Raw genomic sequence first — 72089 nt, forward strand, 5'->3', positions numbered from 1 at the left:
GTCAATTAAATGGTTTAATTTACCTAAAAATTTAGAGTAAAGACTTATATCAAGAGTTATAATAGGCATAGACTTAAATAGATTCATTAGCTGAACTTTAACTAAGTATAATAAAAGCCCTAAATTAATAGAACACTCTAGCAGGAGAAAATGGTATACGAGATATATCAATTTTTAGCTCTCATGTCCCTAAGAGTTCACACCGTATGATCTATACTTGGCTTCATGTCGCCTTGGGCGCGACCTCCCTTCAAAAAGTGTTTGCATGGGTCAATACCAATGTGAATAGGAAAAATGTTCATAGTAAATGGGAGAAAGACGTGTGTCAACATATCCTACGTCTCCTCCATTAGGTTGCACCGTGAGATTCCTATGTTCAACTACATGTCGTCCTAGAGCGACCATCTATTCGAAAGGTTTGATCATAGGATTCGGAACAACTTAAACTCCAGTGATGGATAGGATTTCTTAGGTTAATCTTTAACGGCTTTTTTCCTTACGGTAGCCTGTTGAAGCGTACCTTTGGGATCCGAAAATGGTAGGGTCACACTTACAAGATGAAATAAGCTTGTCAATGAATTCTTGGCCAAAAAAAATTGTCGCTAAGAACTATAGGAATAAGAGTTATTCTGGTAATAGTAATTAGTTGAGATTGTCTCAATTCAAGGGAAGGGTAGCTGATCACCTTTCGGTGATGGTTGCTCTAAACCTCTGAAGTATTGTTGCAAAAACTAAATCAATAGTTTAATTAGGGTTATGTGGTTACTTTTTTTTTTTTCCTGAATTGATTGGATATTTCTTTTTAATGGGTTTAGGCAAATATAACTAATATGGTCAATTGTTTGTTATTTTTTTTAGCATGTCTTTCATAATAATTTCCTTGCTTAAGAACGAAAAACTAACCGATGAAAATTATCAGATGTGGAAGTCTAACTTGAGTACAATTTTAGTTATAGATGATCTACAGTTCGTCTTAACTGAGAAGTGTCCTCCAATCCCCGCATGTAATTCATCTCAGGCATTAAGGGATGCTTATGACTGATGGACAAAGGCCAATGACAAGATTCAAGTCTATATCTTGGCAAGTCCGCCTGATATTTTTACCAAAAGACACGAGACCACAATCACTGTACATCAGATCATGGAGTTCCTCCATGAAATGTTTAGACAACTGTCCTCTTAGATCTAACACGAGGCCCTCTAGTACGTTTATAATGCGCGCATGAAGAAAGGCTAGTTAGTGAGAGAACATGTTCTCGACCTGGTGGTCCACTTTAATGTCGTCGAGATGAACGGCGTGGTCATCGACAAACAAAGTGAAACGTCCTTTATTTTTTATCTCTTTCGAAAAGTTTCCTCCATTTTGCAACAATGCAGTTATAAATAAAATAGAGTACACCATGACTACCTGGTGACATAAATTTATATCCTATCTTACAGCATGAATTTATAAACTTGACACGATGAATTTATATCTTTATCTTACAGCATGTGGACAAATATAAATGTGAATGAATGAATCATACAAGCTCATGTTGCCATAAAATTGTTGACATAAAAATAAAATGACATGTTGTGTTATCGCTTATGCACACTACTTCTAAATATGCGTTGTTAATGATATACTTGCAGTATGCAATATAGTAATGCGTGTCACAAGTTTCTTTGCATTGAAACCAAGTATAATTCTAACGCGAGTTTCTGAGAATAATATGAGGCCGAACACAGGGATTGTTTTCGTTAATGTGTTACTTTTGTGATACATGTGACCAATTTTACAATTAATAAAAATTTGGATTGTACATGAATTTAAATTGTAATAAACGTAAATTGCGTTGATAAAATAAAAGTGCATTAAAAGGTAAATCCTAAACTAACATGGTACGAGATACAAGATACATGATACTGAGTTCGAGACTGACTGTAAAGTTTATACAAAGGATTATGGTATGCGATGACAAGGCTTTATGGATGAATCAGAAATAGGAAGAATAAATAGTAAAAACATCGCAAGTTTGTTAATTGCGTTAAAGATATAACTACGGTTTCGCTTTCCCTTGGCGTACATCTCTCAGTGATCGGCCGTGTTCCCATATCTCTATGGTGAAACAGGGATGAACGTGATGAACGCAAAGTTGCTTCCATCTCTGGAAGTACTTCTCGCTTTAGTTAACGCTTTCTTCCAACCCTCTCTCGATAGGCGGAATAACATCTTCACTTTTGCTCTCACAGGTGAAGATGTCGTCTAGCATGCTTTAGCTAAACAAAATTATTTCCTTAACACAGATTAATTTACTTGCTTAATTCTTACTAATTACCCAGGGAATTAAGAAAACATCATGGAGAAAGTGAATCATGGATGAACGGAAATAGACAGAGAGATGATAATGGAAATGATCATAACAATTAATACTATGATTAAGCGTGGGATACATGGTGTGAATGATAGGGTAAAGAAGATGAGTACAAGTGATGAAAAAGAGATAGAAACAAATACATAAGAGTGTCAACATCTTGACACAAATTTGGAGAGAGGTTTTGTTTACCGGCGTGTGGAATGGATGAAGAGGAGAGCTTCCCTCTCAGGCTTGCTCTTCTGGTAGAAGTGACCTTCGTACAGAGGGCGGGGATTGGAAGGATTCCTTGCCCAGAGACTCACTTCTCGGCCTTGTCTCTTGATTCTTCCCCGATCTTCTCTGAAAATCGCTTCAGACCACTCTCTCTCTCAGATCAGTATACACTTTTCTCTGTATTTCTGAATGTACAAGTATCAAGTTTTTGTGTATCGAGTATTCTTGTATATCTTTCAATGGCATTGCACAAGTTATTTATAGGTGAAGCTTTGACTCTTTGCATTGTGATCTCCACTTTATTGTTAAGGCAGTTCCTGAAATGATGGAGTGAATATTCCTTCTGTTACACAATGAATCCCATCAGAAATGCACACTGACAGTTATATACGCGTCTGAATCCTCCGCAATTGTGTTGCTCTTTACATCTTCGATCATTTGCCCACATGCGGTATTGTTTTTAATTACCGCATGTGGTTGAAATTGCGTTGATCGCAAAGCTCTTGATCGATTGTCGCATGCGCTGTCATTGCGTTGATCGTCTCTTCGTTCTTGATTGACGGGCGCAATGCGAAGTAGATGCGTTGTTTCTTTTATCTTTGAACCATGAACACATGCGGTGACTTGATGATTTCTTTCAAACAGACTTGAAACATTCTATTCTACCATTGCAATGGTGTCAGTGGGTGTATTGACGACAATTTATAATTCTCGTATTTCTTAGCCAAATTCTATACTTTCGACGCAACTTTTATTTCTTTTAGCCGCATTATCTAAATAAACAGTATAAATAACTTGTATTTCTACAAGTTATCACTACCCTCCTGAATGAGTTATAGATTTATCAATCTCTTATGAAATGTAAGGGACCGATAGAATGAGAGGCAAATGTTGCCCACTCCGACCTCGGCCTAGCAATCGAAGACCTGCAACCCTTATTGTACAAAGGTTCAAATGGTGACATGCCAATGGTAGCCTGATAATTGTTATTATAGACAAACTCTGCTAAATGCAAATGGGAGTTCCAACTCCCTGAAAACTCTAATGTACAAGTGCGTAACATATCCTCCATCATCTTCTTCAAGAATTCCGTTTGTCCATCAGACTGAGGGTGGAAGGCTATATTAAAATTTAACCGTGTTCCTAATGCTGTCTGGAGGCTTTTCCATAACTAAAGGTAAAACGAGGGTCCCTTTCGGACACAATTGACACCGGCACACCATGCAATCTTACTATCACTTTCATGTACAACTGAGCCCACTTACTCACCGGGTATGTGTGCTTCCCTGGAATGAAATGTGTCACCTTAATGAGCCTTTCTACTATAACTCATATTACTGAGAAGCCTCTTCCATCATGGGGAAGCCCACAATAAAATCCATGGATACACTCTCCTACTTCCATACCGACATATTCAATGGTTGTAGTAAGCCCGCTGGCTTCTACCTCGGGGCCTTCACATGTTGACAGACTAAACATTTACTAACATAGTCAGCTGTCTCCCTTTTCATATCGGACTACCAGTAATACCGCTTCAAATCTTGGTACATTTTGGTACTGCCTGGATGTATCAATAATGGGGAGTTGTGAGCTTCAGCCAATAATTCGCCCTTTAGGCCATTACCTGCAGGTACACATAATCATCCCTAATACAGAAGACTCTGGTCCACAGATACTGAAAATTCACTTACTTGGCCTAACTCTACCCGATGAAATTTCAGAACAAGTTATGAATCACCCTGTTGCGCATCAATGATCCTTTACCTCAAAGTCGGTCATACCGTCAACTGGGCTAGCTGCGAGGTGACTTCCCCTACTACCACTGCAATCTTCCCCCGCTTCAGATCATTACACAACTGAACCTACTTAGTGATCAAGGCAGCCGAATGAGCAGTCTTCCTACTAAGAGCACCATCCTCCATATTTGCCTCGCTCGGGTGGTAGAGAATCTAATAGTCGTAATCCTTTACTAACTTGAGCCACTTGCGTTGTCTCATGTTTGATTCCTTCTAGGTGAAGAAGTATTTCACACTTTTATGGTCAGTGAAATTCTGGATCTTTTCCCCATACAAATAGTGCCTCCAGATCTTCAGGGCAAAAATCACTGCTGCCAGTTCCAAGTCATGAGTAGGATAGTTCGGCTCGTGGTACTTCAATTGACGGGAGGCATAGACAACCACTCTATCGCGCTGCATAAGCACTCAACCCAAACCCTTCTTAGAAGCATCGCTATAGATCACAAAACTCTCGGAGCCATCAGGTATTGTAAGAACAAGTGCTGAAACCAACTTCTGTTTGAGGTTCTGAAAACTGTCATCACAAGCTTTGCTCCAACCAAACGAAACTCCCTTCCTGGTTAGTTGGGTCAATGGTGTCGCCATGCTAGTGAAATTCTCTACAAACCTACGATAATATCCAGCCAACGCCAAGAAAACTGCACACCTCGTTGACTGTTGTGGGGCGAGGCCAATTCTTAACAGTCTCAATCTTTGTTGGATCCACCAAAACTCCATCCTTCGACACCACGTGCCATAGAAAAGACACCTTACGTAGCCAGAATTTGTTGGGAAATGTCCTAAAACTCGTTGTTCGTAAATTTCGTGTTAAACATTATATTTATCAATAAAATATTATTGAGTATTTTATTTAATAAAATTTTTGATATTATATTCTATCATGAAAATCCAATAAACAAATTCATGGCTATAGTATGAATGCTTTAACTTTATGTGGTGACATATATAAGATCAAGTTATAGTATATAACCTAAATGGTCTATAAGTATATGGATGAAATTGGGTATCTCATCCTGGTAACACTATTGGATGTGACCCATTTTGTATGCTGATACAGATAATGTGATCTACAGATCATTCGTGTAGATACATGTGAGTGGGGGCTTCCGATGCAATGAGTTTGCATAAGACTGGACCTCAAAATAGTCACTTTTCTTTATAATGGCCGTTTATTGTTAAAATTGACTATTTCGTACTGAAATAACCTAAGATAATTTGATCTTAATCCTGAGCTAACTATGAACTTCTGTTTATTCGAGATTATCCTTTGATCTGCATAGGTAAGATTAGTTCAACAACATTGCTCAATAAGCCTTCCATTTTGGGGATAAGACCGGATAGATAGTTGGAGACATAGCCTTGCAAGATGGAATTCACTCCTGCCCGTCGTAGGGTTAGCATATAGGTTGTTCTCTTAAATGCTGATTCCTAGTTTTGAATAACGGGGCCCCGCCCTTTATTGGCAGAGAGGGACACGATTCATAAGTGGTATTGTGAATCAATTGTTCAATAGAGGGTCAATGAGAGCTTAAGGAACAAAATGCATTTATCGGGGTAAAACGATAATTTTGACCCAGCTATAAATACTAACGATGCGTGAAGGATCGACTTACCGATTATGGTTAAAATGGACAGAAATATATCTACAGTGAGGAGAGTGCAACTATTGAGCTATAGTGTTATGTCTTGATAATTAACGAATAGTGATTAATTCGATTTTAAAGAGTTTAACTAATTAATTATAAATTGTTGGAGCTCATGATCTGTAGGTCCATTAGGTCCCTCTACTAGCTCATAAATTGGATTAATAAATTGAGTATTAATTTATGAATTAGGATTATGAATTTGAAACATTTTGAATGTAATTTAGAATTTCAATTAATTGTATACGATACGATTGAAATATTTAATTTTATTGAAAATTAAATGAAATTGGAGAATCAATTAATATTTAAATTATGGCTTAAATATTAATTATATGAAATTGATTCATAAAAGTGGAATTGATATTTTATTAATTTAATATAGATATTAAATTAATAAAATATCAATTCCACTAAAGAAGTCACTAATTAATATCAAGACATACCACACTGTACTGTTCGTTAACTATAAAGACATATCACTATAACTCGATAGTTGCACTCTTCTCATTGTAGATATATTTTTGTCCATTTTAACCATAATTGATAAGTCGTCCTTCACAGGTTGTTTGTATTTACAGGTGGGTCAAAATTACTGTTTTACCCCTATAAATGCATCTTGTTTCTTAAGCTCCCACTTACCCTCTATTGAACAACTGATCCACAATACCACTTATGAATCATGTCCCTCTTTGCCAAAAAGGGCGGAGCCCTATCATTCAAGACCAGGAATCAATACTTAAGAGAACAACCTATCTGTTAACCTTACGATGGGTAGGAGTGAATTCCATCTTGCAAGGCCATGTCCCCAGCTATCTATCCGGTATTATCCCCAAAATGGAAGGCCTATAAACAGTGTTGTTGGACTATTCTCATCTATGCATATCAAATGATAATCTCGAATAAACAGGAGTTCATAGTTAGCTCAAGATTAAGATCGAGTTATCCTAGGTTATTTCAGTATAAAATAGTCCGTTTTAACAGTAAATGATCGTTATAAAGAAAAGTGACTATTTCGAGGTCCAGTCTTATGCATACTCATTGCATAGGATGCCCCCACTCACATGTCACTATATGAATGATCTGCGGATCACATCATCTGTATCAGCATACAAAATGGGCTGCATCCAATAGTGTTACCAGGATGAGATACCCAATTTCATCCATATACTTATAGACCATCTAAGCTATATACTATAACTTGATCCTATTTATGTCACCACATAAAGTTAATGCATTCATACTATAGCAGTGGATTTTTTTATTGGATTTTCATGATAGAATGCAATATCAATAATTTTGTTGAATAAAATACTAAATAATATTTTATTGATAAATAGAATGTTTAACATGAAGTTTACGAACTGCGAGTTTTAGGATATTTTCCAACAATCTCCTGTTGGACTAAAACTCCAGTGAGAATAAACTTACAAATATGTACAATGTTGAGAACCATAGAGGGAAAATACAATGGGCATTTAAAATACCATACACATTCTCCCACTTTCCTTAGATCATGTTACTCGTAGTTCTAGTCCAATCAAGTGGCCCTAAAAAACTTTAGCCAAGAGGGCCTTCGTAAATTAATTAGCAAAGTTTTCTTCTGAGGCTATCTTCGTGATGATCACGTCTTTTCGGTGTACTATCTCCTTGATGAGATGGTACTTTCTTTTAATATGTTTTCCACGTTTGTGACTCCTTAGTTCTTTGGAGTTGGCAACTGCTCCACTCTTGTTGCAATACAAAGTGATGGGTGCATATCTGGAACTACTTCCAAATCTGCCAAGAATTTGCGTAGCCATGCTGCTTTTTTAGTGGTTTCATACATAGCTACGTATTCTGCTTCCATTATGGAGTCAGTGATACAACTCTGTTTAATGCTTCTCCAAACTATAGCTCCTCCATTGAGAGTGAAAACCAATCTTGACATAGATTTCCTAGAATTTACGTCAGTCTGAAAATCAGAATCAGTGTATCCAGTAAGGATCAAATCCTTAGGTCCATACACAAGTACATAGTTCCTTGTTCTCTTTAGATGCTTAAGGATGTTTTTTACAACAGTTCAATGACTGTGTCCTGGATTGGATTGGAACCTGCTGACGATTCCAATTGCAAAGTATATGTCAGGACGTGTACATAACCTTTTTATACATTAAACTCCCAACTGCAGATGCATATGCAATTCTTTTCATTGAGGCGTCTTAAAACACTATTCCTTTGACAAATGAATTTCATGTCTAAAAGGCAACATATATATATATATATATATTTGGAATTTTGCATATTATATCTTGACAACATCTTGTCAATATAAGATACTTAAGATAGTGCTAGAGTTTTATTCTTTCGATTTCGAAAAATTTGAATCCCTAGAACATATTGAGCATCACCCAAATCTTTCATTTGGAACTATGATGCTAGCCATCTCTTTACGTCAATAAGGAAGCTTGTCTCATTCCCAATGAGCAAGATATCATCAATATAAAGCACCAAGAATGCTACAGTTTTGTTGACTATTTTCTTGTTGTATTCACAAGGTTCGTCAACATTCTATTCAAAGCCATAAGATTTGATCGTTGTATCAAATCTTATATTCCAGGTTCTAGAAGCTTGTTTCAATCCATAAATTGATCGTTTAAGCTTACAGACTTTCTGTTCCTGTCCCTGTTTAATGAACCATTTTGGTTGAGACATAAAAATATTTTCATCAAAATGACCATTTAGAAAAGTTGTCTTGACATTCATTTGCCATATTTCATATTCATAATATGTGGCAATAGATAGAAGTATTCTTATAGATTTTATCATGGCAACAGGAGAAAAAGTTTCTTCATAATCAACCCCCTCTCTTTAGGTAAAACCTTTTGCCATGAGTCTGGCTTTGCAAGTTTGCACCTTGCTAGTTCAGTTTTGTTTTCTTTTGTAGATTCGTTTACAATCTATAGGTTTAACCCCACGTGGTTGATCTATAAGTTTCTAGACATAATTGAAGTGCATTGACTCCATTTCTACATCCATGACTTTTATTCACTGTTCCCTATCAACATCTTCCATTGCCTGTTTAAAGGTCAATGGATCCTCTGATCCATTGTCATGTATGATGTTTTGAGTTTATGTTAAACCCATATAGCGTTCAGGTTATTGAACAACCCTCCCACTACGTCGAGGCATACTCAACTCTTGAAAAGGATGTGACGGGGTAATAACAGTTGTTGATAGACCAGCTTGATAAACTGTTGGGCTTGGTGTCCTAATTCTTCCGGAATCTCATAGTTTGTAAAATTTTTACACATTATTATGAATAAAATAAGAGTTATTTTATTTTCATTCACTCATATCCAATAAACAAAGATCCGTGGTTATTGTACGTAAACTTAAGCATGTATATGAGATATATAAGTGGATCATGCCTTAAGTAATAACCTAAAAGGTCTGTAGTATAAGAATATAGGAGGGATACCTTATCTTGGTGACACTACAGATATGGCCCACTTTGTAGAGGTTCACAAATGTTGTGAACTGCTACAGATGGTCTGATCCTGACCATTCATGCAGAGATATGTAAGCGAGGGTGTCCTATACAAAGAGTTTGTATAAGACCAGACCACGAGATGATTCGTCTCTTTATATAACGTTGTTGATACTTGAGACTTACATCTCATTTAAACGACCATAGTTGACATGACCTTAATCATGAGTGTTTTGGGAACTCTTGCCTTTGAGGGTGGTCCTTTGATTAGTATGGGTGAGAGTGGCCACGTTGCCAACTCAACAAGCCTACCTTTTTAGGGATTTATTTGATTGGGGAGCTACAAACATAGTTACACAAGGCGGAATTCACTCCTTCCTCGAAGCAGGTGTGAGTATATAGATTGCTCCCTTAAGGGCTGATTCCAAGTCTTAAACATAGTGGCCACATCCTTTCTTTGGAAGAAAGGATCCAGTCATAGTAAGACTATGACTTGTTGTTCATTAGAGGAATCAGTGGTACTTAAGATGTTAAATGTAACTATAAGGGCAAAATTGTAAATTGGCTCACGTGTACTTACGAGCGATATGTGAAGGGTTATCACACTGTTGATTGGTTGATATGGACACGAAAATATATATGTAGTGATGAGAGTGCAGCTGTCGGTCTTTAGTAGAGTGCTCGGCAGTTAACGGATGGTGGATCCCGCGACTAAAGAGTTTAATCGGTTATTCACGTACCATTGGAGCTTCAAGCTATAGGTCCATAAGGTCCCCTTGGTAGCTCAATGGATTCAAGCTGAGAATAAGTTTTTGGGGTTAGTTTGTAGTGTTCGAACTAACAAGAGGAAATTCAATCATATATGATATAATTTGTGTAATGTGTGAGATACATCAAGTGGAGGATTAATGTAAATATGATTTTGTATTAAATACCATAAAAGAGAAAAAGAACTATGGTTTATATGTTTCATGAGATGAAATATTAAAACTACAGGTTATAAATACAATATGATAAGTTGTTTATCATATTTATTTATAATAGATTAATTATGTGATAATTAATTTATCTTTCTCTAATAACCGATTGAGTGGAAGGTTATTGGTGGTTTTATGGTAATCCTGAGATAAAAGGAAAAATGTTTTCCTAAATTTAGTGAATTGCCACTTTCGGAAAGAACTCACGAAAGTGAAAGTGTTTCACTAAGTGAAGATGATAAAGAGACTAAACGATCGTGGAGTTTTAACTATACAATTGTCATTCAGCTGGTCGTAGCTAAACAATCTTGTGGCTAAGTCTATACAATAGGCTGCCATTAGCAAAACGTTCGAGCACATTGTCTATACAATAGACAGCTTCCTATCTTCCACTTGCTTGATCGTCTACATGATCATTGTCCTTTAGACTCTTCCTCAAGCCAATATCATACAGAGCCCACAACTCCTGGATTCTCACAGTGAGAATACCAAGGTAACCATTGTGGTGGTGTTCTCACTCATTTCGTGAATCGAGTGTGACTCGATTGGTTTTGTGGAGGCTGTTCGTTGTGTTTGTGTATTTGCTCATGTTGTAACGGTCGTTGCGTCCGTATTGCTATGGATGCGTGTAGACTGATCGAGGGATTCTTGAAGAATGTTTCTTCAAAGGTATGCATACTCTATCCCTTGATACTCTTGTTAGCATGTTGTAATTCCTATTGTGCATGACCTGTTAGTTTCTGTTCTTGTACTGTAATTGTTTATATCAAATCGAATGGAATTTTGAACGATTCTTTCGCTGCTCATGGAAATCCTCATGTCTGATTTCCTTCATCAACAACTCTTGTTGATTTTTCTGTAGTATATTTGGTCATTTCTTGTAATATTAGTTTACTACGAGGTTGATGATTTTTAATATGATCTTCCTCCAAGAATGTAGTATTTATTGATACAAACACTTTATCTTCTTGAGGATCACAAACTAATCCCCCTTTTGTTTCTTTTGGGTATCCTATAAAGAGACATAATTTTGAATGTGTTTCCAGCTTCTTAGGATTTTGTACCAACACATGCGCTAGACATCCCCAGATCTGGAAATGACGTAAACTACTTTTGCGTCCTTTCTAAATTCATGCGGTGTTTCTAACACACTTTTTGAGGGAACGACATTCAAAATATATACTGCAGTCTGTACTGCATACCTCCAAAAGGATTGAGGTAACTAAGCGTAACTCATCTTTGATCGAACCATGTCCAACAAGGTTCAATTTCTCCTTTCTGTAACACCGTTTTATTGTGGTGTTCCAGGTGCTGTGAGTTGGGTTTGGATTCCATGATCTACTAAATAGTTCTGGAATTGTGAGTCCATATACTCACCACCTCAATTAGATCAAAGTGTTTTAATTCTTTACTTAACAAGTTTTTTGTTTTGGTCTTAAATTTTTTGATTTTTTCAAAAGTTCCAGACTTGTGAAACATTAGGTCAATATAGTCATATCTAAAGTAATCATTAATGAAATTGATAAAATACTGATATCCACCTCGTGCTTTTATATTCATCGGACCATAGAGGTCTGAATGTATAAGTTCGAGAGGTTCTTTGGCACGAAGACCTTTTTTAGAAAAAGATCTTTTAGTCATTTTTCATTAAGACATGATTCATATGGAGGTAAAGAACTGTCTTCTAACTGACTTAGATAACCATTTTGTTGGGGTTGATGCCCTAAGCTCTCGTTAGGTCATATAATTTGTAAACATTGTATTGAATAAATGCTTGTGATGTAATAATATATGATATTTTCTTCATTGTTGTCTATGGAACATTGTATGTTTTAATTGCTTTACCACAAACCAATAAACTAAGATCCATGGTTGTCGTTGTAACTTAAGCATGTATGTGGAGTCATACAGGTAGATCATGCCTTAAGTGATAACCAAAATGGTCTGTAGTATATGGATATAGGAGGGATACCTTATCCTGGTAACGCTATGGATGCGACCCGCTTAGTAGAATAGTGAAAAATGTTGTGACTTGCTACAGATGGTCTAATCCTGATCATTCATGTAGAAACGTGTGATCGGGGGCGTCCTATACAAAGGAGTTTGTATAAGACCAGACCACGAAGTGTTATAGTCTCGTTATATAATGTCGTTCATGACAAAGACTTCACTTCACCAGGATGACCATAGGTAACATGACCTTAATCCTGAGTGAGTTGGGAACTCCTACATTTGAGGGCGGTCCTTTGATTTGCATGAATGCGAGTGGTCAGATCACCGACTCAAACCTACCACTTTGGGAATTCGTCTGATTTAAGAGCTGAAAATTTAGCTACCAAGATGGAATTCACTCCTTCCCCGAAGAAGGGTTAGATTACTCCCTTAAGGGCTAATTTATGGGCTTGAACGATGTGGCGCCACACACCTTCTCATGGTCTGAAAGGTGTCTACATATAGTAGGACTATGTTGTATTGTTCATTAGAGGGATCAGTGGTACTTAAGAAGATAGATGTAACTACAGGGGAAAAATGGTAAATTGCCCGGCTGTACTTACGAGCATCGATGAAGGACTATCGTACTGTTGATTGGTTATATCCGATGGACACAAATATATATGTGGTGAGAATAGTGCAGCTGTCAGTCTTTAATGGAATGCCTGACAGTTAACGAATGGTGGATCTCGTGGCTAAAAAGTTTAGTCAGCTATTCACGTACTGTTGAAGCTTTGAGTCATAGGTCCATAAGGTTCCCTTGGTAGCTAAATGGATTTAAGTTGAGAATCAGTTTTTTGGTCAGTTTGAAATGTTCAATTTGACAAGAGGGAGTTTGATTATATATGATATGATTGAACTGGTCAATTATATATGATATAGTTGACATGATGTATGAGATACATTAATTGGAGGAAAAGAATATAAATATGATTTATATCTAGTGGAGGAGAAAAGAAATATGGTTCATATGTTGCATACAATGTGATATTAAATCATAGGTTATAAATATAATATGGTTATATTTATTTTTTAATTTAACAATTATAAGATAATTGTTGGCGGTTTTTTCTCCGTAATCGAATGAGATAATGGGATGTTGCAATCAGTTTACATAACTGAAGGATAAAATGAAAATGGTTTTCATTTTGCATATAGATTAGTTAATCGCTCCCCGATTAGTACACCGCCCATCACCTAGCAAACGAGAGCATACATGACAGCTCAAAGTTTACTAAACGATCGTATACATGCGTGTTTTTCCTAAACGATTGCATAGTTTTACCTAAACGATCATCTAACTTTTTCTAAGCGATCGCGTGCCCGTGTTTTCTTCAACGATTAAACCCCTTTTACTACACAATCGTGTACCTTTACCTAAACGATCAAGCATCCATCTATACGATAGACTTCCGATGTCTCCCACTTACTTAGTCGTGGTAAACGATCGTTCCTTCCTCCATCCCTCTACCAAATCCAACAGAGCCCACACCTCCTGGATTCTCACTCTGAGAATACCGAGGTTTCCAGGTGGTTGTGTCCTCCATTGTTGCCTTGTTCGTGAGGAGTGTGTTCAGTGGTAGACAACACCGAGATTTGGTGAACGATAGGCTTGATGATCTCAGCGACAGCGAGATTGGCTGGATTGACGTGAGTGAGATTTAAAGCGAAGAAGAGTTCTTCAACTGGTATGTATCTCGTTCCTTTATTGTTTAAAATTAAAAGCATGCCATAATTTTTTGTTAAATGCATAACTAGTATGTTTGATTGTGAATGTGGTATTTATGTCACAATGAGTTTGGAACGATCTTGCTTCCACTCAGAGGTGCTTTTTGATAAGAGATCCTTCACGTTTTTAACCAATCTCTTAATCTTGTTGAGATTAATGTGACCAAGTTTAAGGTGCTAAAGATGGGTGTTAAAAGAAATTTTTCATCTTTTATTTTGAGTCTCAGCCGTTTTAAACATCTTTATATTTAGAATGACCTTTGTTTCAGTTGGTTTTAATGTGTACAAGTTATTTTTGAGTCTTACAGAGAAAATATGAACACCTATTGAAAAAACAAATACTTCATTAAATTCAAAATATACTCTGTACATATTTTCCAGCAGGCAGCAAATGGAGATTATGTTTCTTTTCATCTTCGGTACATAATATACATTCTTAAGTAAGATGAAAGATTCTCCAAAAAATAGTTTGACATCTCCCATTGCCTCATTAAATTCACACTTTGAAATTTTGCATATAGCTTATTCTCCCTCAACGTTCCTAGGACTTTCTAAAGATGTTCCTTGTGTTTCGCCTCTGTCTTGGAATAGACATGTCATCAATGAAAACAATTACAAAGGTGTTAAGGAAATCCCTGAAGACTCTGTTCATCAAATCCATAAATATCATTGGAGCGTTGGTCAAACCAAACGACATTATGATGAACTCGTAATATCCGTATCTAGATCGAAATGTTGCCTTCGAGATATCACTCTCCCTTATTCTCAGTTGGTGGTAACCTATAGTAGCTCCCTATAACTAATCAAACAGATCATCGATTATGGGAAACGGATACTTATTCTTGATGATTACTTTATTCAACTCCCTGTAGTTTATGCATAGGTGTAACGATCCATCCTTTTTCTTTACAAACAACACTGGTGCACCCTAGGGGGATACACTAGGTCGTATGAACCCTTTATCAAGTAGTTCTTGCAACTGGACCTTAAGTTCTTTCAATTCGGCCGGAGCCATTCTATATGGAGCTTTGGATATAGGAATAGTGTCTGGCTCTAACTCAATTGCAAAATCAATATCCTTGGGTGGAGGCAACCCTGGAAGTTCCTTTAAAAACACATCCAGGTATTCTCTCACAATTGGTGCTAAGGTTAAGGCAACTTCAGTTTCTCTGATGTCAACTACGCTAGCCAAGATACTTCAGGTACCTTGGTTAAGCAACCTCTTGGCGTTCACAGCTGAAATCATCTTGGGCAAGACTACAGTCCCAACCCATTTGAACTTAAAACTAGCTTCCCATATGAAGGTTAAAAATCACCTCCTTATGAGAACAATCTATACTGGCATGATTGGCAGCCAACCAATCCATGCCCAGAATTACTTCAAAGTCCTGCATATCCAACACTATCAGAGTCACATCAAGGGTGTGGTTCGCTGTTTCTAGTTGACATACTTTTATCTTTTCACTTGCTATCATGATTTCTTCTCGCGGAGTAGACGCTGAAAAAACATAACCCAAGGGCTCTAAAGCTAGCATAGCATGCTTTACAAACAATGACAAAATTAAATAATAAGATGATCCAAAGTCAAATAACACCAAAGCATAGTGTCCCAAGATTGGGAGCGTACTTATTACTACTGTTCTCGAGTGCTCAGCTTCTTGATGGTTGGTGGCATAGACCCAACCGTGCTGCTACTGTCGGTTTGAACTACCTTAATGTGAACTCGGGGGCTGACTGATGCTTAATTTTATGAAGTGGAAATGTGGATGATATGTGTTGATGAAATTACGTTGTGCATTCAAGTTTCCTCAGCGGAATTCAAGTGTAAATTCCTCTGAGTTTCCTGATAAGACCAAGGTCGAACATAGGGACTTGTGAAAACAAATTGCGTTGGTGATTTTTATGAAGGCCTTGCGGTAACCAAATAAATAAATTGTTGGTTTGTTGTTGATTGCGTGAATGAAGAAAAATAACCATTGCGGCGGAGTTTGAAAAGAGTTGGTAAACGAAAGATGCGATGAATATGCGGTGAACGGGTTGAGAAGGGTTTCGGCTAACACTTCCTAGGATGCGTTCGTGCTTTGCGACCATGCAACATGCATACAATAATAAACCATCTCTCGATGCGAATGCTACGGCTTCTAATGCTAGAACACATGCGATATATGTGATATGTCTATAGAACCTACACATAATGTAGAAATAGAACTTCCATTGTATAAATATGAAAATGAAGTACAAAATAATAATGCAAGTATAGAATAAAGAGTCTGGTAGCAATCTCTTGCTGCCCAAGCGTTTACTGTTTTTCTACTCATGCTCAAAAGATAATCTCCCTCTCGCGAGAGTCGGCCCGCTCTTTGCTTCTTCGCCCCAAGGTTCTCTCTTGAGTTGCCTTGAGCGATCTCCGGCGTCACCACTCTTTTCTTGTCCACCTTAAAATGAAAGAAAATTATGAACAAGGGCGTGCGAACTTGTGGAACAAAGAATAGCTGGACTCGTGAAATCGTCAACCCGTTTTTTGAAGGATGCCTCTGGTATTTATAGAACATCCAAGGTGAACGTCGGCTTCTCTCTCACGATCGTACAGATGGGATGGCTTTAATTCCTTACTGATGTGCCAAATATTTGTCACCGAAAAGCTAAATGTACTTGTGATCATTACGGCTGTCAACTTAATTCGGATTCGACTATCATCAACTTTCTGTCTCATCGCGATTAATTAGGCTTTCATCCAGATGTGCCCACCATGTTGCGATGACCAAGTTGCGGCAATCCTTCTCGGGCGAATGTTTGCGAGCACAATCATCGCAAAGCCTTGCGGTGAAGTTGTGCCGACCGATGATTTCCTATGATCTTAATTCTTTCCTTGCATTAACACATATTATGCATAAAAATACAAAAATCAACTGTTTCTATGCGTTGAACGCATGCGACTGCAATATTATGAAATTGATGCTTGATGGACGTAATTTTAACATGTTTTATCAACGCAATCCAACATTGTTTAAAAACTTAGCACTATGATAACATGCATTTTTTCCCGTTATCACACCCCCAAATTTAAATAATGCTTGTCCTCAAGCATAAGCTAAAGATTCCTTTAGCAAGTAAACCGCAAAGTTATTTTCCTAGATTTCTCAAGGATACTTCGTATAAATCCTATATGCCAAAATTTCCTTAAGTCTTATTCAAGTCTCTTCTTAAAATGTTTCTAAGACCTAGGGACTGCAAGCTTAACTTTCAAAAGGACTCTACTAATTTCTAGAACATCGCATGATTTATTTCAAAAAGAAAATTTTCCACCGGAGTGTCAAATGATTTTATCCTTGCATATTTCGTGACATTATTTTTTTTTTCTGACCTTGTACTAATCCAAGTGCTTTGCCTTCGTTTTGGCTTGCCCCCACGGGTGTCATGTAGACATCCAACTATGAGCAATGCGCTATTTTCATACTAAACTTTTACCTACTTGGCAACGGAGTTGCGGTCATTTATTTATGCGTTGATCCTAGTGACTTACTTTCGTTTTAGCTTACCCTCACGTGTGTCATGTGGACATCCAATTATGGGAAGTGCCTTTCACAACTTAACTCTTATCAACATAGGTTTCCCATTGCGTTGACAGTGAAGTTGTTATTCTCAAATTTTTTTTTCTTCAAAATAACAAGGTTGAAAATAAATACCTCACCCCCAAATTTAAAATGCGGCAATGTCCTCATTGCCAAAAGATTGAAATGAGTCATGCGATGTTCTTAGAAAGCTTCGTAAAGAGAGTTTGAAAGAAAGATAGCAAACCCCTAACTTCTAAAAATATTTTATGAGGTGACTATCTTAAAACTAAGTTCACTCTTGTATATATGAAAGAAATAGAAGCATATTTTTCATCATTGAAATCATACTTGGCAAAGAAACAACATGTGGTAATTTACTAAATTTATCTATGTCACATGATTGCGGTAATCAAAGAGGATGTGGTGATAAGACTTTTAAAACTAAAATGCGATGTGATAGCACAAAATTTGAAATAAAGATAAAGAAGAATACACCCCTAAATTTGCGTTGTCGTCCGCATTTGTGTATTGGCGCATCCATCTTTGCGGCGATCTCTCTTTTTTAGATTGAGGTGATGGAGTGAGATAAGTTGCTTCTTCGCGTAATATCTCCGCAATCCAGCGCCTCGATCATTGCAAGAAAAACAGAGAGAGGGTCAAATTATTTTAAACAAAACGAAATTTGTTATCGCAATCTCCTTTTTTTTTTAAAGAAATAAAATAAGAATAGAATAAGACTGAAAGATATAGTGAGTGTTCCGAATAGTAGAAAAGTACTGAAGAATTGATGTTTCCCAAAACTTGTGTCCCTAATGAATTACGATCGTTTGATAATGCAGGGACCACCTACTTCCTTCTTTATTCAAAGTTCTTTAATTCCACAGAGTCGACTTGGTGATGTCATCCTTCTCCATGATACGCCTTTACTCGCTGCCCATTAAATTTGAATATGTTGATTCCGTCATCATTTGATAATTCCACCGCGCCATGCGGGAATAGCTGTAGACGTGAGTTGAAGAGTAAGACATTTTGCCTGACTTGGAAGTTCTTACCGCATATGCGTTTGTCATGCTAGCGCTTGGTGTGCTCTTCAAAAATCTTCACATTTTCATATGCGTTAATCCTCCATTCTTCTAGCTCGACCAATTGCATTTTTCGCACTTCTTCTGCCTTCTTCAAATCAAAGTTCAACTTCTTTACCGCCCACAGTACCTTATATTCCAGCTCCAAAGGCAAATGACACACCTTACCAAATACCAACGCATATGGAGACATACCTATTGGTGTTTTAAATGCAGTCTGGTATGCCCACAACGCATTGTCAAGTTTCGTTGCCCAATATTTCCATGAAGGCCTTACTACCTTCTCAAATATTAGCTTAATTTCTCGATTAGACACTTTGACCTGACCATTCATCTGCGTATGGTATGCGGTGGCCATCTTGTGGAGAATGTTGTATTTGCGCAGTAGCTCATTGATATTATGGTTGACAAAGTGGGACCCTTCATCACTTATGATGGCACAGGAAGTGCCAAAACGAGTGAAAATCTTTTTCTTCATAAACTGGGAGACTACTGCCGCATCACTTGCGATGCATGTTATTGCCTCTACCCACTTGGAGACATAATCGATGGCTAATAAAATGTAATGTTTACCATTCAAAGGAAGGAATGGTTCCATGAAATCAATCCCCTATACGTCGAACAATTCAAGCTCCAAGATAGTGTTCATTGGCATTGCATGTTTCCATGAAATGTTACCTGTCGTTGGCACGGATCGCACTTCATTACGTAGTCAGCTGCTATCACACCCCCTCTCAGATTACCCTTTTATTCTAGAAGAGGATATAACCGTAGTAGTTACTAGCTCTATTGCCAATACCCATGCACCACCTAAGCCTTCTAATCTAAATACCAACCTGTTTAAAACATTAGTAATATACGCATATAGCAAACCTCCCTTAAGGTTCTACAAAGATTACATAAATACATGCATACAACCATGACATAACATTTATAGAAAAATATTCACAGATGGCCCAAACATTCCTAAAGAAGCCCTAGTCCCTCTCAAAACATGTGTACATAAACAGATCATCAACCTAAGTCTTCTTAATAAGTCGAGTCTTTCAATGGCGAGCAACAACAAAATCAACCCTAAGGAAATTGACCCCTACCTGAAAAGGGAAAACACAGAAATTCTGTGAGCTAAAAGCCCAGTGAGCGGTTATAGACTCGTATAACATCAAGCATTACATCACTATAAACATGTAAATATACTAACGAGTAACTCAAGCAAATGTCTCGAAATGTAGCTTTAAACCATTCTTAGACATCATTAAACATCATTATTCCCTAGTTGAGAACGAGCCTAATTGTCTAGCTTCTAACGTTTATTACCGATCAAAAGACCCATACTTCAGCCTCTCATTCATAACTGCCTACATGTACGTGGCCATGCTAAGTACCATCATATCTTAGGTATTTATGCTCAGATACCTTCTTAAACTTGTCCTTCAGTATTGAGCTACTAAGATACCTTCTCAAATGTCCTTCGGTATCAAGTTGGTCAGGTACCTTCTCAAATGTCCTTCGGTACCAAGTTGGTCAAATACCTTCTCAAATGTCCTTCGATATCAAGTTGGTCAGATGCCTTCTCAAATGTCCTTCAATATCAAGTTGGTCAGATGCCTTCTCAAATATCCTTCGGTATCAAGTTGGTCAGATACCTTCTCAAATGTCCTTCGGTATCAAGTTGGTCAGGTACCTTCTCAAATGTCCTTCGGTATCGGGGTATTTTGTAACATCAAATTAAGTTTCATTGCCTATCATTTTCACAAGATCTCATTCTCTCATAGCCTTCCTCTAGGAAGCATATTACAAAATTAGAAACTTAACTTTTGTAATGATTACATGACATACCTTGGCCTGTGTTACACATATACAAGCCGGGAAACATGCGTTAAGTTATTCTTCAACCATTTGTTGTTTGGGGGAGTATAAATTCATCATTAATGTCACTGTAACTTACTTGATCTTATATACATAAGTATTGGAGACATTAATTCACTTAGTCACTCACCGCTCTTCAGGACTCTTAATAGTTTATACGCCTCTCCTAGCTCTTCTTGGCCTGAAAGGACATAATTCCCGGTTAAACTACTTAGAATTCTTAGTAAAATACCTCATATAATTCATTTACTAAAGGAAATTTCATCAACAAAGACAGCTCTACTGGCGAGATCCTCATGGGCGAGATCAGCGAGATCCTCATGAGCGAGATCAGTGAGGTCCTTACTAGCGAGATCAGCGAGATCCTCATGAGCGAGATCAAGCTTTTCCTGGCAAATTTTTATCCTAGCGATACTCACCTTACCAGCGATACTTAGCCCTATTCTTAGCGAGATTTCCTTCTAGAGCGAGATCCTCATTCCCATATCTCGCTATAACTCCCCACGGTGAACTGTTTGTTTGTTCTTCCCAAGCAGCTGTTTGCTTATGCCCGACTCCCTATTATAACTTTAAAAATTCATAACTCAAAATCCAGAGCTATTTTCAAGAAACTTCCTCCTACAAACTTGTTTAGAATTGAATTAAATTTCTTACCTTACAATTTCAGCCGAGAATTCTTTATAGTTTGGCCTGGAACTTCCAATCTTCACCTCAGGCTCTGATTAACTCAAGATTCTGCCTCCTCTGAACTTTCTTCACTTCTTATTCTTCTCCTCCTGCAATCTTTCTTTAGTAAGACAACCTCACAAACTAGATTCTCTCAATTTTCAAATGACACTAATTTTACTAAATTTGCTTATGTCAATTGTCGAAACCATGCTTTTGAAGTTCTTCTTCCAAAAATTTCCCACCGCCTCCCGAGTTCAAGGGTTAACTGCCACGTCTCCCCTCATTTAATATGTTTTTCCTTCCCTTCCATCATAATTCCTATATATAAAACATGAATTGCTACTTTAATAAATGTGTAATATAACATTCCTTTGGCTAAATATGCTTATCTAGAAAACCTAGAGTTCGAGGTTTACAACTGCATCCTTGAATAATGTGAGTCAAAAGAATCCACTCCGTAAAACTTTGGCTGCGGTGCGCTGTCCTCCAAAGTGCCCACCATATGGCGAGTCATGACATTGTGATAATATGCGTTGTTGAGCAGCATTTGGTACGCATAATCGAAAAATCTAGTCTGCCCCTCTTTTATACAGATTCGGCTTATCCCAATAATAATGTATGCATTCATGTTTGAGTTTCTTCTGTTGGTGGTAAGTGTAATCTTCAGGAAATTGGTCACAAACCAAATAATTGACTATGTTTTCATATCAGGGCAATTCTTCTATATGGAACAGCTACTCATCCGAGAATACGACACTCACTTCAGACTCATTGTGGTCAACCTCAGGATTTTCCAGTCTAGACAAGTGATCTACAACTTGATTCTTTGTCCCCTTCCGGTCAATTATTTCTATATCAAATTCTTGAAGGAGGAGAACCCACCTGATCAACCTCGGCTTTGCGTCCTTCTTTGTCATTAAGTACTTTATTGCCGAATGATCAGTATGGATGAGTACCTTTGTTCCCAATAGATATGCTCAAAATTTCTTCGACGCAAAAATTACCGCCAAGAGTTCTTTCTCTGTGGTGGCATAATTTGTCTAAGCAGGGTTTAATGTTTTACTCGCATATGCGATGGGATGCAAGGTTGTTTTTTTCTTTTGCACTAAAGCTACTCCCATCGCATACCCGCTTGCGTCGCACATGATTTCAAAAGGAAGTGTCCAATCCGGCGCAATTAATACGGGTGTAGTAATCAATGCATCTTTTAAAACTCAGAATGAATTAAGGAATTATTGTCAAACTCAAAATTTCTCTCAGCCTCTAATAACGTATTTAGTGGTCATGCTATTTTAGATAAGTCTTTGACAAATCGTCTTTAGAATCCAGCGTGCCTCAAGAAGCTTCGTACAACCTTCTCGCTTGTTGGAGGTGGAAGTTTTTCAATTGCTTCGATTTTTGCTTTGTCCACCTTCAACTCATTCCGGAAAACCTTGCGTCCCAACACTATCCCTCATTCACCATGAAATGACATTTTTTTCCCAGTTAAGCACCAAATTCATCTCTTCGCATCTCTTCAGTATCTTCTCCAAGTTGGCTAGACAGACTTCGTAGGTGTTCCTATAAACAGAGAAGTCATCCATAAAGATTTCAATAGAGTCCTCGAGATAATCTTAAAAGATAGCCATCTGCACCTTTGGAACGTGCTTGGCGCATTGCAGAGGCCAAACAGCATGCAGCGAAAAACGAAGGTCCCATATGGGCAGGTGAATGTGATATTGTCTTGATCTTCTGGAGCTATCATAATTTGGTTGTATCCGGCATACCCATTCAGGAAGTAGTAGAAGTCATTTCTTGCTAATCGGTCTAGCATTTGATCAATGAATGGCAAAGGAAAATGATCTTTCTTTGTGGCCGCATTTAGCTTGCAGTAGTCCATGCAAATGCATCATCCAGTGATGGTCCTTTACGGTATTAATTCATTGTGTTCATTCAGGACTACCGTCATGTGATCCTTTTTCGACACACACTGCATGGGGCTGACCCACGTGCTATCTGCTATAGGATAAATAATGCCCGCATCTAGCCATTTAATGATCTCCTTCTTGATGACCTCTTTCATCGCAGGGTTGAGTCTGCGTTGATGTTCAATCGTTCCTTTGTGGTCCTCTTCAAGACGAATGTGATGCATGCAGTACGCTAGGCTAATTCCTCTAATGTCAGCGAGCGTCCAGCCAATTGCTCGTACATGTTTCCTAAGAATGTTCATCAATGCATTCTCCTGGTTTTCGTTGAGTGCAGAGGAAATGATGCGTACTTTCATTCCTCTAATGGCAACTTCTCATTCTGCCCCAAAAATGCGTACTTCAAATGGGTCGATAGGGTCTTAAATTAAAGTGTTAGTGGCTCCACTAGGAAAGGCTGCATTGTTTTTCTTTCTTCTTTTTCTGTTGGCTCTTTTTCTTGCTCTGCGATCATTTCTTCTTCCTTGCTTGTTTTTATTGTGATCGCATTACGGCAACAACGGATGCGCTGACATCCTCTTCTTCATTTTTTCATCAAACTTTTCTTCTTCAATCACATTCTGGTCATCATCTAAGTCATGCAGGTCTTCTTCATCCGGAAACTTCATGGCACGAATTATGTTAAACTTGAGCTTCTGTTCGTTGATGCTCAAAGTGATTTCCCCTTTATGCACATCAATTTGAGCATAACCCGTTGATAGAAAAGGTCGCCCCAGAATGATGGGAACATCTTTGTCGGCCTCATAGTTCAATATGATGAAGTCAGCTAGTAGGATAAACTTATCAATGGTTATCAGCACATTCTTCACCTTTTCCTCTGGATGATCAGAGATCTATCGACCAGTTGGAGAGTCACTGTTGTAGGTACAAGTTGCCCCACGTTCAGCTATCTAAAGATTGACAGAGGCATCAAATTTATGTTGGGTCTCAGGTCACAAAGGGCTTGCCCGATGTACAGTTATCCTATGGAGCAAGGAATAGTAAAGCTCCCAGGATTGCTCATCTTTGGTGGAATAATTGATTTCGAACTTTGAGTTAACGCCACCGTGGAAAATTTACCAGCACCCCTTTTCTTAGTTACCATATCCTTCAGAAACTTTGCATAGGCAGGCATTTCCTCAATTGGTTTACTGAAAGGAATATTAACATGTAATTGCTTTAACATAAATAGGAAGTGTTGGTATTGTACCTCTTCGTTCTTTTTCTTCCTTAGTCTCTGTGGGAAAGGGGTAACTGTACTTTCACGATTCCCGTCTCAGTTGGCTTTAAGGTCAACGCAACCTCTGGTTTTACTGCTTCTTTTTCTCTTTCTTCTTCTTGCGTCACCGTAATATCGGGTTCAACCGCAATGGAAGTCGTTCGACTAAGCTCCTTCTTTTCTCCCTCCACAATCTTCCCACTTCGTAATGTCACAACCTAACGTTGCTCTTTACCTGATCCCCCCGGGTTGCATGGAAGTTCAGTTGAACTTGGCAGAGCCCCTTGTGGTCTACTCTTCAGCTCACTCGCAATCTAGCCCATTTGTAATTCTAAATTCGAATGGATGTAACCTGACTTTGAAGCACCGTTTCGTTTTTATCTATGTATTGCTTCAATAGGCTTTCTAAGGAAGAGGATTGCGGTGGTTGTGAGATACTTGCTTGATTGCTCGTTTGACTATTGTTGCGTAGGAATAATCCTGGTGGCCTTTCTTTTTGTGCCACGGGTTGGAAATTCTATTGTTGATTCTTCCAAAGAAAATTGAGGTGGGTTCTCCACCCGGGGTTGTAGGTGTTCGAAAAGGGGTTATTCTTTACAAAGTAAACTGATTGTGGATTTTTCGGGCAATCTTCCATCACATGCCCATCACCGCAAGTCACACCCCTTGCGGTGTTTTGACTGATTGTGTTGATTTGCCCATTTTGCAGTGTCGGGCTGCTGATCGCAATTCTTTGTATTAAGTTCATCATTGCGGTCATCTGGTTTTGTAGTGAAACAATAGCACCATTATTTGTGTCATTGTCTTTGAGTCTCAATCTCTGGTCACTTTCTCTCCAATCTTCATGGTTCTTAGAGATGCGATTCAAGATATTCTTCGCCTCGTCATACGTTTTATCAAGTAGACCACCAGCGGCTGCCGCATTGGCAGTGGTCTGCAAAGCAGGATTCAAACCACGATAAAAAAATTTTCATCTGAAGGCAGTCTGGCAACCCATTGTGTGGACAGTCCCTGATCAACCTCTTAAACCTCGCCTAGGCATCACTGAGCGATTCGTCCATGTCTTGTTCAAAATTTGTAATCAGTTTCCTTCGTCTGGCATTCTCAGTAGGTGGAAAGTATTTCTTCATGAACTTCTCCACGACCTGTTCCTAAGAAGTGATCTCTCCCAGCTCGAGAGAATACGCCTATTTCTTGGCCTAATCACAGAGAGAAAATGGGAACAAAGTTAGTCGAACTTCTTCGGCATAGATATTCAGGAACACAAAACTATTGCAGATTTCAATAAAGCTTCAGAGGTGGGTGTGCGGGTCCTCGCTACGCCTTCCTTAGAATTGTCCTGCAGTCTGGATCATCTGTAACATCACCGGCTTCATTTTGAATCGTCTTCCATTGAGGGTAGGCCTCATGATTTCTGAAGAGAAATCATAAAGGTTTGACGATGCATAGTCCCTAATGGGTCTATTGCGATTGTTTGCCAATAGGATTGGATTCGCCATGACATTGTTATCATTTGGTTCTCCGTTTCCAGGCTGCTACGCGATCTCTTCTTTATTTGATTGTGGTTGCTATTAGTGGTCTCACAATCTCCTTCTAAACATTCTCTCAATCTCCTTGTCGTAATTCGCCAGAGATTGAGAGTCTGCAAAGAAATGAGAAAAATTATCGTTAGCACTCTATTTTGCCGAAGTCACCGGCAACAGTGCCAAAAACTTGATACTTAATTTTATGAAGTGAAAATGTGGATGATATGCGTTGGTGAAATTGCGTTGCACACTCAAGTTTCCTTAGCGGAATCCAAGTGTAAATTCCTCTGAGTTTCTTGGTAAGTCCAGGGTCGAACACAGGAACTTGTGAAAACAGGTTGCGTTGGTGATTTTTATGAAAGCCTTATGGTAACCAAATAAATAAATTGTTGGTTTGTTGTTGATTGCATTAATGAAGAAAAATAACAATTGCGCCGGAGTTTGAAAATAGTTGGTAAACGGGAGATGCAATGAATATGTGGTGAACGGGTTGAGAAGGATTTTGGCTAACACTTCCTAGGATGCGTTCGTGCTTTGTGACCATGCAACATGCATACAATAGTAAACCATCTCTCGATGCGAATGCTACGACTTCTAATGCTAAAACGCATGCGATATATGCGATAAGCCTATAGGACCTATACATAAGCCTTTATTCTTATTTATGCGATGACAGGATAACACACATACAAATAAGGCGACCACATAATATCATTCCTATCTCTAGGATGCATGTGATGTAGGTTGATTAATAGAGCTTATCTCTAAGTCCCTATCTCTTGTTTATGCAATTCTAATCTTGCTCTTTTGAGTCTATATTCTAACTTGACTCTCTCGAGTCTTAGGTTCTTTCTTCAGACTCTCTCTCGAGAGCTCTAAAGGGGTGTTTTGCACAGCATAAAACAAGACAATCGTAAACAATGAACTTCCTAGGTCATGTTAGCTTAGTTCTTCTCAACCTATTCGACTAGTTTAGTTACTCGTGCATATTAAGAGAGTGAACAGATGTAGAAATAGGACTTCCATTGTATAAATATGAAGATAAAGTACAAAATAACAATACAAGTATAAAATAAAGAGCCTGGTAGCAATCTCTTGCTGCCCAGGCGTTTACACTGTTTTTCTACTCGTGCTCAAAAGATAATCTCGCTCTTGTGAGAGTTGGCCCGCTCTCTGCTTCTACACCCCAAAGTTCTCTCTCGAGTTGCCCTGAGCGATCTCCGGTGTCACCACTCTTCTCTTGCTCTGCCTTAAAATGAAAGAAGACTATGAACAAAGGCGTGCAAACATGTGGAACAAAGAATAACCGAACTCGTGAACTCGTCAACCTCTTTTCTGAAGGATGCTTCTAGTATTTATAAAATATCCAAGGTGAACATCGACTTATCTCTCATGATCGTCCAGATGGAATGACTTTAATTCCTGACTGATGTGCCGAATATTTGTTACCGAAAAGCTGAATGTACTTGTGATCGTTATCGGCTGTCAACTTAATTCGGATTTGACTGTCATCAGCTTTCTGTCCCATCGGAATTAATTAGCTTTTCACCCAGATGTGCCCACCATGTTGCGCTGACCTAATTGCAGCAATCCTTCTCGGGCGAATGTTTGCGAGCACAATCATTGCAAAGCCTTACGGTGAAGTTACGCTCGACCGATGATTTTCTATGATCACATTTCTTGCCTTGTGTTAACGCATATTCTACATAAAAATACAAAAATCAACTGTTCCTATGCGTTGAACGCATGCGACTGCAATATTATGAAATTGATGCTTGATGGACGCAATTTAACATGTTTTATCAACGCAATCCAACATTGTTTAAGAACTTAGCACTATGATAACTTGCATTTTTGCCCGTTATCACTGACCCCCCATACTCCCAGAACCACTACTAGGGCATTGGTCAACCGTGTGCCTAACCTGCTTATATCTGAAGCAAGTCCCTGTGCCAATCAGACAACGTCCCTAATGAGCTTCCCATATGATTTGCACGCCGACCTATCTCTCCAAACTCCTCTTGAAATAGTAGCTTGTTGTTTGATGTCTCTTAGCGACCTGTCCTCTGAACCTTCTACGGAGGCCCCGATGCTTTCTGTTTAGCTTTCCTCTTCTGACTTGAGGCAAGTTCTTCCGTCAAAGACTTCAGGAACTCTATCCTTGAAGGATAGCCTACTCGTGCTACCACTCGAAATACTGTCACGTAGATGGGAGACTCAAGAGCTTGCACAATATCTCGCACCCCATCCTGAAATCCCTGCACAAATCTTTCAGCTCTTTTTGCTTCAATAGACACCATATCAGGGGCGAAGCAAGATAGTTTGTCAAACTCATCCTCGTACTCCTCTACTATCATGGTCTCCTGCTTTAGGTTCATAAACTCGGCCTGCTTACTGTACCTCATGTGAGCAGAGAAGTACTTCTCGTAAAACTGCTCTTTGAATTGGTCCCACGTTGTTTAGCCCCATTAGCTTCTATCATTCTTTCAGTTGAACCCCACTAATGCTTGACATTATTGACGAGAACAGAGGCAACACACTGTAACTTCTGCTCTTTTAGGCACTTCATGTACTGAAAAATCCCTTCCATAGTGGACAACCACAACTCTGCTTTAGTGGGGTTTTTCAGGAACCCATTAAACGTCGGAGGGTCATACTTCTTGAAATCTTCTAGATATTCGGCCTCCACGGAAGGGCCTGCCACAATTTGATTCGATACTCTGACTTGATTATGAACTTGTGGTGTTGGGGCCGGTGGGGGTGGCACCTGCAGCGACTCTGCATGCTGAGATATCTGCTCGGCCACAAAATCCCTTAGTTGCCTTACCACAGCTCGCATGACGACATTCCCAATAGTTGCAGCCATGGCAGTGTACTCTGCTAGAATCTCTAAGGGTGATGGTCTGACGGGGTCATGGTCGAATTTCGAGGCCCGCTCCTTGGTATAACCCTTTGCGATCAAAAGGCGACGGGTCCCACATTTCTTGGCTTTGCACCTCAGGGTCTTGTACGTTAGGGTTCTGCTCCCTAATAACATTCTTACCTCAACTACCCCTTCCTCCAGTTCGGTGCCATACCTAATAACCACACTGAAACTTTAACAAAACACTTGCCGAGAAACCCGTCAAATATGATTATACAATAGGTAAAGTTTCATGCAAAATTCCCTAGATAACTTAAGGGACATACTTGACGACGACAAAAGATCCGTTTGTGGCCATAGGAACATTTTGGACTCACGATGTAAGTTAGTCTACAGAACCTAAAACTTTGGCTCTGATACCAACTGCAACGACCCAGATTTCTATTATGTTTCTAGAAAGCTACTAGGTGCATGCATAGGTTTGACGATGAAATCCTCGAAGTAAAATTAAATAAAAGAATTAAAAATTTTATTTCATTAGATAAACTTAAATAATAGATAAATCCTGAAAACACCGTTCGGGGTATCCCTGACCCAAAATTTAAAATAAATATCAATTAAACAAATTAACAAATGAGATAAAGGAATATCCATAAATTTTAAAATACTAAATTCTTAGATCAGACCCTATCAGATGAAACCTAAGTGCGGAAGTGACACATGTCCAAATGGCCAAAGTCACGGATCCCTCTTATCATTCATCGGTCTATCTCTACCTTTACCTGAAAAATATGAAAGGAAAAGAATGAGTATATAGGTATACTTAGTGAGCAACCTACTATAGACCCACTTAGTGATCTATTAGCCTTCCTATCGGACTCGAGCGCACAATGGCATCGTAGGCATGGGCATAAGCATAAGGGGCGAACACGAAGGCATGCTTTCATAAATAGTGGCCCCGGAGGGCACACTCATAAATATAAGTGGTGAACCCAAAGGAACATCGTATGTAGGCATAAGGTGTGGCCCGAAGGCTCACAATATGCGAAGTGCATAGCCCGATGGAAGTGCTAACAGTCACTAAAGTCTCATATAGGCATGGACATACAATCAAGTCTTAAATCATGCTTAAGTTTCATAACAGTTTCACAATTTATTCATCAATCAAATACTGCAACAACACATACTATCGAAGTTCCATGACATAAGTGTAAACTTCCAAAAATTTCAACTGACCAACAAGCATGACAAAAAAAAAATTATTCCAAGCCAATGTAGAAACCAATACTTAATGCATACTTGGGTTTAGGGGCGAACAGGTAGTAAATCATTTACTTTGGATTTAGGCCTAAGAAAAAGCAAACGAGCAGTTGAACCTTCCTCCTAACTTAACAAAGGCTTGAATCAAAGCCTCTAGCACCAACCATAAACACACAGTTCAACTTGTAGGCAAATCCCTAAAATCTATATAAATTAATTCAACAATCCCCACACAATTTACACCCAAAATTTGCCAAAAAGGACCAATGAAGACTTTGACGGTTGCTACAACGCCTTAGAACCTCCACTTCAGTCCCCTAAATTCAACATTGGACCAATCGTCAAGCCAAAATTACACCAAATAACCAAGATCTTTCAAGAAACTAAGAAACTGACCAAAAAAATAACCAAGGATCTTACCCCATAGTGCGCGAACAGAGGCCACACGAGAAGACCTTGAAGCTGCCTAGACGAAGACTGTCGCAGGCACCGATCGCAATGACGACGACGATGAAGCTACGTGGTGAACGACGAATGGCGGAGCTTCGATCGTGGATGGCTCGTTGACGGCACGCACGACGTGCGTCTAAGGGTTCCCGATTGGATCGCGGCTGAAGCTCCTAGGCGACGACGTCTGAAACTTTTGAGCACGTCTGTGTCTGGTCGCGGCTAGATTGATCGACCCCTTGCAAGTCTTGCATGGCTGGGAGATGAAGAGACAGGGGAAGGGGTCTCTCGGCGTGAAGGAGGATAAAAAAAGTTTTATTTTTTTCTCTTCCTTTTTGACTTGCACGTATATCGAGGAGGTAAAGGCATATTTAAATATTTCCCTCCTCCCCTAACCCTAATTCCCAAAATCACAAAACAAACCTATGTTATTTATTGTTTCCTTTTTTTTTTGTTGGGGCGTCATAGGATCAGTGGTACTTAAGGAGTTAGATATAACTACAGGGACAAAACGATAAATTTGGCCCAGTTGTACTTACGAGCATTTTGTGAAGGGTCATTGTACTATTGATTAGTTATATCCAATTAAAACATAAATGTATGTGTAGTGCGAAGAGTGCAGTTATCGGTCTTTAGTAGAGTGCTCGATAGTTAATGGATGGTGAATATTAAAATTAAAAAAGTTTAATTAATTATTCACGTACCGTTGGAGCTTCAAGCTACAGGTCCATAGGTCCCCTTTGTAGCTCAATTGGAATTAACGATGATCAATTTTTAGATTAATTTGGATTTTTCAAATTAATTGAGGGAATTAATTATATGTGATACGATTAATTTAATTTAATTCTATATGATATAATTACTATAATGTATTTGATACATTATAATATAAAATTTATTTGAGAGAAAATTAAATATTTGAATATGATTCAAATATTAATTATGTGAATTGAATTCATATAATTAAATTTAATATAAATAAGATTTATATTAAATATCGTGGTTGAGAGAATTAAACTATAAGTAATATTATATTGAATACAATATTAAACTATAGGTTATATGTTATATTTGATATAACATATAGTTTAATATATATTATATGATAAAGTAGTTATTATATAAATATATATTAATGTATTTATTAAAATTATTTTATTTGTTATTTTTATATTAAAAAAAAAACTCCCTCCCCATTTTCTCCCAACTACGTTAGTGGGAGGCCAGTTGTGTGGAATAGTGGTTGTTCATCTTTTTCGTCATGGAATTGAATTACAGAAAGGTTTTGTAAGTTCCAACTGCTACACAATCCTCTCCTCCCCTTTTCTCTTTGAAATTCTCTCTCATCCAAAATAGCCAGAGTCTACACCTTTTGGATTTTCATCTAGAGAATATAGTGGTAACATCGTGGTAGTGTCCCTTTTTTTTTAGAGATTCTTCATAAAGAACGGTTATTCAGAGGTAAGGCTTTCTAAACCCATTTTTTTCTCTTCTGTAATTTTCTTAAGCATGCTATAATTATAAATTAGATGCATAAGTGTTTGTTGTAAAATTATAATTCTATAGATTTTGAGTTTGGGTCTGATCCTGTTTTCCACTCAAGGACCTTCAATGGTTCCTTCAGTCATTCAATGGACTTAACGATTGCACATTATTTGAACTCGCGTCATATTCAGGTATAAAATCAAGGTGTAAGTGGACTAAAGGTACATTTTGAGCCATTGGGATTGGAGATGATGGTGTCGTACTTCTACTCCTGTGAACTACCATTGGTACCTTAGACACCAATAAAGTCATTTTAGACATATCTTCACCCGTTAAAAGAATGAAGGTCTTCCTTATTACTGATCATGAAAGTGTTGAGTTTTATGCCCTAAAACTCGTAGATAGTGAATGTAATTAAATGACTGTCATTAATATAGTTATAAATGTTTTTATCAATGAATGTTATTGATGTTTTATTTAATTTTGTCTTATTAACCCTAAAATCCAATAAAGTAATGTCCTAGGTTGTCTTACAAATCTTGAACTGTATGTAGAGACATATAGGGATCAATATTCAAAATACAACCTAGAGGGTCATAGTATAGGGTTAAGTTTGTGTATCTTATCCCAGTAACACTATGGACACGACCCACTTTGTATTTGACACAAATGCAGTGATACAACGCATTTATGCAGAAGACACATGAGTGGGGGTATCCCGTGCAATGAGTTTGCACAAAACCAGACCGCGAAATAGTAACCATTAGATGTTACTCCATTGACTAGTTAGGTTTCTATTTCAATAGAATGACCTAGGCAACTTAGTCTTACTCTAGAGCATATATTATGAACTCCTGTTCATGAGGAATTGTCTTTTGATTTGTACGGGTGAGAGTGGTTAGTTCGTCGAGTCAATATTCCTACCATTTTGAGGATAAGACCGAGTGGGTAGCTAGGAATGTAATCATACGAGATGGATTTCACTCTTTCCCGTAGGGGTGGATACGGTTCGATTTGGTGGTCAAACCAAATCGATTTATTGGTTTAAACCGAATCGAACCGAACTGCATATATGCGGTTTGATTTGGTTTCAAATTCAGCTTTGGCATTTTAAAAAAATCTATGTTATATTCTTTTTTAATTAAAAAACGGTTCGGTTCGGTTCAGTTTTAAATCTGGTTTTATCTTTAAATTAAAAACGGTTCGGTTTTAGATACGGTTTTACTCCTTTTTTAAATATATAAATAAATAAATAAATATTAGTTAAAAACAGTTTGGTTTGGTTTCAAATTCGGTTTTCGAAAGTGAAACTGAACTTAACCGAATTAATTCGATTTCAACATTTTCTCAAACCGGATCGAACCGCATTTTTTGGTTTCACTGAGTTTTCGGTTCCGTTCGGTTTGGTTTCTACAATTTGAATGACCACCCTCACTTTCCCGACTTCAGGGTAAGTAGATGAGTGTTCCCTTAAGTGGTGTCTCCGAGACTTGAACAAAGGGTCCTACCCTTTCATTGCCTCGATAAGGGTTTATGTTTAATGGTTGGACCATAAACAACATGTTGTTTATTAGATGAGCACTGATACTTAAGGATGTAGAGGTAACCCAAAGGTAAAATGGTAATTTGACCTAGTTGATGTTACAAACACTTGTGAATGACTAACTTGTCGTTATTGGTCTATATCCGTGGATACAAAAACATATATGTAGTGAGGAGAGTACAAATGTGGGTCTTTAGTAGAGTGTACCCACCATTAACAAATATTTATTAATTTGGTTAATGAGTTTAGCTAATTAATCTCACATCGTTGAAGCTTTTGATTGCAGGTCCATTAGGTCCTCTTCCTAGCTTGTAAAAGGTATCGAAGTAATTTGTCATTAAATTGAATTCGAAATGTTCAAATTCATAATTGGGATTTTTTTAATGTTGTTGATACATTTTAATATAAAGTATAATTTTAGACTTTATTGTTAATTTTAAATATGATGCAAAATTAATAAATGAGATAATGAAATATCTGAAAGGAGTTCAAATATCAATTTAATATGAGTAAGATTCATATTAAAAAACTATAGGTTAAAATTAATGTGCATTAAAACTATGGGTTAAATGAGAGAAATGTTTTTTTAATATGATTCAAATGGGAAATTAAATTAAATATGTGATATTTAATTAAATAAATAATTAATTATTCAATTAATTAATCATCCAATTAAAGAAGATACATTTAATGATTTTTTTTCCTATTTTCATAGGTTTCATTTTTTTTCTTTTCAGATTCATGGTTATTTAAAATAAACATTAGAACATTTTATTAGGAATTTGAAAATATTATAACTAATATATAAAATATACTACAATATATAAATTCAATGTTTGACATAAATCACCATATAATGCATTTATTATGGGGAGAGAAAATGCATTTATTATGTTTTTTTTTTCCCTTTTCAATTTTAGAGATAAAATGCATTCGATATATTTTTTTCATTTTCATTTGGAAAGAGAAAACGACATTTAATATGATTTTATTTTCTATTTCGTTTTTCATGTTGATTTTTGTTATTATGTGTATTTCATTGATTGTTCACTTGTACATGTAATATATTATGTTGTTTATTTGTACATATCAATTTATTAGTTTTTTTAAATATACCTTAGAACATTTTGACGGATTCACAATTATTTTAAATATCCATTAGAACATTTTGTTAGACATTTGAAAATATTCTAACCAATATATGAAATATATTACGGTTTACAAATTAGAGATTGACTCAATGCTCGACATAAATCACATATAAACCAATATACGAAATATACTACAATATATAAATCTTCATAAATTTCATTTACATCATAGTATATATATCATAATAGTCCAAATAAAAAAACACTCATTTATATCAAAAAAATGAATCAATACATATATCACACTATATATCAAATTTCCTACAAAAGCTAAAAAAAATATCACATATATATATAAAATAGGAAAAAATAAAGTCCATCTTCATATGGGGGTTTATAATATATAACCCTCCATCTTCATCTCTTCTTCTTTGGCCATGGCCGCCACAGATCTCTCTCCACATTGTCGTTGATCAGATTTGTTTGCCTCGTCGTACCGTCAATCGAATCTACTCAACCTGTCATCGCAATACATCCCTCATGGTCCGCGCTATCGATTTGTCCCAAGTCGTTCATGTCACCTCTTATTAGCCATCAATTCGCCCACGCCTTCGTCTACCATTGAGGGAAGAGAAAGAAATAAGTCTGAATTATGGGGAGAGAATATATGAAATATATTATTGGGGGAGAGAAGTATGCATGGACAGGTGAAAACTAATTTGTAAATAGCCACTTATATGAAAATAGGGAGACCAATAGTCTTTTTTTTTAATTATTTTTTTAGTGAAATGTTAAAAACATTAACTATATTATTTTGTTTGGCTTGTGGATATTTGTTAGAGTGAAATTGTGAAGTTGTTGGGCTTAATGTTGAACTTGAAAATCAAAGTAACCAGGGGTTTGCCAAAAAAAAAAAAAAAAAAAGAAGAAGAAATCAATTTCCTTTTTCTTCCTCACGCGTGAGACGCTCCCCCTCCCCAACCGTAGTTTTTCTTTCTTTCTTTGTTTTTTTTTTTTTTCGTTCTCAGGTCGCATGTTGTACCAGCTGCCGCTCGCCGTTGTCATGAACGGCCTCTCCTCTCTCCGATGCGCAACTGACCGTTGTTTGTCGCCGGTCTGAGTTCCGTTCGTTCGCAGGTCAGCCCCCTCCCTCCACGCCAGCGGCCACCATGCACACGCCCGCCCGTGCAGATCTGGTCGCGCCGTGTAAACCTGGTCGTCGTGGGTCTCTCACCTGACCCGTGACCCAGCCGCTCGTAGTAGCTCGTCGTAACACTCTATTTCAGACGTTGCATTGGATAGTTTCGCCGTCGTCTGCAACTGCACTGAGCTTCTGTCCAGCACAACAATCGACTGATTGTCGCTCACTACCACTAGACTGCTAGTCGTTCGAGCGTCGCTGCCTCACCGCCAGTCACCGCTGCTTCCATGGGTTTCGTCGAATTTTCGATTGGGTAAGTTTTAATGGAAATTCGAGAAGGGTTTCTTGATCGGTTCGGTTTACATATGAAACTTGGTGTGATTTTGACTTAAACCCCTTATATTTGGAGTATAGGTTGAGGTATTGAAGCGTTCAATGTACCATCTAGCAGGATCATTGAGGTTTTGACAAGTTTTGGGTAAGTTATTAGGGTTATTAGACCTTTTGGACTGTATTTGAGGCCGTAATTTGAGTTATAAACCCTAAGTGTTTTGTGTTTGGATTAGGGTCGCATTGTTTTGAGGGATTTGAAGCAGTTTCGGATCAAACGACATTTTGGGTAAAATTAATTAGAGCCATTTGAATAGATTGGTGAATGTAACTAGGTCCTAAAGGTTTACGTTTAAATTTGATTTATGTTGTTTTTGATTTAGGATATGTTGGAGATTGTTTTGCTTTAATACTTTTGGGCTTAAATTTTGAGGTAGTTTATTCTTCTAAACTTGCCTAACCTCTACAGATAAGACCAATGCCCATGGCCTCCATGCATTTTTCCAACACTTAAGCCATTATTTTACTTCTTTTGCCTACCACCAAGCTACCCGAGTGCAAGTCTTCCAACATTTAGAATTTTCTTCCTTTCCACTCATTCTCAAGCTTCTTCCTTACATACATAATATTAACTTACTCTTAATCTTACTTTACTTACTAATTATTACACTTAAGTAGGGAAACTAGGGTTTGGGGTTTAAAGATAATTTTTGTTCTTGGAAATTGCAAAAGAGTTGGAAAAGTTAAACTTTTAAGTGGAATTTGGTAAGCAATAGTTGTCGAGACTACTGAAAGGAAAGGTTGAGGTTTTATTAGCGAAAAGGTAAAGTATTGAAGCCGTTAGCAAAGATTAAGAGATCGTGACTTTGAACACAAGCTATAACTAGAAACTAGCGGACCTCAGTTTGATTGGAAAATGAAAGTTATCTAGGGCGAAGTAAATAAGATGTGTTGTTAGTATTTAAATAATTTAGATCTTCCAATATCATAATTGGCACAAGAGATAGATTTGATAATAGAGCTAAGTTGATAGCAAGAAGTTGCTATAGATCAGATGAAGTAGCTCAAGTTACAAAAATATGAACTATTCAGCAAAATTCTTCGTATGCCCTATATTTCGTCTTGGAGCACACTAATTTTATTTATCAAGGAAGAAAATGGATCCACGCAACAATGAATCAACTATTAAGAGACGAAGATGTAGCATAGCCACGTCGTAGGGGATGCAGGGGAATGTCGAGACATTCGAGTGCTAAATTTGAATTCTAAATTATGGATCCTAGACTTAGAGTGCCACAAATAATATGTTTCTTCTTGCATGAACGGTGAGTTGATTGACTCTATCAAGATGGATATTATCAAGATAGACTCGTGAATCAAGAAGGTTTTTATCTTGAAAACTATCTTTAGGGATTAGTTACGGTTATTATAAAGGTTACAATGATGTGTTTTAGATTGATTAATGCTCTATAGTATCCAAGAACTTCAGGAACCTCATTTTCAGAAAGATTTCCGTAGTTTCAAAAAGATCTCTCAACTCTTTCGTGGTAGGGTTGATACAATGAGATGCAATTATTTTTGGACTAAATAGTAACATGAGGACTATCTCGAATAAGTTTTACAACCTTTGGTAATAGAAAGCCTTATGTTGAGTTTCTAATGAGTATGAGACTTAATTGGACAAAGTTGTTTTCTCAGACATGTAGCTGCTAAGGAGAGCATCATAATTGACGTGACTAGAGTGGAAGCCATCTCCAGTTAACTAAATTTGCTCTATTATGTATTCTAAGATTACGTTGTATATAGTATGGCCAATTGCTCTGCCGCACGTAGAGAGATTTTTTTTTATGCTAGTACAACCAGTTCAAATACATGTTTTTAGTAAATAAGACTTCTTAAGCTCGTGACAATTCGTAGGGTGAATGTGTTAAAAGTATTGTTGATTTTCAATTTCTCTTGAGTTTATAGTTGTATATGAAGGACATTGTAACACTTCATGAGAAAGTGCAAGGTACTCGATTAGAGTTCAGTATAGCTTTTCACTCGCATATCGATGGTCAAACCGAGCGTTTGAACCAAAATTTAGAGGGCATGTTATGTAATTGTACATTAGATTTTGCAAGGAGTTGGAATTCACACCTACATCTTATAGGGTTTGCTTATAATAAGTTATCTGGCTATAGTTGACATGCCACCGTTTGAAGCTCTATATGGAAAGAGTTATGAGTCTCTTGTTTATTAGGGTGAAGTTGGTGAACAAAAATTTTTGGAACTGGAGTTCGTGTGAACTACTAATGAGGCTATTTAGAAGGCTAGAGCGAGAATGCAAACGACATGGAGTAGATAGTAAAGGTAAACCGATACTAGACACAAAGATTTAGTGTTTGATATAGAGGATAAGGTGTTCTTGAAAGTAGCACCTATGAAAGGTGTTATGAGGTTTGCAAAAAATGGGAAGTTAAATTCATGCTTTAGTGGGCCGTTGGGATTTTAGAGCGAGTTGGCCTTGTAACTTATCGTTTACTTTACCACTGTCACTCTATAGAGTTCACAACGTCTTTCATGCCTTTATTTTAAGAAAGTATTTGGAAAATCAGTCTCATGTGTTGGTTTTCAAGCCCTTGCATCTGAGTGAGAATCTAAGTTATATGGAGGATGATAACCCAATTCTTACAAAGGAAGTGAAAACTTGCGTAATCAGGAGATAGCGCCATTGAAAGCTCTTTGCAAAAATCTACGGTCTAAAGAAGTGACTCGGGAACATGAGAATGAGATGAGAAGAAAGTACTAGAGGTTTTTCAAGATTAGAACTTTTCATAAGGGGGGAAGAATGTAACATTCCCAAGGTTTATGTGAATTTAAATTAATTTCCTTAAGTTATTGGGTTTTAATCCCCTTTAGTTTTGGATTTTTTTTTAGCCTTAATAGGATTGTATTGAGTTCATTTAGTCATTTTTTGGGCTTGTGGATATTTGTTAGAGTGAAATTGGGAAGTTGTTGGGCTTAATGTTGGTGAACTAAGTTTGACTAAGTCAGAACCAAAGTAACTAGAGTTTTGCCAAAAGAAAAAAAGAAAAAAAAAGCCCCCCCCCCCCCGTAGTTTTTCTTCTTTTTTCTCAGGTTGCATGCTGTACCAGCTGCCGCTCGTCGTTGTCATGTACAGACTACTCTCTGACGTGCCGTGTAGACCTGGTTGTCGTGGGTCTCTTTCACCTGACCTGTGACCCAACCGTTTGTAACAACTTGTCGTCGCACTCAGTTTCAGATGTTGCATTGGAAGTTTTGCCGTTATTTGCAACTACACATTGCCATGAGCTTCTACCCAGCACACCAATCGACTGATTGTTGCTTAGTACCTCTAGATTGCTAGTCGTCCGAGCATCGGTGCCTCACCACCAGTCACCGTTGCTTCCATGGGTTTCGTCGAAGTTTTGATTGGGTAAGTTTTAACGGAAATTCGAGAAGAGTTTCTTGATTGTTTTGGTTTACATATGAAACTTGGTGTGATTTTGATTAAACCCCTTATGTCTGGAGTATAGGTTAAGGTATTGAAGCGTTCAATGTACCATCCAACAGGATCATTAAGGTTTTAACGAGTTTTGGGTTAAGTTATTAAGGTTAATTAGACCTTTTGAACTGTATTTGAGGCTATTATTTGAGTTATGAACCTTAAGTGTTTTGTGTTTGGATTAAGGTCACATTGTTTTGAGGGATTTGAAGCAGTTTCGGATCAAACAACATTTTGGGTAACATTTGAATAGATTGATGAATGGAACTAGGACATGAAGGTTTAAGTTCAAATTTGATTTATGTTGTAGGTTTTAATTCAGGATATGTTGGAGATTGTTTTGCTTGAATACTTCTGGGCTTAAATTTCGAGGTAATTTATTCTTCTATTGGACCATCTTCGATCCAAGTGCTCTATGTATAAGGACTTATGCGAAGTTGTGTGGATATTAATACCATGCTTTGGCCTATGGAATGACTGATGTGTACTGCCATGAAAAGATTGACTGTAATGGACATGCAACTATGTTATTATGATTATGCTTATTGAAGGATTGATGTATGCTAGTTAGGTAGGTGATTGTTGACACTCCCAATGGTATAGATGCACATCCTATGATTGTGCCCCTATGGGAGCACTACTTATGCTTACGACTGTGTTCCTTCGGGTTCACTACTTATGTTATGATTGTGTTTCTTCGGGTTCATTACCTATGCTTATGATTGTGTTCCTTCGAGATCACCACCTATGTTTGTGTACCTTCGGGGACACTACCTATGTTTATACTTATGCCTATGATATGTGCATCTAGACCTTCTTCATGGTCTTGAATGTTTCTGTCTCGAATCATTGGGATACTCAAACTTCTTCATGGTCCATATATTTCAGAAGGCATTTAAAGGAAGAAGAAATTTTAGAACTCCAGAATTTGTTATCCTTGGTGTCCAAGAAAGAACCATTGAACTGCCAAGATTCTCGTACATGGTCCCTAGAAGCATGTGGTTCCTTCACAGTACAATCACTGGCAAACACCTCTTTGGATCATGTTTTTTGGAGCCCTAAATTGTTCTTCAGTTTTACAACAAAAACTGCCTTCCCATTTTCTTTCTCACAATCAATGTGCTTTATGTAAATCAGAAGGGGAAGATCTCCAACACATTTTCTTTGACTGTGTTTATGCCAAAAATTGTTGGAGAACTCTTTTTGAAAGCTTCACTATTTGTTGGGTCTTTGATAACGTTTTCAGGAATAATGTACAGTAGATCCTTATTGGGCCTTTTCTCAAGAAATCTTCAAATCTGTTTTGGATTAATGCTGTAAAAGCCTTGCTCGTTGAACTTTGGTTTGAAAGAAATCAAAGAGTGTTCCAAGATAAGGAAACCCATTGGTTTGCTCGGTTTGAGGCTGCCAAACTTAATGCTTCACAATGGTGCTCTCTATCTAAAGCATTTGCAACATACTCTTTATAAGATATTTGTTTAAATTGGCAAGCTTTCATCCATTTGGACTGACAGAAGCATAAAGCTAGTGGACTCTTTTTTCAGCCTAGTGTGGTCTTGCAACTTAGGATTTTGCTATTGATTTACTTTGTATTATGTTTATTGAGGACTGTATACATTATCTCTTTTGTTGCTTTGTAAGAGTTCCTCTTATCTTTGTTCTTTGAGTTAGTTGGTTTGGAAGTGATGAGGGTGCTAAGGGGGTGTCAATCTAGTCGAGATGTTCGGGTGCACCTCTTGATCCTTAGTTATGTATCAATTTGATTTAAGTACACAACTCTTGTACTTTCTTTTTATGTATTAATAAAAAGACTTGTTTCCTTTTAAAAAAAAAAAAAAAAAGATGTGCTTGTAGACCTAAGTTGGGAAAATCAACAAGTTCACCTAGTTAGGCAATAATGTTATGATATGGCTAAAAGACCCGTCAATTGAATGACATTCAATGTATGTGACTGAAAAGCCTAGCCCCCAGTAGTGACCCACTTACTGAGTAATTATACTCATCCTTTCGTATGCTATGTTTTTCAGGTAAGGACAAGGATGAACCGATGCATGACAAAGAGGATTTGTGACTGTGTGAAGGGACTTGATCATCGCTTCCGCACATGACACTAGCTTTCCATGGTTTTCCCTTTTTTAGTCCAAATGTCTTTTGAATGAGATTTGTAATTATTATTATTTTTCTTAATAACTCATGTTCTTAAAAGGGACCCCAAAAAGGTGTTTTGTTATTGAACTTATGATTTTGGTTTAGTTCATTCATTTTTAATAAAAAGTCTTCATTCTTTCTGAACTTTAAGAGTTAAACGGTTGAAATTCATGCATGCATGGAGTACTATCCTGTAAATGAGTTTTAAAAGATTTGGGTTGTTACACTTAAAGAAGGGGTTATTTTGGAGAATTTCCCCTCGTTCGTCTAATCGTCATTGATTTCCAATTGTATTGCCGTCGAGATCTAGCCGACCATAGACAGCTGTAGTCATCGATCAATCAGGCAAGATTTCATGTCCTAAAACAACTTATCTGTTGATGTTTGTGGATTTGCTCGGTCACAATTGGGTCTGTAACATCAATGTTACGAGTTTCTGGTTTACCAACTTTAGTCAGATCATGTTGCAAGAAAAACATTACACGGCCTGAATCGATAAAGAACAAATGTTAGGGCTGGAGAGGGAAATTCCTTGTCCGGTTGGCGTTATCAATTGTTTGGTGTGATGCAATCGACAAACTCAACACAGATCGCTGGAAATCAAGTTACTTCTGTAAACCCTAGGAAGATTAATCCCAGTCGAATTTGTACAATAAAATGTCTGTTTTGTCTCGTGCTTTTGGCTTTGAGTGGGAATTACGACCTGGGAACTCATCAAGTTAACCAGGTTGCCGAATTGGATACTTAAGACCTAAGGGTCGGTTTGTTCTCCATTTTCTGCGATTTTTTCCTCTAGCTTTGAGCATCTTCCATGATGGTGATTCAATGATGATGCTATCATTGAAAATTCCCTTCTTTTCCTGCACCCAATCCAGAAAAGCTCGGATAGCTTAGAGAAGGAAAATCTTTACATTCTCAAGGTTCTTTATGCATTACTTCTGATTTTAAATGTCTTACGTACACATAACTAATTTACAATATTTTCAGGATAGGTAATGATGGTATTTTAGCCTCGTATAATTGTTTCATTTGGCTGTCGTTTCAACTTCTCATATGGCAGTGCAGTAGAGAATGATGAAGCTGCAAACATATGCGGGGATTGGTTTCATTGCAACCATAGTGGTTATCTGTCATGCCTTCAACAGTAGAGGGCAGTTCTACCCAGCATTGGTCTATTTATCGACTTCCAAGATAAATATAGTGCTTCTTCTCGATATGGGTTTATCATCATGTGCATTTTGTGGCAACTAACAAAAAAAATATTTCTTGGTTCTCTTAGAGAAGCAGAAGTTGAGAGGCTCAACGAGCAATCATGGAAGGAGTTGATGAATCCTCTTTGCCATTTCTATTTTCCGGCAAGATTTTTCTGTTGCATTCCTTGGTATGATCATGGCTTTGTTGTTGATCAAAGCTTTGCATTGGCTGGCTCAAAAGAGGATTGCATACATGGAAACCACTCCATCAGTGCCATTGTTGTGTCATATCCGGATAGTTTTTTTCTTAGGCTTCCTCTTTGTTCTAGATAGTCTGTTTTTTTATAATTCGATAGAATCTCTGATACAGACAAGGAAGGCCTCGGTTTCCCTCTTCTTTTCATTTGAATAAGTTTTAAATTTCCACCAAGTATATATCTCTCCTTTTTTTTTTTGTTTGTCTTTTGTTTTTTGTTGTTGTTGTTATAAGAAACATGGATATTTCATTGTTATGATGAAATTAAAAAAGAGGAAAGTCTATACAATGGATTTCAAAATTCTTTTCCAATCAGTGATGAGATTTATAAGCTATAACTGGTCATGAAATTTGGTTTATATCTTGATTCTGTATTTATACAAGCTTAAATTATGATGTTTACATAATGGAAATTTTTGAACATTTGGCACCGCAATAATTTCAAGGCAGTATGTCAGAGATATCAAGGATATGTTAGATGAACTCACAAACTATTGTTTAGATTTGATATTTAAGATCTTATTTGGAGAATTTATGGCTATAAGAGTACTGTCTTGCAGTCTTTGCTCACTGGAGTTAAGTTTTTAAATATCCTATTATGCTTTACTGTGGCCCTTTGAGGCTCTTATTTCATCATAAAATAAATTCAATGTCTTGTTTTTTAGGTATATGATTCTTGTGACAACAGCTGTGTCAAAGTTTGTGAAATATATTTTCTATGTCAGTGATGTGCTCATGGAGGGACAATGGAAAAAGGAAACCCGTCTATACATTTTATTTGGAACTTATCCGAGACTTACTTCACTTGTCGATGTACTTGTGTTTCTTTCTCATGATTTTCATGTAAGTAATCAAGCTACACCTGTTAAGCTATCCCATTCTTGTGAACTGGAAGTTCAGAATTCATCTCTTTCTGCATAGATGTGCTCATACTGCCTATGTCCAAATGTTAAAGTAGTCAGATTCTGATTCTTCTCGAGAAATACTATGCAAACCAAAAAAATCAGATGTGGTTACTGGGATTTGTGTCCTTGCATGTATCAATGACCATCATATTTTGCTTTGATGTTAATTGTGGGAGATGACTCTGATAGCCCCTAATAACAAAAGTGTATGAAAGAAGAAAGAAAACCATAAAAAAGGTAGAGAATGAGATAGGAAAATGTTACAAAATGTAATGGAAGAGAAGTGGGCCCTAAGAATATTGTTAGTTATGTGAGGAAAGGAAGAAAAATAGGGGGGGGGGGGGGGGGGTGGTGTTCCACAAGTGAGGGTAGGTCATTGAGGCCATGAGAAGGTAGAGAAGATTTTGGTGTAACAATCTCATTATGGGATTTAGAGGAGGGAAGGGGAGCTCTTGAATTGTCCCCCTTTATTAATAAAATAAGGAGAAAGCTTCTAAGTTTATCAACTGGTTACCTGGGTATGGTGGAAAAAATGGAAGCTCGAATGGTAGCTATGGAGGAAAAACAGATGGAGATCGAGGAAAAGATAAACCTACAATCAAAGGAGGTGAAGGAATGGATGGGGAGTATGTCCGCTCAGATGGCCCTGGTCCTATCAAGGTTGGACGCGATGAACAGTTCAGAAAAGCAACCTCCATCGTCCGAGAGGACCATATTATGGGATTTGTGTCCTTGCATGTATCAATGCCTATCATATTTTGCTTTCATGTTAATTCTGGGAGATGGCTCATAAGTCATTGCAGGAGTGTCTTATGACTGATATGATATTTGTTGTTTGTTTGGATCTCCTTTGCATCATTATTATTTCCATTCATCTGAATTTTGTCCCTTTAAGATTGAAAGAGGCATAGCTTTCTGCTTACATGCACATATTGCATTAAAAAAGGATTTTGCTTCTAGTCTGACCACTTATTTCTTGGAGTTCTTTTTTTTTTTTTAAAGATATTGCTAGACTGTAAACATCATAGAAAGTTAAGTATCATTTCATTTATATGGTTCTCTTTTGAACTTCGAATCGTCTGCTCTTTCCTTTTCCCTAGTATATTCTTGCACTAACTTCTTAATACATAATAAGGAGATAAGGAAGTTAACTAAAGCTCAAGGAATATACAACTTTCTTGTCTTCAATATGAATGATTTTTAGCATAGTGGATAAGACATCAATTACCATTCCAAAGGTCGATGGTTTGATCTCCTACCCCACAATTGTTGCAATTGTTGAACTAAAAGTAATGTTTGAAGTTACCTCCACATTAACTTCATCCCCATTTCCCATCTTTATTCTGCTGACAAACTTTGCTCTTGTAGGACTTATGGTGTGCCTTTGCACTTGATCCGAGAGCTCTATGAGAACTTTAGGAATTTTAGGATTTGCATTGCAGATTACATCGGTTATAGAAAGATCAATTCAAATATGAATGATCATTTTCCAGATGCAACGCCTGAAGAACTCAATTTGTGTGTCCAAGCTTAGTCAACTTGTTGTGTGTTTGATGCTTCCTGTACTTTTATGTTAGCCACAAAAATTCTTTCTATGGAATTGCAGAAATGACGCAACATGCATTCTTTGTCGTGAGGAGATGATGATTGCGAAGAAACTAGTATGTGGACATCTTTTTCAAGTCCATTGATCCTGGTTGGAGCGACAACATACTTGTCCCACTTGCAGAGAGCCCTTGTTGTACCACCCAAAGGTTCAAGCACAGCAGGCAGTCATCATGGAGTGCGGTCTGATGCTAACCAACAAGGTAATTGCACTAATAACAAGTTGAATTCAATTTAGTGTCTGGCTAACCGGTCCTACATCTTGTACAATTTTTAATCTGACCAGTTCTGTAAATCTCTTCCATGTATATTTCATCTGGTTGTGGACCTTTCTGGAATCTTTCATTTGAGGAAACTGAAACGTCGACTAGGGAAGAAATGCACGAATGATCTAGAGGACATAGTTCTTTTTAAAATAAGCTAAAGGAGTACTCTTTGAGGTTGCTTATGTTACATTCAAAAACCTAAAGATATGGAATATGAGTCTCCTCAATGTTCTAGGGACAGGAAAATATCAGTTCCACCTGCCATGTCTCCTACAAATTAGTTCGCAGTGTACAACTTTTCCAGTTATTTGTGCAATGCTATGGAATATGAGTCTCCTCAATGTTTTAGGGACAGGAAAATATCAGTTCCACCTGCCATGTCTCCTACAAATTAGTTCGCAGTGTACAACTTTTCCAGTTATTTGTGCAATGCTTCCCCTGCATCTCTTATTTTTTTTTTTTACGAGTAGTATTTTATTTGTGAAATGCTTCCCCTGCATCTCTCTGTTTTTTTATTTTTATTTTTATTTTTTTTTATGAGTAGTACCCAATTTGGTTTAAGTTTTGAAAATAATCTAGGTCATAGACTAAAGAGAGTGCTTAGGAAGTGGATAAGGATTCTTCGGAAGTTTGGTCCCTTGTTTGTTTCCATGTTTCTCTATGAACTTCGATTTTGAAAGCTTTTTGTAACTATTCTAGAGGAATTATTTGCATAGTTGGAGTGTCTTCTTGTAAAGAGAGCTCTCTTTTTCCGTGGGATTGTTTTTTTATATGCCTATGTATTCTTTCATTTTTTTTCTCAATGAAAGTTGTGGTTTTCATTTAAAAAAAAGATATATTGGCTGTGAAGTAACCATGCAAAAACAAGCTATCAGTATTTGCAAGTCTTCTCTCTCTATATATTATGTACTGAACCTCACCATCAGTGTGAGTTGAAATTTGGGCCTCTCTCACGATTCATTTCCTGGGTGTTGACTCTCTCTTCTCTCTTCTCTTTTCTTATTTCTTCTGTTTTCATGATTGTTTTTCTTAAGAGAGTACTTTTTTTGATAAGGACAACAGCTTTCGTTGAGGAAAAAAATGAAAGAATACACGGTACAAAAAATCAGCCCACAAAAAGGAGACTGCCTCTATGTGTACTCCAACTATACAAGATTATATCTATAGAATAATTACAAAAGACCATAGATTGAAGCCCAATGAGACACATGAAAAATAGACAAGAGACCAACTCTTACGAGATAGTCCCTAAAGTTGTAGTTTGTTTTGTATATTTTTGTGTCTAAGCAATTCAATCTCTTCTAAAGGAACTAGTTTAAATCTAGAACCATCTATGAACTTCAGAATATCTCTTTGAGAATGGACGATCATTCTTGAACTGGACCTCTGGTGCTCTGTAAAAATTGGGTGCTTCATTTTTTTTTTCTTGTGTTGTTTCTAATTTTCTTATTTTGTTAGAAAAGGTGTGGGAGTAATTTCCAAGTTTTCTATGGAGATACTGAAAAGGCTTTGCTTTACCTAAAAAACTGTTTGAAGTCTTTTATATGATCTCATTGCTTTGGATTAACAGTGTTAAATGTTTGGTTGTTTGGTGCATGTTTGTAGGATTCCCTTCAGTGTATCTGCTTTCTTTAATAAAAGTTGACCCCAATCTGGAACTTTGGGTTTCATTTAATTGTTTTTTCAAGATGGAGGTATACCATACTGAAACCTGGATACAATGACTGAACTGATCGTTCAGTTGAAAACAGGAACAGGAACCACAAGCTCATCTGCACGAAGTGGTACTGGTGTTGCTAATGATAATTTGAATCATCATCTGGCTAGAGTCCGAGCTGCTGCAGCTGCTGCTTCAATATATGAGAAATCATAAGTTTATCATTTTGTGAGCACATTAGTATGGTATGCCTTTTCATTGCAAGCTATGTGATCCCCGGTTTATTTTCCTTTTCGCTGATCTAGAAAATTTACTAACATTAAGGCCATTTCTCCCTTTGCAAAGAGAAAAAAGAGTATGATATTTTTTTATTTTTTATTTTTATTTGTTTATTTATTTACAGGTCTCCTGGATATGCAGTAGTTCCTCAGGTTGAATGACCTTTGCCTGACCCCAACAATACAGAAACGAATGGAGAACAAGCTCCCAATAGACATCCACAATACTTTTCATTTCCTGGCGGCCCTTCAAACCTGTCCTTCACTCAATTTCCCCAAAATCTCTTTGTTCCTTTTCAGCCATGAGAGGGCACTGGAAACAATACGGATGGATTGGGCACTAATCTAAATGTATCAGGTTCACAGCTTGAGCTCAAGAAAGATTTCTTCAACAATAGATTGAGGTATGTTATTTAATTGTAGCATCAACATTACCTTGTGAACTGTCTTGTTTGGTCAGGTTTTGTTTGGGCTCTTGTTGCTGGGCCCTTGTATATCTTTAGCTCAGTTTTTGAAGGAAAAAAGGGGAGGGGGGAAAAACGTGAACAGTAGTTTACTAGTATGCACACATGGCCATGACCATGGGTAAATACTCACGAATCAAGATCACTACACATGCTTAGGCGATGTCCATAGAGAACTCAAATGATCAGAATAACAGGTCTTGATTCTCTCTCGTTGTCCTGGATTGACTGAAGCGCTGTTTGGTTTTTACATCTGTGCTGTTTCCTGAACCTCTAATGTTCAACAACAAGAAGCTAACTTTTATGCTTTAATAAAACTGGGGCCAACCAACAAGAGGTACCCCAAACAGTTAAAAGAAAAAACACTACAAGGAGCCCTAGTCGTTTGTGATCAAGAGAATAGGACAATTACGAAAGAGATTTAAGTAAGCCCTCCAAAGAAAGGCCCAGTTTGTGACAGTCGTTTGTGATCAACATGCCAAATCTCAGACCTTCCTTTGAGACCTATTTATATTATATCCAAGAAACTTTTCCTGTTTATTTCTAATCAAGCATTCCTTAGAATGACAACAAATCATACTTTCTTGAATAATTAGCTTTTATGTCGAACAGTGGGTTCAAGAAAGCCTTTCCATCATTATTTTAATAGTTGAAGGAATCGTCAAAATGCCAAAATTTAGCCAAAACCGACACCAGTTCATAGAAGCAGAGGGCAAAGCCAGAAATGGTTTAAATCTTCTAAGACATACACACAGATTCTTTGGATAAAGAACAAGGTTTTAGTCCTCCCTAAAGTGACCAACCATGAAAGGAAGTTTATCTCTTTTGAGGATTTTCAACATCCAAAGTTTTTAGAAAAGAGGAAACACCATAAGGATATTTCTTGAAGCTCAAGAAATATTTACCTTAGGCTTTGTTCTAGGTAAAAAAAAAAAAAAAGGATTAAAAGGTGTGATATTTCTACAAACTATATTTCGTTAAAGAAATTTTTTTTACAAACCAAGTTCCCAATCTCTGATGTGCTTTCCTTGCATGATTTTCATCTAAATTTCTAGTTAAGTCGTGATCCTCTCTGGTCGGCTCCTTCTAATAGAAAAATTCTAAAGACCTCTTCCAACTTCTCCTTTATAGCCCTTGGAATTATGAAGTATAATAAGAAGTCATGCAGGATCTCCTTGTAAACTACCTAGATCAAAGTGAGTCTACTCTTTTGATGAAAGCCATGTGGATTGAGTTCAGAAAGGACTTGCGTCTTGGAGGAAAGCCTATTTTTCAAAGCCCCTGGGGCTTGGAGGTTTATTCTCCATAGATCGCAAACAACTTCTCCTCGATGGACCTTGGAAATTTCACCGAGATCCATATGGATTCGGTTAAAAAATTTGTGTATTTTTCAAAGCCCTTGGAGTTGTATGCTTTGTAGATCTCGTCCAATTTCTCCTCAATGAGAGGTTGAGAGGAGGAAATGCTTGTAGTTTTGAAGGAAGAAAAATGATACATAAACTTGTTTTAGATTTTTGTTCAGAAAAGCATAAAGTTCTTCTAAACAACTCTATATTTACTAGTTTTCTAGAAACTAGAGGTCAGCAAAAATTGAAACGAGCCATTTAGTCAAATTAATTGACAAGGAACATGTGATAAGTTGGGAGATATCTTCGTAATAAATAATTTTGTATTTATTCAAACTAATTTCAGTAGAACAGAGCTGGATGTGGTTGAAGATTTTTATTTAGGAGTGTCCACCTTTTGTGTCAATAGCTTTTGTCCTTTTCTTAAATTCAAAATTTCATATTTGCCAGCTGATCCTTCAAAATCAGCTGCAACTTCTCCGTAAACCAAGAGAGGGAAAAATATAGCATCCTCCGTACCCTCATAGTCACCGTCACCGTTGCTGTCATCATCTTCATCAGATTCTCATCGACCTGGAAAAACCGAAAGGGTGGTAAGATAGATTAAATGTGCATAAATTATATTGTGTAATAATACAAGACTGCAGGTTCACAGTGACATATAGATGTCTGTCTATTGTATAGAGAAGATGCACTTAAGTTTTAGCAGCAGTCTTCTTCCCCTTTGCCGTATTGGTTGGTTGGTTGTAAATGCTGAATTTGGTGCTCTTTTGAAGCAGTCTATGCGATGGTCAAAAAAGAATATTGAAACCATTGTTTTTTTTTGGTGGTAGGAAAAGAAGAGTTTATTATTCAAAGAAGATTTGGTTTCTATTTTCTTAGTCTAAAAGATGCTTTTTGAAAAGCAAATGAATTCACATGCGCATGAAATGAAAGCATTGATTGTTTGGAAGTGGACATTTTAGAAAGGTAACCAATGTCGTGCCAATCTCGGTTTCTATTATTCACATTGTTCAAAACATACATTTCTTAGTTTCTGTTTTTTTAAATAAGTACATTTGATCTATGAATTTTTAAAATTATAAAAAATGCCTACCTAAATATCTAACGTTGAGGTTACTTATATTGTAGAAATACCTACCATATTTTTAGGGGAGGAGAGAGTGGATTTCCTTTTCAAGTTATACTCCTGTATATTTATTTATTTATAGATATATCATCACAATGGAAATACGATTTTTTTTATTTCTTTTGTTAGAAGTAAAAGATTTTCAAAAATATTTGAATGATATATATTCTCTAAAACCTAAAATCAACTAAATGTCGCAATTATCATCATCATCACCCAAAATTTCTCATTTTTAATTTTTCTGTTTATTATTTGTTCATCCTCCCAATATACAACAAGAATGCTTCATCGATGATAACGAAAATAGAAATAGATGGGGTAGATGAAGGAATGGGAGAGATAAGTACACGGTGAAGTTTCCTTTTCTTCTTGTCTTCGGTCCTATTCCAATTGTGCCTTCTACTGGATTGAAACAAATAGAACTTATGTAGATTTTCAGGCATGGTTTTGTGAACCTTCTACCATCCCTTATGTGCAACGTCATTACTAACAAACTCTAGTAGAAGTTCTACATTCTAATTGCAATCATAGTCATAGAAGCAAATTAAAGGGTTTGAGATTGGAGGGTAAGGTGGGTTTTGAATTTCAAATGAAGGAGTAGCTTGGCCATATAAGTCTTATACTATTTTAATCACACTTTTATTGAATATTTATTATAAGTGTACATATATACTTCCTGTTATTTATAATCTAACCCGTTGTATTCATGTATATATACTTTGTGGAATTCATCCATGAGACAAGTTTTTCCAAAAATTTATTTACCTCTAGGTGGGTCTTATAAGTTGTCTGTGAGATTAAGGATAATTAGAGAAATTAGCAATTTTCAACTATTTATTTAATCATCGATAGTATTTTTTGGTTAGTTATACTTATAGATATAGTTGTATTGATGTATATACACATCTATGCTTTTATACACATCATAGATCCTATAGACTATGTATATTGAAATTGTATTCGGTAGGGATTATTGTTTTATTTTTATAATACTTTTTTTTATTAGTTCTCCTTTTTTATAGGCATTGGAAGTAGTTGCTAATAAATAGCATAATCTTAGTTAGAGTATTCTTGTCACAACAAATCTAACAACTTCTATTAAAGATTAGATATTTTTGCATAGAAACCATATTGTAGGTATTTTTGAAATGCAACCAACTAAATCTAGCTATTTTTGTGCTTGATCCATATATTTTTTAGTCTTTGAATTTCTAAGAATAAGTTTGAAAGGTTTTTTTATAAGGTATATGACATTTTAAATTAGAAAGATATGCTTAAAAATTAATTTTAGAGTGGAGATAATTTTATTAAAAGTATTTTTCTAATTTAAAATAATAAAAAATATTGAAATTTTAGGAAATAAAAAGGTATATTTTAAAAATTTAGAGACTAAATTCACATATTCTTAAAAAATTTGAAAATTAAAAAATACATTTTGAATTTATGGACCAAATATACATGTTCAATAAAATTTAAGGACTAAAAATGTAATTTTTTTATGATTAAATTTTATTTTGAGGGTATATGACATTTTGAATTAGAAAAATACGCTTAAAAGTAATTTTAGAGTGGAGATAATCTTATTAAAAGCATTTTCTAATTTAAAATAATAAAAAATATTAAAATTTATGGAATTAAAAAGGTACAAAAATTTGAGGATTAAAAAGACACATTTTAAAAACTTACAGGTCAAATGCACATGTTTAACAAAACTCAAGGACTAAAAATGTAATTTTTTTTTGTTTAAATCATATTTTGGTCCCTAAATTTTAAAAAGTCCTTCTTTTAAGAAGTGTTTATTCTAGTCTCTACTGTTAAGATTATGTTAACTCTTTTGGGATGAAAGCTATTTAAGGATGAAATTTCATCAAGAATGGGTCGATGAATATGAATAAAATGTCAACAACCAACATGCCAAAATAGTGAAAGACCAAAATCTTGAATGCAAAATGTCCTTTGATCTCCTATAGAAAATCATTCTACCATCTAATTCAAAATTGAAACCCCTTTATTTGGCAATCTAATCATCAAAAAATATAGTTACAGAAATCTTAACAAGGACCAAAATAAACACTTTTTTAATGTTTAGGAACTAAAACAGACGTTTTTGAAAGTTTAGGAACCAAAATAGAACAAGATTCAAAGTTTAGGGACCAAAATAAGATTTAAACCTAATTTTTTCTATACATTTAAATGTAAGGAATTACAAGTTTAGTCATTGACTTTGAGGTTTTTGAATATTTTGTACTTGAGCTTTTTAAGGTGCCTAAATGGTCTTTGAACTTCTAATTTTGTATTTAATAGGTTTTTGAATTTCTAGAAATATTTAATAAGTTCTTGAATTTTCAACTTTGTGTCTATTAGACATGGTGTAAAACTTCGATCAAGATTTTGAAGGCATCAAAATTTTGTTTTTCCCCGTTTCACACAGATTTCTAAGTTTTTTCTTTCTTCCCAATATTATGGTCACTAGTTGGGGGACACGTGTGATGCACATGGCTTAAAACTTTTTTCACATAGATGTTTAGAATAAATTTTAACTTGTGATTCAATAGTTTTTTAACATTAGATTTTTGATCCAACATTCATTGAGTTTAATTAGTAAATATTTGATAGGAAAAGAAGTGGTTTAAAAATAGTGTAAAAAACTATATATTTCTTTTTATCAAGTCAATTGACAATGGATATGAGATATTTTTAATGTTTTGGAAAGTTTTTTTAGATAATTTTTAAATGTTCAAATTTTTGAATGAAAATACATTTAAATTTAAAATTCAAATAGTTGATGTAAAATTTAAAACTATAAACAGAGAAAAATATATAAAAATATATGAAGGAATAAAATTAAAATATGATACAAATTAAATTTGTGAAATAAAATTATATAAGAGTGACATAATAACCTATTCTTGAAATAGTGACTTTACGAGGGAGAAAAACAAACAAAAACCAAATTTTTATATAATTTTTTAAATTAACCTTCTTGTTTAAGGGGATTATTTCTAGATCAAAAGGGGAAAAGATTTGTTGGTTATTTATATATTTATTTTTATAAAATCTCCAGCTACCATCATAGTCCTTTTTGTTTTCCTCATTGTATTTGATTTATGATATATGTACCCTAAATTCTAAATAATATAATATAATATTAAGTCAATAAAATTTTAAGGTTATTTCTATTTTATTATTTAAGAGTCTTTTTTTTAAAATTAATGCATTTATAAATTTATGCCGTGGAAAAAAAAAAAAAGAAAAATTAATTATTGAATGAAAAAATAGAAGGAGAATGAAAACAATCATTAGAATACAATGAAAATTTGAAAAATGATAAATAAAATATAAAAATTAAACAAAAATACGTAATCATTCATAATTGAAATGACAACCTCATCGACACATGGAGAAAAATAAGTCAATGAACTTAGTTGCCGGTTGAATTTTCATAATCAAATAAATTTCCATCTAATTAAAATTTAACAAAAAAATAATTTTAGTGGTTAGGAATCTTAAAAAAAAAACACATACACAATGGGAATTTAAAAAATGAAAAATGAAATATAAAAAATTAAACAAAAATATGTAAATATTTAGAGTTTGAAATACCAACATTAGCGATAAGGGAAAAATAAGTTAATGAATTTAGTTGCCTGTTGTCTTTTCATAATCAAATAAATCTCTTTCTAATTAAAATTTTTAAAAAAGGTTTTAATAGTTTGGAATCTATAAAAAATGATACAAATGAAAGAATTAAAAAAAAAATAGGTTTAAAATAATAAAATTAAATAAATAAATGATTCTCAAGTTGACTATTGAAAAAGAAAAAAAAAACACTTCAATGTCTAAAAATCTTTAAAAAAAAAATTAAACTTAAAAGATAATTGATAAAATGAAAGATTTAACTAAAAAAAAATTGAGGATTGAAATAACAACATTAAATAAATTAATGGATTTTCAAGTTTACTAGTTGAATTTTCATAATCAAATATACCAATAGAAATTACCAAATTTACAATATGTTAAAATATTATGATGAATTTTGATGAATCGTATATTTAATTTTGTTAAGAGATACCCTAAAATTGTGAGATTATGGAGATGAAAACTAATAGATGATTCTACTTTTAAAATTAAGAATAAAATTAAATGAGTTTTTACGTAATAACTTCCTATTTTTATCAATTTCTTCATTCATTTTTCATTTATTTCCTATTTTTCTAAAATCTCTCTCTATATCTTCCATTCTCCTATTTCCTCACTATTTTTTCATTAGATTTTCTTAATCATCTTAACCAACTTTATTTTTTCTCTTTACAATATGAATATCAATTGAAAATAAACTTATCTCAAATTGTAATTAGAAAAACTAATAAAACATATATAATAACGATAAAGCCTCTACTTCATTATATACCAAAAACTACAAATGAAGATGAACAAATATATGTCACAAAAACTCACAATTTGAATAAAAAAATTCACAAAATTGTATATCAAAATATCATAATACCCTTTAACTTGCCCTTTAAATCCAAAATTTAATAACATGATGATTTACGGGACAACCCATATCTAGTCTAGGACAAGTGAGAGATTTTGTATTGGGCACGTATTATGTCATAATTTACTGTTTTGTGTACTTATATATTAGTATGACTTTTATAATGTACACCCCACTAGCTTTAGGACAAGTGAGAGATTGTTGGGGTTGATGCCCTAATTCTCGTGGGTCCTATAGTTTGTAATTGTAATGTTCAAACAATTTATTTATTTAATAAAATATGAGATATTATATTCGACATTTAGTAGCATTAATCCACAAAACCAATAAATTAACATCTGAGGTTATCTTCTATAGCTTAAACATGTATGTAGAGACATACATGTGGATCATGTTTAAGTGATAACCTAAATGGTCTATAGTAGATGGATAAGGTTGGGTACCTTAGCCTGGTGACACTATGAATATGACCTGCTTTGTAGATGTTACAATTATTATAAAATGCTACAAATGATATGATCCTGATCATTCATGTGGAGACATGTGAGCAAGAGTATTTTATACAAAGGAGTTTGTATAAGATCGGACCACGAAATGACTAGTCTCATTATATAACACGGTTAATAATAGAGACTTACATTTCACCAGGATGACAATAGGTGACATGATCTGAATCTTGAGTGAGTTATGAAATCTCGCCTATGAAGGTAGTCATTTGATTCGTATGGATGAGAGTGGTTAGATCGCTGACTCAATAAGCCTACCATTTTGGAGATTCGTCTGATTGGGGAACTAGGAACACAGCTACACAAGACAGAATTCATTCCTTCTCTAACGTCGGGGTAAGTAAATAATTGCTCCCTTAAGGGCTGATTCCAAGACTTGAATAATGTGGTGTCATACCCTTTCTTAGTCTGAGAAGGATTTGGTCATAGTTGGACTAGGACTTAATGTTCATTAGAGAGATTAGAGGTACTTAAGGAGTCAAATGTAACTACAGAGGAAAACGATAATTTTGGCCCAGTTGCACTTGCGAACAATTTGTGAAGAGTCATCGCACTATTGACTGGTTATATCCAACAGGCACATAAATATATTTGTAGTGCGAAGAGTGCAATTGTCGTTCTTTAGTGGAGTGACTGACAATTAATAGATGTTGAATAATTTAATTAAATGAGTTTAATTAATTATTCAAGTAGCATTGAAATTTCAATCTTCAAGTCCATAAGGTCCTTTCTGTAGCTCAACAAGGATCTTGAGAATTAATTTTGAATTAATTTGAATTGTTCAAATTAATTGAGAAAATTAATAATATGTGATATAACTAATTTAAATTAATTATATACGATATAATTAATATAGTGTATTTGATACATTATAGTATAAAGTTTATTTAGAGAGGAATTAAATTTGAATATGATTCAAATATTAATTATATGGATGAGATTCATATAACTGAATTTATTATAAATGTGATTTATATTAAATATCATGCATTGACGAGAGAATCGAAAACTATAGGTTATATTGTATTTGATACAGTATAAAACTATAGGTTATGTGTTATATATAATATAACATATAGTTATATATATAATAAATTAGTTATTATATATATATATATATATATATATATATATATAAATTAAAATTATTTTTTAATTTATTTCTAAAATTAAAGGAAGGAAAATAACTTCTCTCCCCTTATTTCTCTCATCAGGTCGTGGTGAATGGGAAGTTTTCAATGATTGATCGTCTTATTCTTCTTCACAGAGAAGCTCTGGGTTGATTGTGTGTTTTACAAATCTCCCTGCAAAATGATTTTCTCCTCTCTAATTCTATTCTCCCTCTCCCAAAACTCAGAGCCCATACCTCCTGACAATTATTTACCTAAAAGAGAATACAGATGAAGATCTTGTGGTGGTGACCATTCTGTTTTTTTCTTGATCGTGATCAATTCAGAGAAGGGGATTTCGTGAAGATTTTCGATTCATCAAGGGTAATGTAATTTCTAACCCTAAATTTCTCCTTCATTTGCATGCTAATTTTCTGTATTTTGCATAAACTTGTTCTGTGATTTTGGTATTATGTGAAAATTAAAATTTGGGACGATCCCGCTTCCGCAATGGAACTTCATGGTTCATTCAATTGGTATCAGAGTGGTCATTTTGGTCCCATTATTTTTTTCCCAGAACTGAATACAGATTAATGGTGGATATGCATTCTGTAAAAATTGTTCATATGATGAATGTGTATGGAATGTATGTGGTTTACAATTTTTGGATGTCTGTGAGATTTGACCTTAGATTTATTGCTTTTCTTTACAAATTGGTTTATAAGGGTTTGGTGTTTTGGACATTTAATTATAATAAAGTCTGTAATTTGTATGTTTTGAGTCGTTCGTGAGTTTTTCGATGTTTTTCTAGAGAAAACGAGGCCCAAATCGGAGAAGGATTGACAAACTTCGCAACTATGCAGTGGCTACTATCCAGAAGCATTGTAACGTTGTGCCCTAACGTTGCAACGCTGCGAACGATACTAGGTCACAGCGTTGCAACGCTCCGAGACAGAAATCTTTTTATGGTTCGCACGCGGTTTGGTTTGAAATGCATCTGCCTCGCATCCATTTCGCTTGATTTGAGCGGTTCAAGGGCGGTTGTGGTGTTGGACGGTCCGGTTCATCCGGTTCAAGGCCTGGTTCACCTGTTTCGAATCGGTTTGGCTATTATTATGTAATAGTTAGTTGTTTTTAATTAATTAAATTAATATAAGTATTATATTAATTTAATTACTTGTTTAAGAGTCTAATCCCAGTCCAATAATTGTTGTTAAGTTATGCATTTGATGTATGGTTTAATTTTATTTATATATGTCAGAATGTATGTCATATAGTAAAATCTCACCATAGGTTATGTACTATTCATGTATCATTTATATTATAAATGTTATAATATATAGTTGTATGATTTATTTTATAGCATGCTCATGCATCATAATATAAGTGTTATAATATATGTTTGCATGCATTAATGACATAACCATGCACCATTTATATTATAAACGTTATAATATATAGTTTGAATGTATAGATGTATATATGTTATTAATTATTTCATTACTTTATTATATAAGTGTTATGTATGTTAAACAATGAAATGAGATTGCATAAAGCATGAAACTACTTTAGGTTATTTTATAATTGTTATAATTTACCTAAATATGCATTCACATGCAATGGTTGGTTTTAATTTACTTAATTTCTTTTATAAAGGTTACAAGTAAATAAAATTATAAATTAAAATCAATAATTCAGAATTGCATGCAAACTTTAGGTTAAAATCGTTTTTAAAATAGTTGTAAAAAATAATTCACATAGACCTAAGATCACATTTCTAATGAGATTAGAAATACATTTAATCTTTTAATAAGTGTAATAAGATTAGATTGGTCTTAATTAAAAGATTAAATTTGTAGCAAATGTATCTATAAAGGACCTTTTGTCTAAAACTAGTTCTGTCTAGGTTGAGGTATTTAAGTTGACGGAAATAGAATACCACTATCTGGGAACTGACCTGGAAAGGTGAATTAAATAGATTTGCTACAAGTATGCAATCATTGATTAAAATTTATTAAAGTGTTTAATGAACATTAATCAAAGTTGTTTAACTATCCAAAGTAAGTGTTACTTTTGGAAAATTTTAAATAATCATTTAGTAAAATAATCAGCCGTATTTTTCTAAGTTAATTAACCTTAGGTAAGGCACTTAGTGGGAGGAAAATGTGGTATATGATACTGAAGGAAATCGAACTCGAGATTTTCATGAGCAGCGGAATATAGATCATTCCAAATGAACATTACAAATTACAGTCATACAGAAACATACAGTTATGCAATTGTTACAGAAATTACAGCATGAACAATAAATGAACAAGGTGAAAGCTACAAACATTTGTAGACTCGTCTCCATGCTCCTTGCTCACGAACACTTGAACACAATAACCTCGAACGCTCAATCAACACAACCGCAACTCTACACGAATACTTCGTACGCGAACTTACCAATCGCCTCAGTCGCGAACTCCTCAGCAATACGAACGGCCTCCACAGAACCTCGACCGTGTCGAATTGAGTATGGCACCACCAAGAACGTTACCTTGGTATTCTCGGTGTGAGAATCCAAAGGGTGGGCTCTGTTCAGACTTGGAATGAGGCATACGAAGAAGGAAAGACCAATCGTGTACACGATTGGGCAAGTAGTAGATGATAGGAACCTATCGCATAGCTCGATGCCTAATCGTTTAGCTAAAGCTAAGCGATCATCTAGCAAAAGCTAAATGATCGTTTAGCTCAGTGTCTGTCGCCTACAAAACACTACACAATCGTTTACGAAAACACGCTGTCGCTTAGTAAATCCGTATTTACTTGACCAGCGCCGTGAGTTTTTCTTTTTGCGAGAGAAAATCTCAAAACAAATTTTTGAAAAAAAAACTTACTAAAATTAGGAAAACAATTTTTCTTTTAACTCATGGTTACCATGAAAATCCAATAACCACCCACTCAATTGGTTATTAAAGAAAAAGAATTAATTATCCAATAATTAATATTATTATAAATATAAATGATAACCAACTTATCATACTATATTTATAACCTATAGTTTTAATATTTCATCTCATGAAACATATAAACTATAGTTCTTTTTCTATTCCATGGTACTTAATATAAATCTCATTTACATTAATCATCCACTAGATGTATCTCATATATCATACCGATCATATCATATATAATCAAAATACCTCTTGTCAATTTGAACATTTCAAATCAACACCAAGAACTGATCCTCAATTGAATCCATTGAGCTACCAAGGGGATCTTATGGACCTGTAGCTTAAAGCTCCAATGATATGTGAATAACTGACTAAACTCTTTAATCACGGGATCCACCATCCGTTAACTGCCAGGCACTCCACTAAAGAACTCTCCTTACCACAGATATATTATGTGTCCATCTTAACCAATCAGAAGTGCGACAACCCTTCATAGATCGCTCGTAAGTATAGCTCGACCAATAACCGTTATGCCCTTGTAGTTACATCTAACTCCTTAAGTACCATTGATCCCTCTAATGAACATAAGTCATAGTTCGACTATGACGGAGTACTCTCTTCCAAAGAGAAGCTGCAACCACTATGTTCAAGCCCCAGAATCAGCCCTTAAGGGAGCAATCTCTCTATTTATCCCTGCTTTAGGAAAAGAGTGAATTCCATCTTGTGGATTGAGTTCCCAGCTCCCAGATTAGACAAGTCCTAAAAAAGGTAGGCATGTTGAGTTGGCAAGCTGGCCACTCTCACCCATACTAATCAAAGGACCGCCTTCAAAGGCAAGAGTTCCCAAAACACTCAGGATTGAGATCGTGTCACCTATGGTCGTTTAAGTGAGATGCAAGTCTCTAGTATCAACGGCATTATATACAGAGTCTAATCATCTCGTGGTTCAGGTCTTATACAAACTCTTTGTATAGGACACCCCCGCTCGCACGTCTCCACATGAATGGTTAAGATCTACCATCTATAGTAGTTTACAACACTTGCAAACCTTTACAAAGCGGGTCGTATCCGTAGTGTCACAAGGATCAGGTATCCCACCTTAATCCTTATACTACAAACCTATTTAGGTTATCACTTAAGGCATGATCCACTTGTATATCACATATACATATTTAAGTTCACATAAGATAACTAAGGAGCTTTGTTTATTTGATATGAGTAAATGCCAGAATTAAATCACACTTATTTTATTCATTAGACAATGTGTATCTTTACAAAACAATGAGACTCCGGGAGAATTAGGATACCAATCCCAACATATACTTCATTTTTCCTTTCTCACGTTTCTCTCTATAAATTCACATCATGAGATTTATACTCGACCTCGAGGTACCTTTGCTTGTGTCCACCTATGGGTGGTATTTGTGTAGGTCAATACCAAGGCGAATAGAGAGAGTGTTTACAGTAAGTGGGAGCGGGACGTGTGTCAACACATCCCTTGGTCTCTCTCATTAGTTTGTAGTAAATTTTCATGCTTGGCCTTGAGGTACCTTTACTTGTGTCTCCCTACGGATGACATTTGTATGATTTTTTACTCAAACTCTAGAAATAGATAGGATAGCTTTAGTTTATGCTCTAATAGATTTTTCCTTACGGTTGGCTCATTGGGGTGGAACTCTAGAATCTAAAATGAGAGGTTATACTTACAAGAAAATATTAAGTTAGTTAACAATTTTTGGACCGGACAATGGCGACTGATATTTATAATAATAAAGAGTTGTTTTGTATATTGGTTGAGATGGTCTCATTTCAGTGAAGAGGTACCTGATCACCCTACAGTGTGACTTTTGCCCTACCTCACTAAAAAAGCATTGCAAAATAGATGTCACATAGCGTGCATTAAATTATTTTGCTAAATTTGATTGGTTTTTTCAATGGAAAATGCTTGAATACTAATATAAATAAATTGTATGTTTCGAAAAATTTCATAATGACTTCTGTAATGCTAAATTTACTCGTCGCTGACAAATTTACCGGCGAAAATTACACTACATGGAAAAACACAATCAACACAATTTTAATCATTGATGACCTGAGATTTTTCCTTATGGAGGATTGTCCTCTTGTTCCTGCTCAGAATGCTCCTCGAAACGTTCGGGAGGCATACGAGCGTTAGACACGGGCAAATGAAAAGGTCCAAGCGTACATCTTGGCAAGCCTTTCTGAAGTCTTGGCCAAGAAGCATGAACCCATGATCATTGCTCATGAGATCATGGAGTCCCTGTGGGGGATGTTCAGACAACCATCCGCACAACTTAGGCACGATGCTTTGAAAAATATCTTTAATGCCCGTATGCAAGAAGGGGCATCTGTTATAAAAGTTCTCAACATAATGGTCCACTTCAACGTGGTGAAGATAAATGGGTCTGTCATCGATGAAGCCAGTCAGGTTAGCTTCATACCGGAATCTTTACCTGAAAGTTTTCTGCAGTTTTGTTGTAATGTTGTTATAAACAGGATTAACTACAACTTGACCACCTTGCTCAATGAGCTACAGATTTTCCAATCCTTAATAAAAACTAATGAATAAAAGGGTGAGGCAAATGTTGCCTCATCTTCTAAGAAGTTCTACAGAGGATTGACATCTGGTACTAAATTTGTGCCTTCTTCTTAGAGAACCAAAAACTGGAAGAAGAAGAAATGTGGAAAAGGAAAGCTAACCCCCCAGTTGCTGCCAGAGGGGCAACAGGGCCAAGGCTGTAAAGAGAATCTATTTCCATTGTAATCAACATGGATACTGGAAGAGAAATTGTCCCAAATATTTGGCAAAAAAGAAAAAGGTCAAGCAAGATAAATATGATTTACTTGTTTTGGAGATTGTTTCAGTGGAGAATGATGATTCGACTGGGATAATAGATTCATGCGCCATTAACTATGTTTATTCTTCATTTCAGGGAATTAATTCCTGGCGATAACTGGAGGTTGGAAAAATAACAATGCGTGTTGGAACTGGGCACGTTGTCTCAGTTGCAGCAATGGGAGGAATCCGCTTACTTTATAGAATAGTTATATTTTATTAGAAAATGTAGTTGTTCCTGAATTAAAAAAGGAACTTAATTTCTGTAAAGTGCTTACTAAAACAAAAATATTTTGTTTCATTTAATGTAAATAAAATGTTTATTTATAAAAGTGGTATCAATATTTATTCTGCTAAGCTAGAAGATAATCTTTGCTAAGACCATTAGCAACTAAAGCCCTCTTGAACACTAAAATGTTTAAAACTGCGATAATTCATAATAAAAGACTTCAAATTTCTCCTAAGGAAAATGCCCATTTTTGGCACCTAAGATTAGGACACATAAATCTCAATAGGATTGAGAGATTGGTCAAGAATGGACTTCTGAGCGAGTTAGAAGAAATTTCTTTACCTATGTGTGAGTCATGCCTTGAAAGTAAAATGACTAGAAGATCTTTTACTGGAAAAGGTCATAGAGCCAAAGAACCCTTGGAACTTATACATTCAGACCTTTGTGGTTCGAAGAATGTTAAGGCAAGAGGAAGGTTTGAATATTTCATCATTTTTACTGATTATTATTCTAGATATGGGTATATTTATTTAATGTAACATAAGTATGAAGCTTTTGAAAAGTTCAAAGAGTTTAAGACTGAAGTTGAAAATACATTAAATAAAATAATTAAAACATTTTGATCTAATCGAGGTGGAGAGTATTTAGATCTTATATTCCAAAACTATTTGATAGAACATAGAATTGTATCCCAACTCTCAACACCTAATATACCTCAGCAAAATGGTGTATTAGAAAGGAGAAATCGAACCTTGTTGGACATGGTTCGATCTGTAATGAATTATGTTTCCTTACCTAACTCGTTTTGGGGTTATGCAGTATAGATCGAAGCTTACATTTTGAATTGTGTTCTGTCCAAAAGTGTTACTAGAACACCTTTGGAATTATGGAATGGTCGTAAAGGTAGTTTACGCCATTTCAGAATCTGGGATTGCCCAGCATATGTGTTTGAAGCAAATACTAAGAAATTGGAACCTTGTACAAAATTGTGCCTATTTGTAATTTACCCTAAAGGAACGAAGGTGGTTACTTCTACGATCCTAAACAAAATAAAGTGTTTGTGCCGACAAACACTACATTTTTAGAAGAGGACCACATAAAGAAGCACAAGCCCTGCAGTAAGATTGTGTTGAGTGGACTGATAACTTGTAAGAAATACAAGTTATTGTATCTCTTCCATGTGAAAAATAAGAGAAATGCATGAAATTTCGATATACTTTATCAAAGAATTTATACAAAAAATGGAGTATGCGATCACACACTTTAAAAATATAACATATCTAAACTTCGGAGTGATATTGCTATCTTTGTGCAGAATACCCTTCAGCACAACCAGATGAACGCACGATCACATAAGCCAAGTACCCACCGACACGATCAAGCAAGAACTGCCAGAAAAGTGGATGATCGCATTGCTATAAGCGATGAGGCTTGACATGACATGGGCGGTGGGAGTCAAATCATAGACTGCGTTGGTAGCCGACAAGAGAACTTTGTGAAGATTCAATGAACCCCTGAGACGTTGCAGACGGCAGGACAGGATATGAAATTTAATGCGACCCATCAATGCAATCATGAGAAAAATAAGATAAAATAAAGAAGAAAAGAATCCTCGAACGCCTATAAATACCCATGTAATTTTCATGCAAAGAGAACAATAGTGGGAAACGAGAAAACTCTGAGAGGAAACTCTGCTAAAATACCTTCCTGTATTTCCATAGAAATTCCCTAGTGAGAGCTTAGGATTCCTGTGAGAGAGAAAGAAGGATACCACTGTTTAATGTTCTAAGTGAAGTAGTCGTCAAAGGAGCCATAGGGAGCAAGGAATCGTCACGGTCATCACAATACATGATTCGACTGCAGTGTAGACCTCCTCCTTATGTCCCGATTCTTCATCTGCTTCCTAATCAAAGCTGCAGGACCATTCCTCATCTATATCGCATGAGTGTACTTTATTCAAGTAGCTCATCACCTTAATGATGCTGAACTTCAGTTTTTGACCATTGACATTCATTGCAATATCTTCTTTATGTACATCAATCTGAGCTCTGCCAGTGGAGAGAAATGACTGTCCCAAGATAATAGGGACATTTTTATCAGTTTCATAATCAAGTATAATGAAGTCCACAAAAAGGGTGGATTTATCCACTTTACCAGCCCATCTGAAATATGATTTCCTAGGACAGAAGGAAACCTTGCCAGTCATCATATCATCCATACTTTCCAAGGAAAGAGAATCAACTCTTCTTGAAGTGTTAAAAAAAAATACAGCAAAGCCATAGGATGAACCCTTGCTGACATTAAGGGTATAAGCCCATCCTATTGCATGCACAAGGGTCAGAAGGACTTTGTTGAAACTCAACGTAGGTTGAACCCTGCAATGAAAGAAGTGGTAAAAAAGGAAATCATCAAATGATTGGATGCTGGAATTATCTACCCTATCTCATATAGCACATGGGTCAGCCCAGTGCAGTGTGTGCCAAAGAAAGGGGGAACGACAGTTATCCCCAATGAGAACAACGGACTAATACCAACATGTTCAGTTTCCAGTTGGAGAATCTGCATGGATTACCGAAAACTCAATGCTGCAACAAAAAAGGATTACTTCCCCTTGCCCTTCATTGATCAAATGCTGGATAGATTGGCAGGGAATGACTATTTTTGCTTTCTAGATGGCTACGTGGGGTATAACCAAATTATGATCGCACCAAAAGATCAAGAAAAAACAACATTCACATGCCCATATGGGACATTCACTTTTCGTCACATGCCATTCGGACTGTGCAATGCTCCTAGCACATTTCAAAGGTGCATGATGGCTATCTTCTCGAATTATCTCGAAGATTCTTTAGAAATATTTATGGATGATTTTTTAGTCTACGGAAGAACATATGAAGTGTGCCTGGAGAATCTAGAGAAAATATTAGAAAGGTGTGAAGACACAAATTTGGTTTTAAATAGGAAAAGTGTCATTTCATGGTGATTGAACGGATTGTTCTCGGCCACAAGGTTCCTAAGACTGGCCTAGAAATTGATCGAGCAAAGATCGAGGCTATTGAGAAGCTGCCACCCCCAACGAATATAAAGACTTTGAGAATTTTTTTAGGACATGCCAGTTTCTATCGCAAATTTTTCAAGGACTTCTCAAATATTGCCAAGCCACTAAATATACTGCTGGAGATGGACCGACGTTTTGATTTCGACGACAATTTTTTAAATGCATTTGAGAAGTTGAAGAAAGCACTAGTCTAGGCTCCTATACTAATTTCACCAGTTGGACAAAACCATTTGTACTCATGTGCGATGCTAGTGGATATGCGATGGGAGAGTTGTTAGCTCAAAGAATAGAAAGGATTCTTCATCCTATCGCATATGCAAGTAAAACCCTTAACAGTGCCCAAGAGAATTGTATGACCACTGAGAAGAAGTTGTTGGCAGTGGTTTTTGCCATGGAAAAGTTTCGACCCTATTTGCTAGGATCAAAGGTCACCATTCACACTGATCACTCTGCTATCAAATATTTGATGACCAAGAAGGATGTAAAACCAAGATTGATCAGGTGGGCCCTATTACTATAGGAATTTGACATAGAGATTGTGGAAATAAAAGGGACAGAGAATAAGGCCGTTGATCATTTATCAAGGCTTGAAAATCATGAAAATAATCGCGTACAACCTTCCATGAATGCCTCATTCCTTGACGAACTATTGTTGAAAATCGATGAGTACTTGCCTTGGTATGCAAACATTGTTAATTTCCTTATTTGCAAGCAATTTTCAGAAGAATATACCTCTAAACAAAAGAAAAGGCTCATACATGATTGTAAATTCTATTATTGGGATGAGCCCAACCTGTATAAAAGGAGACATGATCATATCTTGAGATAATGCATTCCTAAAACGGCATTTCATCGCATCCTCTATCAATGCCATGAATTGTCTTATGGTGGACACTTTGGAAGTCAGCGCACAGCTACGAAGGTCTTGAAAAGTGGATACTATTGGCCTACCTTATTCAGGGATGAACACGATTATGTCATAAAATGCGATAGGTGCCAATGCACCGGGAACATTTCTGGAAAAAAAAAACGAAATGGCAATGAATGTCATCCTGGAGGTGGAATTATTTAAGTCTGGGGAATCGATTTTATGGGACCATTTCCACCATCCAATGGCCACAACTACATCCTATTAGCTATTGACTATGTATCAAAATGGGTGGAGGCAATTTCCTGTGTCTCAAACAATGCGATCACATATCGAAATTCTTACAGGAAAACATCTTCACTCGCTTTGGCACTCTACGTGCCATTATAAGCGATGAAGGTGCACATTTTATCAATCGCATCGTTAGCAAGATTCTTGTCAAATATAACGTGCACCATAAAATAGCAACAACATACCACCCCCAGACCAATGGTCAGGCATAGGTATCAAATAGGGAAATCAAGATAGTATTGGAGAAAGTGGTTAATCTGACACGAAAAGATTGGGATCAAAGGTTAGACGAAACATTATGGGCTTACTGCACTACATACAAAACTCCCATAAGGAATTCCCCATATGCCTTAGTCTTTGGAAATGCATGCTACTTGCCACTAGAACTGGAACACAAGGCATTCTGGGCCAGAAAAAACTCAACTTTGATTTGAACAGTGCGGGAGAGGCTAGAAAGTTTCAATTGTTGGAACTAGATGAATGGAGACTGCAATCATATGAGAACGCCAAGATCTACAAAGAGCGGACAAGGCGTTGGCATGATCAACGCATCCGTAAGAAAAACTTTGAAATTGGCCAAAAAGTTTTATTATTTAACTATCGACTTCATCTTTTTCCAGGAAAGCTAAAATCACGCTGGTCAGGACCATTCATCGTTAAAAAAGTCTGTCCACATGGAGTGGTAGAATTGACCAGTGAAGATAGGACCAACGCATTTAAGGTTAATGGGCAAAGAATCAAGTCGTACTATGGAAGGGGATTTTCATCGCAAAAAAATCTCCATAGACTTGGGGAAGCCTGAATGATGCAATATCCATTACAGGACGCATCACATTTTTTTTGTATACTTTGTTGTTTTTCATTTAGATTGCTTACTGCTTATTTTTTATCTTCTAATTTTTTTTAATTGACTACTTTCTGCTTTTTGTTTAATTATTTTAATTTAACTTTTTTTAGTTAAAATATGTATATATGTAGATATATATATATATATTAGAAATTGGTGTTTTTCTGATGTGATGAGTGTTGCGATGAGGTTGGCGATGTGTAGGAATTATAGCCCAACGCATCTAAAAAAGAACTCATCGTGGGTGAGGGAACGAAACGTCATTCCACCTCAGGTTGGTGAAAAGACGTGTTGTTTGGCATTCATTCCAATCGCTATTAATGTGCGCAACATCATGATTGCCTCGAATCACGAGGTAGTTCATCGTTTCCTCTTCCATTCCTCACCTATTTAAAGCCCTCTTCGAGTATCTTATTTCCATGTGCTTTCATAAACCTTTCCTAAATCCCTAAGCTCTTTATGCCTTAAAGACCTTCCAGCGAAGCTTAAACCTTTCCGATCTTCTTTTCGTCACTTCTTTTCCTCTAGCATCCCAATTGGCCAGACAAAACACCCCATCATCTGCCTGATCATCTACCCCCACCTTCTCCTTGAGGTGGTATCCCCTTCGGTTTCCATTAATTCCACCTCCTTTGTTGTCGCCGTTGCGCCTACCTACGTTTCCACCCGCGGTGGCATCTCAATCGCCATTCTACCCTATGCTTTTCCCCGTAGTTGTAGCCGTGTCTCAATCCGCGTCCCTCCATGTTCACCAACAACCAACCACCTCCACCACAAGCGAGGCACGACTTAGGGACAAGAGAGAGGTCTATGGGGATATTCTTAAAAATCTAAAGCCTCTTGAATCCCATGATGAAGGTGTGGTAAACCAGCTAGGCGATCCGTAGGTTGGGGCTGAACCATCACCGCGTGGGCCTGATAGCGCGGCAAATGAGGAGAATCAAGGTGAAGTGGTTGTCATTGTTGAAGAGGAGCCAACTTTAAAAAGGAGTGGAAAAGGAGGAAGCAAGAGAAGCATTGAGGCAAGTTCCTCCGCCTTATCTGTCGAGGCGTTGGCAAAAGAATTTCAGAAGAAGGCTAAAAAGGTAAGGGAAGGCCTTAGCGATATAAGAAAGAAGGCAGAAGGCTTAATAGCAAAAACATAGCTCCATCGCAAAATTTGCAATGAGGAGCTCGAGTGCATTGAAGTTCCATCGCATCCAGAGAAATCATTAGATAGCGCAGATCGAGCTGCGATGGAACTCAAGAAAGAGCTGTGCGGGAAAAGTGAAGAAGAGGAAAGAGTTAGGAAGGAAAGGGCTCAACGCATCGAGAAGAAAGGAAAGAAAACGATAAAGGAGGTCGATACGAGAAAATGGAAAGAAGTTGAAAAACCAAAGGAAAAGAAGAAAAATGGGGCAGTAGGTGGCACTCTTAAAAAAGAAAAAACACAAAAATAAGCGATGACGAGGAAGAAGGAGAAGGGCAAAACGCCCACAGTAGAGGAGGAAAGAATTCCCAAGAAGCGACCATCAATCCTAATTGAGATGGGTTTCTTCTCGGAGAGCTCCCCTTTACCGCCTTTCATTAGTGAAACAGTCAAGGCATTGGGCTGGAAAGATTTTTGCACAGGGGTCAAAATGGTCAAACCTTTTGTAGTGACCGCATTTTACAAGAGAAAGCCTCACATTAGGCAATATAAAGCTAACCCTGGGGAGGCAACCATTGGATTCGACATCAAGAAAATTAATCACTTATACAACTTGGAAGAAATCTTTGTTGCTAAAGGAAATAGAATTATTGAAAGCCCAACGTCTGAAGAGCAAAGATAAGCATTGAAGGTGGTGAGGCTTCCTGGGACGAAATGGACAGTCCACCACACAACCTAATGTCTGAAGCTAATGTGTGGTTATACTTCATCATGAGAAAGCTGCTCCCCACAATGCATGATCATTCAGTCTCAAGAGAATGAGTAATGGCCATCTTTTGCATCATGCGATTAATCCCTATCAATGTTGGTTGCTTGATCGCAGACGAAATTTGGTCATCTTTCTCTAGGCCAAAGAGACAGCTATTCTTCCCTTCTCTCATCATGGAGCTATGCGTGTCCCAAGGATGGTTTTAAGAGGAAGAAGATGTGGTGGTGAAAAGCACATTGATAAGCAACTCTCTTCGCCACTTAATGAGGTTGTCAGCACAAGAAGTTCAACTTAAGTGGTAAGCGAAGCGGCAGCCTCTGACCCAAACTATCCCAAAAGCCTTTCAGCGCAAGAAAAGAAAGGTTATTATTGCCTCAGAGGTTAACAAAAAAGAACTCCCCTCGCCCCAATTAGAAAAATCTCCACCATCCCAGTCGGGCCCTGATTCCCCCGAGTAAACGTTGATCTCAATATTTGCCCCCAATTGCTTGAAAACCCAACGCCACCCGCTTCCAAAGATGAACCTCTTCCTATCCTCACTCTCGCATCTAGATTATCGACCCACCACCACCTCCTAAAAGACCTCTATACCCCCAATCTAATTCATTATGAATTTTGGTGGCTTTGATTCTTGAAGGGTTGCAACTTTTCATACTTAGAAGCTTAATTTGGAAGTAAGCCTTTTAATGCTTCAGCTCTCAATCATTGCCAATTATTTGCTTATCAAAGGATACCACTGTTTAATGTTCCTAGTGAAGTAGTCGTCAAAGGAGCCATAGGGAGCAAGGAATTGCAGACCATGACTTGATTCTATATTCTTTTATTTTCCATTGTGTATTTGCATTGTACTTTCTTTATCGAAAAAAATCAGACTTTGCAATATTAATACATGTTCATTTTATCTTTTATCCATCTTTTCCATCAATATCATGCCTGAAGCTAATGTGTGGTTATACTTTATCAAGAGAAAGCTGCTCCCTACAATGCATGATCATTCAGTCTCAAGAGAATGAGTAATGGCCATCTTTTGCATCATTCGATTAATCCCCATCAATGTTGGTCGCTTGATCGCAGACGAAATTTGGTCATCTTTCTCTAGGCCAAGGGGACAGCTATTCTTCCCTTCTCTCATCATGGAGCTACGCGTGTCCCAAGAATGGTTTGAAGAGGAAGAAGATGTGGCGGTGAAAAGCACATTGATAAACAACTCTCTCCACCTTTTAATGAGGTTGTCAGTGCAAGAAGTTCAACCTAAGCCGCAAGCGAAGCGGTAGCCTCTGACCCAAACTGTCCCAAAAGCCTTTCAGCGCAAGAAAAGAAAGGTTATTATTGCCTCAGAGGTTAACAAAAAGCACTCCCCTCGCCCCAATTAGAAAAATATCCATCATCCCAGCCGGGCCCTGATTCCCCCCGGGTAAACGTTGATCTCAATATTTGCCCCCAATTGCTTGAAAACCCAACGCCACCCGCTTCCAAAGATGAACCTCTTCCTATCCTCACTCTCGCATCTAGATTATCGACCCACCACCACCTCCTAAAAGACCTCCATGCCCCCAATCTGATTCATTATGACTTTTGGTGGCTTTGATTCTTGAAGGGTTGCAATTTTCATACTTAGAAGCTTAATTTGGAAGTAAGCCTTTTAATGCTCTAGCTCCCAATCATTGCCAATTATTTGCTTATCAAAGGATACCACTGTTTAATGTTCTAAGTGAAGTAATCGTCAAAGGAGCCATAGGGAGCAAGGAATTGTAGACCATGACTTGATTCTATATTCTTTTATTTTCCATTGTGTATTTGCATTATACTTTATTTATCGAAAAATTCAGACTTTGCAATATTAATACATGTTCATCTTATCTTTTATCCATCTTTTCCATCAATATCATACGTAACTAAATTGCCAAATGGGTTGAGAAGTGTGTAGCTGGCACTACTAAACAACAAGAGAATCAAGTGATCAACTTGTTTGATGCATGCTTATATGGCTTGCTTGAATCAATTGAGAGATTGTTCTATGTAAATTTAATGTAAATTTGA

At 36.4% G+C, this 72089-nt stretch overlaps 1 long non-coding RNA gene, 1 other non-coding gene and 1 pseudogene across 3 annotated transcripts; all 3 read left to right on the forward strand.

The window, feature by feature from the left end:
- Positions 1-25501: 25501 nt before the first annotated feature.
- LOC150032596 (small nucleolar RNA R71) lies at positions 25502-25608 on the forward strand. Its single transcript, XR_016524933.1, has one exon. It is a non-coding gene; the product is annotated as a small nucleolar RNA R71 (small nucleolar RNA).
- A 9990-nt stretch (positions 25609-35598) lies between these two features.
- On the forward strand, positions 35599-48565 carry LOC120090655 (ERAD-associated E3 ubiquitin-protein ligase HRD1B-like; annotated as a pseudogene). The gene is made up of 10 exons (XR_016524272.1): positions 35599-36180; positions 36282-36345; positions 36434-36486; positions 41733-43454; positions 43968-44145; positions 45576-45725; positions 45814-46015; positions 47830-47980; positions 48139-48417; positions 48517-48565. The product of XR_016524272.1 is annotated as an ERAD-associated E3 ubiquitin-protein ligase HRD1B-like (transcript).
- Positions 48566-57170: 8605 nt separating this feature from the next.
- Positions 57171-58420, forward strand: LOC150032597 (uncharacterized). Its single transcript, XR_016524858.1, has 2 exons — positions 57171-57449; positions 57877-58420. It is a non-coding gene; the product is annotated as an uncharacterized LOC150032597 (long non-coding RNA).
- Positions 58421-72089: the final 13669 nt, after the last annotated feature.

Source organism: Benincasa hispida, chromosome 11, assembly GCF_027475165.1.
Source record: "Benincasa hispida cultivar pf3 chromosome 11, pf3_genome.v1.1, whole genome shotgun sequence".
Taxonomy (NCBI): domain Eukaryota; kingdom Viridiplantae; phylum Streptophyta; class Magnoliopsida; order Cucurbitales; family Cucurbitaceae; genus Benincasa; species Benincasa hispida.